Genomic DNA, 52901 nt, shown 5'->3' with positions numbered 1-52901 from the left:
GCAGGGGCCCTCCAGAGAGAAGCTCGGGTGTGCAGAGCAAAGGCGGTGGGGAAGCAGCTGAAAAGCGAGTCCAGACCGGGAAGCTAGAAACAGCTCTGGGCTCTCACTCTGCAGCTCACCTGCCTGCCCTGGTCCAGTCCCCAGAGGAGGTTAGTCCTGAAGCTTTATAACGTTAATAGGTGATACTGTTCGAAAGGGGCCATTCTAAGCTGACTTTTCTTTCTCATTTCTCCTCATTTAAAAACACCAAAAAAACCACACTTAATTCTTAGTCCCTTTAGGTGATGTGTTTGAAATGTTAAGAAATGGAATTTTTACTGGAATTGCATCCAATGTATAAACTATTTGGGAAGTTTAAACTATGTATAAACTATTTGGCTCCTGCAGGCCTAGAGTGAGCGGTGAGAGCGGGCACAAACCGGTGTGAATCCGGTTGGACGACTTCCCGCCCGTGTGACCTTTGACAAGAGGCCCAGGTTCTGGAACCCTCACTCCTCGCCCAGGAAACGGTGTGATAACGGGGCGCGCACACCAGCCCATCATGGTTGTCGGGGGGCATGGAGGAGGTGATACTGTAGGCGGTGCAGGACCCACTCTCTGTGATCGCTCCTGGTTGGGTGTTTAGGACGCACCCTCCCCTCCAGCCGGGCGGGAGGCTCTGTTCGCGGGACTCTGCTGCCTTTTCCCCCAGAAACCCCGCGGGTCCCGTCCGCGCTCCGCTGACATTACTGCCCCCGCCGCCGCCGTCTGCGGACCGGCTGCTGCGCCCTGTGTTTCGTGCATCAGGGCCCCAGGGCAGGTAGGCCCGGAGCTGGGAGCGGGGTGACCCAGCAAAGAGAGGGACCGCGACTGGGAAGGGCCCGGAAATGGTAGCACGGACCCAGAAACGAAACTGAAAGCTGGAAAGGAGGGGAATCGGGGGGCGGGGGGGGGGGCGGGAGTGGGGTGTGAGAGGGCGTGGGGAAGCTGGGGAGACCTCTCCGGAGCATCGGTCCCGCTCCCCATTCCCTCTCCCCAGGCGCGCGCGACCTGGACTGCACCTGGGACCCAGAGGCTGGAGAGCGCTGCGGCGCCCGCGACCCCCACGCAGAGCCCCTGCCCCCGCCGCCCCGCGGGCCATGGACGTGTACCGCACCCCCGCCGCCGCGCTGGACGGCCTGGTGGCCAGCAGCCTGCAGCCGCCCGCAGAGTTCGTGGGGACCGTGCGGCGCGCCCTGGGCGCCCTGGGAGCGGCCCTGAGAGAGCGCGGGGGCCGCCCCGGACCCGGACCCGGACCCGGAGCCGCTGCCCCGGCGTGGCGGGTGCTGAAAATCGCCAAGGTAGGCCCTCGGGGAACAGGGGCGACCTCAGGGGACAATCCTCGAGGACGCTGGGCTCACTGAGATGGGGGGGGGGGCGGGGGGGCGTTACCAGTCTTTCCATTCATTTTAACACTTTGCACATGTACTCGCTCCTGGCGTTCACAGGGGCCTGAACATAGACTGCTGCTCACAACAGCTCCGCGCCCGAGGTGCCAGTGACCCGCCTTGACAGATGGGGAAACTGAGGCACGGGGAGCCAAGTAACATATCCTCGCCTGGAAGAAGTCCAGTCAGGATTCAAAGTCAGGAAGTCTGATTCCTGGATCTATGCTGCCAAGGGCTGCCTCTTATTCATTCATTCACTCATTCATTCTTCACTCACACATTCACCCAAACAGACCATGGACCTCACCAGGCCTGCCCCTAAGGATGCAGATATGATAATTCTCTAGAATAGCTGTAACAGCCCCATTTACTGAGGAATCACCGAATAACAATGAGCATTGTCTCATTAGTCTTATCTCACATAATCCTCCCATTTAGTCTGGTGGAGATTATTGTCCCTGTTTTTTTTTTGTGGGGGGGGGGGGAGTTAAAAATATATTTTATTGATTTTTTACAGAGAGGAAGGGAGAGGGATAGAGAGTTAGAAACATCGATGAGATAGAAACATCGATCAGCTGCCTCCTGCACACCCCCCACTGGGGATGTGCCCACAACCAAGGTACATGCCCTTGACCAGAATCGAACCTGGGACCCTTTAGTCCCTAGGCCGATGCTCTATCCACTGAGCCAAACCGGTCAGGGAAATTGTCCCTGTTTAATGGATGGGGACACTGAGCCTGGGTCGCTTTTTGTCACGCTGACTCTGCGCTCAGGACGCCCACAGACTCGGGGAGGAGACAAGTGCCGCCTACTGTGTCCTCAAGACAAACTCCAGGGGTGCCGGGTGGATCCAGGAAACCTGGGGGGCATAGAGGGGCACCTGGAGCTTATAGGGGAGAGATGAAAGCAGGTGCGAGCTGGCCTCAGAGCAGCCGGCAATGCTGGGGCTTTGGAGGCCAGGAACCATGTGGCCACAGTCCCCACCCAGCCCACTTGCCTCACTCACCCTGCCAGCCCCTGGGCACTAGGATTGGAGAGTGCAGAATTCTGAGGTTTGTTTTTTTCTCCACAGGGAGGCTCCTCTGGCCGGGGCACAGCTCTGAGAGGTGGCTGTGATTCTGAACTTGTCGTCTTCCTTGACTGCTTCAAGAGCTATGAGGACCAGCGGGCTCTGCAGACAGAGATCCTCAAGGAGATGAGGGCGCTGCTGGGATCCTGGTGGCAGAAGCCGGTCCCTGGTTTGAGCCTTGAGTTTCTTGAACAGGACACGCCCAGGACCCTCCAGTTCCGACTGGCATCCACAGACCTTGAAAACTGGATGGACATTAGCTTGGTGCCCGCCTTTGACGCTCTGGGTGAGTGGGCAAGACGCCCCGGGGTTGGGGCAAGACCATTAGGAGTAAGTCAGGGCCAACAGTTCGAGTCCTGCCACCAACTTGCTGTGTGACCTGGGCCACCCTCTCTGGGCTTCCGTTTCTTTCTTTTCTTTTTTTAAGTATATTTTTAAAATTGGTTTCAGAGAGGAAGGGAGAGGGAGAGAGATAGAAACATTGATGATAAGAGAGAATCATTGATCGGCTGCACACCCCCCTACTGGGGATCAAGCCCACAACCCAGGCATGCGCCCTGACCATGAATGGAACCATGACCTCCTGGTTCATAGGTCGATGCTCAACCACGGAGCCACGCTGGCTGGGCATGGACTTCAGTGCCTTGACTGAACATACTGGGTTTGGACCAGACAAGGGCCAAGAAGGCCCATTCCTCCTGGATCTGTGGTCCCTGCTCCAACAACTGGGGAGAGTTTTCTTCAGCCACTGCCTCCTGCTGCGCAGCTCAGCCCTTCCATACACACCCCGGAGGAGAAGGCAGATGGGCACATGCCCGGCAGCAGGGGTCTGGGGACAAGGCCAGAATTCTGCAAAATCTCATCTTTTATCTTAAAAGCATCAATGGGATTTTTCACTCCCTTTTGTAATAAACCCACACTTGATTTAATATAATAATATGCATCTGTGAAATGCAGATAATAATTACAGGACAATAGTAGTTTGTTCTGGAAAGACTTTATGTGTTAATATATGTAATGAACTCAGAGCAGTGTCTGGCACGTGATAGGGCTATATGAGTGCTTGCTATTCTTATTTCTATTCTTATTATTGTTTCTGTTATTATTATTATTATCATCATCATCATCATCATTTACCATGATGCTCTGGGAGATAGCTGTCTTGAGTTTATCCAGGCTTCTGCTGACCTGGCGGACAGCCACACTTTCCTAAATACCCACCTTGTTATTAATCATAATAGCTACTCCTTATTAAATGCTTCACTGTTCCAAGCACTTGACATGTTTTGTCTCAGTCCTCCTCAAAACAAACCTATGAGGTCTGCACTGTCTCATCTTCCATTTTACCAGTGGGGACTCTAAGGCACAGAGACGTGCGGTGGCTCCTCCGAAGTCACACAGCAAGTAAATGACGTCAGGGACCTAGGAAGTTCTGGGGAGTGTTTACGTTTCCCGAGCCTGGCCCAGGAGAGGGAGGCACGTACTGCAGAGCCGGCCCTGCGTTCCCATCCTGCCTCCAGCTGTATCACTGAGTGTCTTTGTGCCTCAGTTTCCACAGCTACAAAGGAGGTGGAGAACTGTTGGTTTGGGTGGGGATACAATGAGGGGATTGGTGTAAAACTTTCAGCACAGTGCCTGGCATGTGGTAAGTGCTCAAAACATATTAGCAATTACTGCTAAGGAATCAGAACCTCTTGCCTTGTATTTCTCCGGCATCATTTCCTCTTCGCGGGGCACCGATTAATTAAAGGCCTGTGCCGTGGTATTTTAGTATGGCCTGCGGGGAGCCGCGGGGAGGGAAGGATTGCCAGGTTACAGAACAGCCGACTCAGCAGGAAGCATCTTGCCTACTAACCTGGGAATGAGGCTGCACTTCTTCCGACGACCTCTGGGGGCGCCTGGCCATTTGGGAGCAGGAGCCCTCCCTTCTGGTCCAGAGCTTTCTTTTCCTCTCCGGCTCCCTGAGACCTCCGGGCTCTCTTCCTCATCCTCCAGCGCCCATGCAGGGGTACCCCGCCCCTCAAATCCTCCTCACTCTCCCCCAGCGCCCGCAGCTGAGCCCACACCAGCACTGCCCTTCATCCTGGGTCCTCAGCTCCCTTCCTCACTGCCAGGCCTTCACATCCCCAGGTCAGCTCAGCTCCAGTGTCAAACCCAAGCCCCAGGTCTACGCCACCCTCCTCGAAAGCGGCTGCCAGAAGGGCGAGCACGCGGCCTGCTTCGCCGAGCTGCGGAGGAACTTCGTGAACACCCGGCCGGCCAAGCTGAAGAACTTGATCCTGCTGGTAAAGCACTGGCACCGCCAGGTGAGGCCGGCAGTGCGGGTCCTGCGCCAGGCGTGTGCCTGACGGGGCGTGTGTCTCTGTGATAGTGAGACTGTTTCCCTGTGTTTAGCAGCCATTCGTGTTTCTCTTTCTGCGAATTGTCTGTTCATGTAATTTGCCTGTTATTTCCTACGGGGTTAGCTGCCTTCTTGTTGTTGATTGGTTGGAGCTCTTTATATATTGTGGGTGCTGGTTTTTATTTCGCTAACAGTGCAAATCTATCCTCCCCACCTGTGGCTTATACTTTCACTTTGTGTATAGATCTCTTGACACAGAAAATGTTTGTGTTTTAATGTAGTCAGGTGTGTTCACCCCTGTCTCATGGGAGGTGTGCTTTGTGTCTTTGCCTATTCTGACTTTCTAAAATTATTCTCCCGTGTTCCCTCCCAAAAAACTATTTTAGCACTGTCTTTTCATATTTAGGGCTTTGAATCTGTCTGGGATGTTTTGTGTACGGTATGAAGTATGTGCTGTCTGTGCACTTCTGACCGCAGCCTCAGGAATGCCCCGAGCCTGCACTTGGTCCTTCTCCTCCTGACGCAGGCCTGGAAGGAGGAGATCCCGGAGGCCAGCTCCTGCTCAGCCAGGGACTCGCTGTGCTTTCCTTGGGGGATAACCATCTCCGACCACCCGCTGGCCCCTCCCTGGCTGCTCCCCCCTCCTGGGGGCTTGCAGCTCGTACCTCTCCCTCCCCCACCACACAGGACCCAAGCACCTTGCTGACGCCCCAGCGTGAGGGAGGGTGGGCAACACCAGGCTGCTTTGGGAACAGGCTTGGCACACAGCACCTCGTCCCAGGCTCAGCCTGCTGGTGTCCGCCCCGGAGGCTGGGAGATCCTACAAAATTCTCCAGAGAGCTAGCTCCTCCTCCCCTTCCTCTTCTGAGCCTCCCTCTCCCTCCCTCCCCCCCCCCCACACACACGCCCTGTCCTCTTGCAGGTGTGCCCGAAGGCGGGGCAGAACGAGATGCCCCCTGCCTACGCCCTGGAGCTGCTGACCATCTTCGCCTGGGAGCGGGGCTGTGGGAAGGAGGCCTTCAGCCTGGCCCAGGGCCTCCGCACCGTCCTGGGCCTGATCCAGCAGTACCAGCACCTGTGTGTCTTCTGGACCACCAACTACAGCTGCGAGGACCCTGCAGTGAAGAAGTTCTTGCAGCGCCAGCTTGAGGGACCCAGGTACCTCCTCGTACCCAGCACCCGCTCTCCTGTGCCTGTGCCTGTGCCTGTGCCTGGGAAGCATTAACAATGATAAAGCAGGTCATAGCTAACGAGAGTCAAAGCCAACTGCTACCAGGGCACCTCCTCATACAGCACCTTCAGCCCCAGGTGCAAATAAGAACCACTTAAGGCAGTGGTTCTCAACCTTGGCTGCACATTAGAATCACCTGGGAATCTTTTTAAAATCCTGATTTCTGGGCCTCATCCTCCGGAAATTCTGTTTCTTTGTTACTAATGTTGTGGCCCCACCCCATAACAAATAAACAATTTCCGGAGGATGAGGCCCAGAAATCAGGATTTTAAAAAGATTCCCAGGTGATTCTAATGTGCAGCCAAGATTGAGAACCACTAGCATAAGGGATGTTGTTTTTTTTTAAATATATTTTTATTGAGAGAGAGAGAGAGGAGAGAGAGAGAGAGAGGCATCAATGATGAGAGAGAATCATTGATCGGCTGCCTCCTATATGCCCCACACTGGGGATCAAGCCCACAATCCAGGCCCTGATGAGGAATCAAACCATGACCTCCTGGTTCGTAGGTTGATGCTCAACCACTGAGCCAGGCTGGCCGAGCGGGGGCAGTTTTTAAAGCATACCACCGTTTTGTGTGTGAGCGTTTTAGTGAGGCATAGCACATTCTGATGACTTGCTAAGGAGTGAGGTCACCTGGGAACCCCCATTAGATCAAGGCAGAGTATCCCAGCACCCCGGGGGCTTCCCCTGTGCCCCTCCCACAGGGAACCCCTTTCTGACTGTGATCATCACATTTAAATGGGACCGCACAGCATGGATTTTTGTGTGTGCCTTCTCTCTCCCAGAATTAAGTCTTTGAGATTCTCCATATGGTTGCGTGTAGCGGTGGCTCCTTCTCTTCCATTGCTGAATAGCGTTTCATTGTGTGAGTTTATCACAGTGTGTTCTCCATCCTGCTCACCACGCGTGTCTGGGCTGTTCCCACTCTCGGGCTCTGGCGAAGAGGGCTGAGACACACGGCCTCGTATGTCAGGGCAGACACTGGGTCCGGGTATCTTGTGACTCTAACGTGCAGGGGGAGTTGAGGACCATAGTTCTCATTTAATCTCAGACCAGGCCCATCAGACCAGGCGCCGCTGTGATCCCCACGTTGAAGATGAGGGAACGAGGCACAGAGAAGCCAGTTGTCTGCCTCCGGTCAGACAGCTGGAAAGTAGCAGAGTTGAGATTGAAACCAGGTCGGCCTGACTCCAAAGCCCCTGACTTTGGCCGTCTTGCTAACCAGAATCTTCTTGTCCCCGTGGATTTGCAGGCCCGTGATCCTGGACCCAGCTGACCCCACGTGGGACGTGGGGAACGGGGCAGCCTGGCGCTGGGACCTGCTGGCCCAAGAGGCAGAGTCCTGCTACGACAGCCCGTGTTTCCTGCAGGCCGCAGGGGGCGCTGTGCAGCCCTGGGAGGGGCCCGTGAGTGAGGGGCTCCTGGGACCCTTGGCATTTACACCTCCCTTGTGTGCGTAGAGCTTTCTCTGCTGGAGGCCATGGGGTGTGGAACAGAGTTGAAAAGTGGGGACTGCAGGCGTGTGAAACCGCCCAATCGCCCATCTTTGTGTAGTTACTGTCTGCTTACCAAGTGTCCCACCTCAGGGGGACTGTTTTATTTATTTTTTCATTAAATATTTATTGTTGAAAGTATTACATATGTCCCCCCCTTCCCCCACGGACCCCCTCTAGCCTGCCCTGGGGGGAGTTTTTTATAATGTGTCCCCTTCATCAGGGCACCTCTTCTCATTTGCACAAGGCACCCTACAGGCTACCTCTCCCTTCCCCTCTCTGCGCCGCCGTCACCCTGACTGAGGTGGGGGGCGGGGGCTGCCAAGAGAAGGAACGGAGAACCCTGCCTGTGTAAGGCAGCTCCTTCCCCAACCTTCCAGGGCCTTCCACGCACTGGGCGCTCCGGTGTGGACCACCCCATCTTGCGAGACCCTGCCCAGAGGACCCCCACGGGCAGCAGCAGTGTGGATGCTGGATGCTCCAGGGCAGGGGACAGGCGGCCCTCATGCCCCGCTCCCGGCCCCTCGGCGGACGGCATCACCCCCGGTACACCGGAGGGGGGCCCGGGTCTGTCTCAGGTCCCCGCCAAGGAGCTGGACCGCTTCATCCAGGACCACCTCAAGCCGAGCCCCCAGTTCCAGAAGCAGGTGAGCAAGGCCGTCGATGGCATCCTGGGCCGCCTCCGGGAGAACTGTGTCCACAAGGCCTCGAGAGTCGGCAAGGTGAGCGGCAGGTGGAGACACCGCGGGGACCCGCCGGGGGACCGCCGTGGGGACGGGAGGGAGCGACAGAGACACAGCTGAGGGCGGACAGAGGAAGTGGACGTCCTGGAGGGCAGTTTGCTGGGGGAGGGATATATGCCAGTGTATAAGAGCCAGCTGCTTTTTTTTTTAATGATAGGGGTTTTTTTTTAACCGCTATTACCATAATCAGATCACTTCCCTTCTCTGCACAAAACCCTCTAAGGTTTCAGAGAGGACAGGACAGTGGCCTCAGGCTTGGGGATCTGGCCCTGGTCTCTCTCTGCCCCTCACTTACTCCTCGCTGGCCTCGTGGCTGCTTCTTGAGCTCCCCAGGCACACCTCCCCACAGCTGCTTTCTCTTCCTCGAACGTTCTTCCTCCATCCACTTGGCTCTCTCCCTCTCCTGTGTGTGTGTGTGTGTGTGTGTGTGTGTGTGTGTGTAATTGATTTCAGAGAGGAAGGGAGAGGAAGAGAGAAATAGAAACCTCAATGATAAAAGTCATTAATCAGCTGCCTCCTGCACACACCACACTGGGGATCGAGCCTGAAATTCAGGCATGTGCCCTGACCAGGAATCAAACCGTGACCTCCTGGTTCATAGGTCGGCACTCAACCACTGAGCCACACTGGCCGGTCCCTTCCCTCCTTTAAGTCTGTGATCCAAGTCCCCTTCTCAAGGAGCCTGACTGCTCATTTTACAATTACAACCTCCACTCCCCTGCCAGTCCCTTATTACTGGCCTCTACACAGCACTTAGGGCTTTTGGGGGGCTACTGTTTGCTGACTGTCCCTGCCTCCCCCTCCCTCTGCTCCTGGTACAATATAAGTTCCAGGAAAACAAGTAATTTTATCCACTCGCATACCCATCTATGTAATTGCTCAATAAATATCTGTTGAATGCATGCATGCATGCATGATTGAAACAGGCCAAGTACATCTGCAGACCCTTATGGGGCCAGGACCCCCATTTGCAACCTGTGATCCAGATGTGCAGTCAGTAGGTGCTGCAGATGTTTGGCTAAAGTCTTTGACCGCTGCCCTCTCCACCCAACCGTCCCTGTTATCTGCTGCTGCACCTTGTCTGACTTTGCACAAGCTTCGTGGGCTGGAAGGCAGATGCCATCAGATACAGTCAGATGTAGCCTGACTCTGCGGGCCTCTGATGGTCAGAGGTCACAGCCTGCATCTGTCATGGTTCCCCAAGAGCCAGCATCAGTGAGCGAGCAGTTCCAGGGCTGCAGATGGCGGGGGGGGGGAGGGGTTCTGGGGGTGGGGGCCCAGTCTGACTTAGAGTCACGCGTCTGAGAAGCTCTTTTCCCTGCAGGGGGGCTCCTTCGGCCGGGGCACTGACCTCAGGGGTGGCTGTGATGCCGAACTCATCATCTTCCTCAACTGCTTCGAGGGCTACAAGGACCAGGGGCCCCGAAGGGCGGAGATCCTCGCTGACATGCGGGGCCAGCTGGAATCCTGGTGGCGGGATCCGGTCCCCGGCCTGACCCTGAACTGTCCAGAGCAGACCATGACCAAGGCGTTGCGGTTCCAGCTGATGTCCCCGGCCCTAGCAAGCTGGGTGGACGTGAGCCTGCTGCCGGTCTTCGATGCCGTGGGTGAGGGGTGCCCGGCCTGTGCCTTGGGGGGATCAGGGAACATCGCTCGGGGCGCTTGCAGTCCTCTCTGTGACTCACCCCCCTACTTCACCAGCATTGGCACCACTCGGCGGTCCCTACAGTCCTGGTCATCATCAGCTCGTAACTATTTAGTGCTTTGAACTTTACAGAAGCTTTCATTATAAACTATTTCAAACACACAGAGAACTATAGACATCATATGACCGTGTACTCCAATTCCGATTTCACGAGTGTTAACAGTTAGTTCTCCATGTCTGCTTGGGATTTTTTTTTTTTTTTAATTACATGTAATTTCCTTTCTTTTTTTGTTTTTTTGTTAATCCTCACTTGAGGGTATTTTTTCCATTGATTTTTAGAGAGAACGGGAGGAAGGGGTTGGGAGAGGGGAGAGAAAGAGAAACATCAATGTGAGAGAGACACATCAATTGATTGCCTTTTGCAAGCGCCAGGGCAGGTGATCAGACCTGCAGCCCCAGGATGTGCCCTGGCCTGGGAATCGAATCCACCACCAGGAATTGCACCGTGACCTCCTGGTTCATAGGTCGCTGCTCAACCACTGAGCAACACCAGGCTCTTTTTCTATTTTTAATTGTAGTCAGAAAATATACCCCCAAAATATCAATCCTTTGGAATTTGTTAGCACTTCCTAAGTTTCCCATGGCCGAACAGAATGCATGCTTCCCGTTGGTGAATGCGGGCTTCTGTACAGACCCTTTAGAGTGAGCTTATGATCTGTGTTCAGATCTGTGTTACTTATTTTTTCCTTATTTTGTCTATCAGTTTATGAATGGGCTCCCAGAATCTCCCGCTCTGAGTAGAGAGTTGTCAGTTTCTCCTTGTAATTCTGGAAAGTTTTGATTTTAATATTTTGAGGCTATGTTATTAAGGAACATGTAAGAATATAATTATATTTTATTGGATTGTTCCTTTTGTCATCAAGTAATAATCCTCATTATTTCTAAAATATATATATATATATATTTGCCTTAAAGCCTTTGATCTGACATTAATAGAGCTGCACTGGCCTTGGCAGTGTTTTCCTGAAATACCTTTTTCCATTTTTGATTGGTAAGGATATGCGATTAGATTTTAATTGTACCTTTTATAAGTAACGTAAAGCTAGAAGACAAAAAAGGAGCAAACATTAATAATATGATCATTTTGAGGGGGTTAGTAATATATTAGAACAAACATACAAGACACTAACAATAAGAAAGATTATTTTCTTTGCTTTTGTTTTTATACCTGTGTAAATTAAAACCTCTGCGCATAATTAGAAATATTTTTCCCCCTCACTAATGCTTCTTAATTTCCAGTTCTTCCTCTGCATTCATTTCCTTCTTACAGAAACACATCCTGTAGTTCTTTCTCAGAAGGGGTTTCTAAGTGATACATTTTCACAGACTTGGTCTAAAAAACCTTCTGCCTCGCCTCCCTCCTGGAGGAAATGTCGGACATTTGTTCTTCTCAGTGTCTACTGTCTTCTGACCTGTGTAGTTGTTGATGAGAAGTCGGCTGTTTACTTCTTTGTTGGGGTGTGTGTGTGTGTGTGTGTGTTTCCTTTTTGGTAGCTTTTACGACTTTTCTTAGTCCGTAGCACCCTTCAGTTTCTGATGTTTGCATATTGATTTCTTGTTAATCATACTCTTTGGAATTTGTTGTGCTGAGTGAATCTGAGGACTCGGTTCTTCCTTTAGTTTTGGGAAAATGCCTCCCAGTAGCCCTTCAAACATCGCTTCTCCGCTGTCTTCTCCGTTCTCTCCTTCGGAAACTCTGTTCAATGGCGTCCGCTTCATCCTCCACGTCTCATCGCTCCCATGTTCCCATCTCTCGGGGCTGCCTGCTGCTCCGTCGCTCAAATATATCTTCCAGCCTACTTTCTTCAGATGTGCCGGACCTGCTGCCTCAGCTTAACTTTTTAAAAGTCCCAGGGCCTTTGTCTTTCACTTCTGTAAGTTCTAGGAGTCCTGATTGTTATTCTGTGCTCTAGATTGTGTGTCGTTGACCGCGATGTTATATATTTAATGTTTACATATTAGAGGCAGGTGAGCGGCTGGGTTGGGAAATGCCGCTGTCTTCCATGAGCCATGCATCCCCGGCATCTTTCAAACACCCACAGGGCAGCTCAGTGCCGGCACTAAACCGGACCCCAAGATCTACCGGACTCTCCTGGACAGCGGCTGCCAGGACGGGGAGCACGCGGCCTGCTTCGCCGAGCTGCGGAGGAGCTTCGTGAACTCCCGCCCGGCCAAGCTGAAGAGCCTGATCCTGCTGGTAAAGCACTGGCACCGCCAGGTGAGGCCTCCCTGCCCCCTTGCTCCCCCAGAAAACCGTCGCTGTCATGGCCACTGCCTCGGCCAGTCAGCTCGTCCCCAACACAGCGCCCCTCCTTTGAGTTTTATTGGCCATTCCAACCAGAAGGACTGCCTCCTCCACCTTCATTCCCTGGTAGCCCCCCCACCTCCACCCCCACACCCCCCCAACCCCGCGGCTGAGAGAGCATCTTCTCCATCAAGTCCCCAAACCCTCGTGTATCTTGTGGTTGGCGTTCCCCGCCCTCTCTAGCCTTCTCTCCTCACACTGCTGATGCTTCCCCTGCTGTTTCTCACCTTCAAGCCTTTGCTTATGTCACCATCTCCTTCGCAAGCTCTGCTAACTCCTGCGCAGCCTTCAGAGCCCCCGCAGCAAACACTCTCTGAATGCCAACTCATTCATTCAACCGACATCTGCTGACCACCCACCGTTGCTAACTGGTGATGGGCGTTGAAATGCCAAGATGACTGTGTGGCCGACCCCACTCCCGTTAGAAAGACGCTAGGCACCGACCAAGTCCGAGCTTCTCCGTGGCCTTAGACAGGTCACTGCCCCGCTCTCAACCTCAGTTTATTCACCTGTAAAACGAGAAGGGTGCGCCAGGCCAGCCCCAGGGTTCTATTCTTCCTGTGTGTTGTGTTTTCTGTATTCCCCGCCTTCTCCAGGGAGGGCCGTGCTCAGCGGACAGTAAGTGCTCACTCCGCTGACTCTGTGATTTGGGGGGAACGTAGGTTGCTGCCGGGAACAAAGGAGAGCGGCCGGCCCGTGCCTCCCTGCCCCCAGCCTACGCCCTGGAGCTCCTGACCATCTTCGCCTGGGAGCAGGGCTGCGGGAAGGACCGCTTCAACACGGCCGAAGGCCTGAGGACCGTCCTGGGGCTTGTCCAGCAGCACCGGCAGCTCTGTGTCTTCTGGACGGTCAACTACAGCTCTGAGGACCCAGCTCTCAGAGCGCACCTCCTCGGCCAGCTCCGGAAACCCAGGTCATACCCACTACCTCCTCTCCCGCCCTATCATCCTCCCCCCCACTGTCACCTGGAGTCACTGCATCCAGGAGGGGTCCAGGGTGGGGTTTGGGGGCCCCAGCCCCATCCTCGCTCTGCATCCTTCTGGACTCTTGGCTGAGGAAGCATGGACACATGACCCCCAGAGGAAGCCAGGGCCACTTATATTCATACAAGACAATCCCCATCTCAGATTAAGGGGTCACCCAATAGCTTCCGGACCAAGGTGGCCAGGCAGGGACCCTGCCGTGCGTGGGCAAGATTGCGCCAACCCTAAGGTGCTGACAGTCTTCTCGCTCTCCCCGCCCCCACACCCCTTCCCGAGGTCTCCCACCCCCTGCTCCTTCACGGATTCTCACCCGCCTGCCCACCCACTCTGCCCCAGACCCCTGATCCTGGACCCCGCCGACCCCACCTGGAACGTGGGCCTGGGCAGCTGGGAGCTGTTGGCCCAGGAAGCGGCCGCCCTGGAGACGCAGGCCTGCTTCATGAGCGCCGATGGGACGCCCGTGCAGCCCTGGGATGTGATGGTAAGAGGTGGGTCCTGGAGCAGGAAGACGCTGCTGGTGCCTGTCCCAGGGTCCCAGGTCCCCCTTCCGTGCCGGTGCCACATCCCCGGCTGCTAGGAGTGTTGGGTGCTGATGGCTTACAGCCAAGGCACCGGCTGTTCCATCCCAGCGAGTGCTTGAGTGACATGCACATAAAAGGCCCGCCCAGTTGCAAGGCAGGACCATCTCTGTGATGCAATTGCTGCTCCAGAGCCCGCTCTGGCTTTCGGGGCGGGGGTGGGGTCGGGCGAGCTTTCCCCAACTGAGCGCCCCCACCAGCTCCTGCTCCCCTCGCTCCCCTTCTGCAGGCCCTGTCCCGCATAATCACATGCACAGGAATTCCCGCCTCAGCTCTGCTTCTGGGGAACCCCACCCACCACAATAGCCACGGGCAGCTCCCCAAAGGATAGAATTCCATCGCATTTTCTGTTTTGCACAATCTCATAACCAGTGCTTCACAATGAAGGCAATCCATCAGGCATGGGCCTCATTCTTGCCCCCATTTAAAGATGGGGAAGCCTGGCCAGTGTGGTTCAGTGGTTGAGTGTTGACCTATGAGCCAGGAGGTCACGGTTCGATTCCCAGTCAGGGCACATGCCCGGGTTGTGGGCTTGATCCCCAGTGTGGGGCGTGCAGGAGGCAGCTGATCAATGAGTCTCTCTCATCCTTGATGTTTCTCTCTTTCTCTCTCTCCCTTCCTCTCTGAAATCAATAAAAAAATATTTTTAAAAAAGATGGAGAAACTGAGTCTGTGTGGTGGTGGTAGAACCAGAACTTGAACTCTGGTCCCTCTGATGCTGCGACCTGACAGCCAGTTGAGAAGAAAAAGAGCCATAGGAGATCGTTCTCACGGGAAGCCAAGGGGCGGGGCCTGGGCATTCGCAGGCAGTCCTTCTCCACCTGGCCCTACCTGTGTTCTCTCTGCAGCCCACGCTCCTGTACCAGACCCCAGCCAGGGACCTCGACAAGTTCATCAGTGACTTCCTCCAGCCCAACCGCCAGTTCCTGGCTCAGGTGAACAAGGCGGTTGACACCATCTGCTCCTTCCTGAGGGAAAACTGCTTCCAGAACTCTCCCATCAAAGTGCTCAAGGTGGTCAAGGTGAGCTCCAGGGAGCTGTGGGCCCAGGGCTGCAGGCCGGTGATCTCGTATCGGCCCAGACCAGGCCTGACCCATTTCCTTGGGCTCTGCAGCAGCCAGCACAAGGCCAGACATGGAAGAGAAAGTGGAACAAGGTCACGGGTAGATGGCCCAGGGAGGGCCCATATCGGCCCAAGAGGTTCCTTTGGGTTGCTCATGGCAGCCAACTCCAGAGAAGCAGCAAAGGAATGTGTTGGCTGATGGGAATGGGCGGCCTGGAATAGGCTGCCTTCAGGCACAGCTGGATCCAGGAGCCCATGCCGGATCGTCAGGGCTCGGCTTTTCTTCCTAGCTTTGGGCTCTGCCTGCTTCTGCTTGGATGGGGCCTGTCCATGGGATGGTCCTTGGCATCTCTTCTAAAAAGGGGAATTCTCTTTTCTCAAAAGTCAAAGAAGTCTGGGAATTGAGTTTCACTGACCTTGCGATGTGTCCCTTAACCAGTCACTAGGCCTGGGGAGGCACCGTGTGTGGCTGGCCAAGCCTGGGTCACATGGGAGAGTCAGCCCTCCTGGGTGGAGCGTAGAAGAGCAGTGATTCCCCCGAAGAAAGCCCAGTGCTGGTCCCAGCAGGAGGAAGGGTGCTGGGGGTTGACAAAAAGTCACGGGATCTGCTCTATCAGATATGACCTCGGTTCACAATTGGAGTCACCGGGAGACACAGGTCAACTCTGGAAAGAGCGTCAGCATAGTGTCAGCCAGTGACAAGTCCTGGGCCTGGGGGCTTGCTGTGTGACCCCAGGCAAATACCTCCCCCTCCCTGTTCCCTGCTTCCTCCTCCATAGCACCCGAGGACAGCAGCCCGACCCACTGGTTCTCAACTGTGGCTTCACTTAGAATCCCAGGGAGGCTTTCAAAATAGACACTGATGCCTAAGACCCCTCCCAGGACAATGACATCACAGCCTCGGGGACATAGGAACCAGGCCTGAGTCGTTTTTAAAACATCACCAGCCACAGGCCTGAAAAAAAAGAAGGAAAACTCAAATCCCTGCCAGCCCCAAACATGACGCAGTGGAGAGTCTGCCTTAGTTGGAGGACGGCACCTGACGTCTTGCACATGTCTCTTCCTCACAGCTGTGCCCTGTATTAACCCCCCATTAAAGGTCTGAGACAGAGACGTTAGGTGACTTGCCTAAGGTCACACAGCAAGTTCCTAACTCAGAGTCCAGAGCCCATCGGCTCGGGCAGGAGGACAGGAAGCAGGACTTGAGGGCTCCAGCCACCTGCCATGTCCTCCCCAGGGCGGCTCTTCCGCGAAAGGAACGGCGCTGCGAGGCCGCTCCGATGCCGACCTGGTGGTGTTCCTCAGCTGCTTCGGCCAGTTCACCGAGCAAGGGAGCACGCGGGCCGAGGTCATCTCAGAGATCCGAGCCCAGCTGGAGGCGTGTAAGCGGGCGCGGCAGTTCGAGGTGAAGTTCGACCTCCCCAAGTGGGAGAATCCCCGCGTGCTGAGCTTCTCGCTGACGTCCCAGACGATGCTGGACCAGAGCGTGGACTTCGATGTGCTGCCGGCCTTTGATGCCCTCGGTGAGGTGCCGGGCACCGTCCCGAGGAGGGAAAGGCGGAGGCGGCGCCGCCGGGGACGGTGGCAGAGGTTGGGCGCCTGCTCAGTCGTAGGCACTGTCGGGGTACATGTTTATCACCACTTCCCTGCAAAGGGTCTGCAGAAAAGGACCCTGAGCTGGCTTCTGGTCCCATCAGTTCCACCGGCATCTGGGTGACCTTGACGGGGGACTCCTCTACCTTGAGCCCCAGTGTCTTTGTGGAAGTGTCTCGGTGCATCCCCAGCTTCGAATATGTGTGTGCCACCTCCCCCGCCTGTCACAGACCCGTTCGATCGGTCCAATCCATACGTGCACCTACTGCGTGCCCAGCACACTTCCAGGCACAGGGGGGGGGGGAAATCCCTGAACAAAACAGATGCAAATCTCATTGTATCTATTTAGCTCTGAGTCTGGATAGCAGAGTTTGCAGAGTGAGAAAATCCACTCAACCACCCCCCCCACCCCCCCCCTACCACCCCGCTCCATATCTCAATGTATCCGGTGCCTGCATTTTGCAAAACAAATAGCAAGGGAGAGATTGGTCCCGAGATGTCTCTGAATCTGTCCAGTTCCTTCGTTCAGAGAGCGAGAGCTGGGATACCAGGGAACGCCTTCAATGGCCTGGGACCAGGCTGACACCAGCTCTCGCCTACACTTCTGTCACCTGCAGGGGCCTCTCCCTTGTTAGAGTCAGAGAGTCGGTGAGGAGAGGTTAGCCCTGAGCGGAGCCCCCCTTCACGGTGGGTAAGCAGGTGGGGTGTGAGGGGCAGAAAAGGGAGTCAGATCCTCACCAGGGGTTCAGCTCTGGGTCACGCCGCATCTGTGTTCCCCCTCAATGAGGTGAGGGTCACCTTCTCCCCGTCTCCAGGCCAGCTGTCCCCGGGCTCCAGGCCCCCGCCTCAAGTCTACGTGGACCTCATCCGCAGCTACAACACCCCGGGCGAGTACTCCTCCTGCTTCACGGAGCTGCAGCGGGACTTCGTCGTCGCTCGCCCCACCAAGCTCAAGAGTCTGATCCGACTGGTGAAACACTGGTACCGGCAGGTTCGGCACAGGGACGCCCCCCCCTCCCCGCCCCGCCCCCTCCCGGCGGCCCTGGGCTCTGCCTCCGGAGCGCTTTCCTGGGAGGAGGCAGGCCCAGCCCTGGCCGGAGCCCTGGGTCGGTGGAGGTTTTCCTGGCGGCGGGGCCACAGTTTCCTTACCTGTACAATGGGTCTGGCATTCCTCTATCACAGGAGTTGATGGAGCAGTGCAAGGCAAGGCATCTGGCATAGCAGGGGCTCCGTGAATGTTTGGGGAGGGTTTGCCGGCTCCTCTCCACTGCTGTATGGACTGATGCATCGTCTTCCTCCTCATTTCTTAGTGCAAGAAGATGCCCAAGGGGAAGGGCTCTCTGCCCCCCCAGCACGGGCTGGAACTCCTGACAGTGTATGCCTGGGAGCAGGGCGGGCAGGACCCCCAGTTCAGCATGGCCGAGGGCTTTCGCACTGTCCTGGAGCTGGTCACCCAGTACCGCCAGCTCTGCGTCTACTGGACCGTCAACTACAGCCGTGAGGACCAGACCGTCAGAGATTTCCTGGAGCAGCAGCTTTGCAAGCCCAGGTTCGGACCCACCCCCACGTCCCAGAGTCCCGGACCCAAGGCCACCTTTCTCCCCGCCTCCTGAGGGCGCAGAGCAGAGGCGGGAAGCCGCTTTCTAGGACTGAGCCCCTTTCCAGCCCTCCCCGTGGGGAGACTCGGGGCTGCGGGTAAAATGCCAGACTCCACGTTAAATTTGAATTTCGGATAAACAATGAAGAACTTTTTAGTGTAAGAATAGCCCAGGTAGTCATTGGGATATAGTTATGCTTAAGAAAACCAACACCCTTGCCTCGCAGAGCGGCTCAGTGGTTGAGCGTTGACCTATGAGCCAAGAGGTCACGGTTCAATTCCCAGTTAGGGCACATGCCCAGGTTGTGGGCTCGATCCCCAATGTGGGGGGTGCAGCAGGCAGCCGATCGATGATTCTCTCTCATCCTTGATGTTTTGATTTCTCTCTCTCTCCCTCTCCCTTCCTCTCTGAGATCAATAAAAACATATTTAAAATTTTTATCACACAAACAAACAAAAAACACACACCTGTATTCATTGTTTATCTGGAGCTCAAATTTAACTGGGCATCTTCTATATGTGTTTGCTAAATCTGGCCACCCTGCCTGTGAAACCCCAGGTAACACAAGCTGCCCCATTCTGTGAGATTTTGCCTGTCTCTGCAATGCTACAGAGATAACAAAGACACTTTCACAACTTGGTGATGTATTTCCAGTCAGTGGGTAATGGCTACCTAGAGTGATGTGTTGATAAGGACCCTGAGGTTGTTAATGGGCTCCACTGAAAAGGGTGATCTCATCAGTTAGTGGCCATGGATGGGGGAGCGCGATGGAGCCAGTGCTGTGGTTGAGTAACAATGCCTGCTTTCCATGCAGGTGGGGCAAGCATGGCCTGAGCTCTGTGATTGATTAGTAATGTCTGTCCTGGATACAGCAGGCAGAAGGGGCTCGTGTGTAGCGTCTTCTCCAATCTGCCCTCAAGTGTGTGCCTGGAGCCCAGAGGAGTCTCTGGGCCCTGCCCCTGCCCCCTGCAAAGTGTTGGGTGAGGGGGAGAATAGTTCAAGCAATCCCGCAGGTCGATACCCAGATGTTGCCTGGAAGAGGACTGACCTTGGTGGGAATTGCAGGCCCATCATCTTGGATCCGGCAGACCCGACAGGCAACCTGGGCCCCAATGCCCGCTGGGACCTGCTGGCCAAGGAAGCTGCAGCCTGCATGTCCTCCCTGTGCTGCATAGGCAGAGATGGCACCCCCATCCAGCCGTGGCCAGTGAGGGTGAGAGACCTGGGGTACAGCAGGGAGCATCTTTGTTGGGGGGCAGTGTGGTCAGGGAAGGGGCATGATTCCTCCCAAAGGGGCAGGGCCCAGTCATGGCCCAGACGTGCCCCCGTCCCTCCATGTCCTGTCTGTTCCCATTGTCACATACTCAGCTTCTCTAGGAAGGTTAGAGGTAACCACATATTCTGTCATCTTTCCCAGGCCGCTGTGTGAAGCCCAGAAAACCAGTGGTCCTGCCAGATGGACAGATGGACACCAGCCCTCCACGTGGGGAGACTCAGGGTCACATGCCAGATGTGTGTGTGTGTGTGTGTGTGTGTCTGTGTGCGTGCGCGCGTATTGAGAGAGAGAGAGAGAGAGAGAGAGAGAGAGAGAGATTGAGATTCAGTCCAGCCTTGCAGTGGACATCCTTGCCTCCCACTCAGCTCTCTTCCCCGCAGCCCACTCTGCTCACCCAGCCCATTGAATCCCCCCTTGTATCCAGTGGGCACTGCATTCAAACACTGCCCTGCCTCTGCGGCCTACACGCTGGAGTCCAGCCTGCATGGGTGGGCACCTTCCTGGGTTTCCAGCTTCCTCGTCACCCTCGTGACCCTCTGGTCTCAGCTGCATCTGTCCCTGCCGAGAATGTCCTCCTCCTCCTCCCCGACTTCTCTCTTCCCATCCACACCAGCTCACATCCGTCCTCCTGACACTCATCTCTGACCTCCCAGTGGCTGCTCCTCCTTCCCTAATCTAAGAACTTTTCACAGGGACGGTAGCGTTTTCATCTCATTTGTCGGCCACACTCAGTTGGTTGTGGCTGTCCGGAGCCCTGTGTGTTAAAGGATTTTGAAGAATGGATGCCTAGCTGCGAGGAGTGACCTAATCGATTAGTGATGTCTGCCATGGATGCGCTAGAGAAAAGTAGTGGCACGAGTGCCGTGATGGATTAGCAATGTCTGGCCTGCGTACAGGAGAAAGTGCTCAGAGACCTACAGTCTGTACGTGTCTGGGCTATGGAGAAGCTTTCTGAGCTCAGCTGCTAGAAGGACCGCATGCCGGGATCGGCTGCTTATGTCTGCCACAGACACAGACAGAGGGAGTGGGACATGCATGCCATGCGGTCCCTGTCCTTGGACACTTCACCGGATGCCTTTTCACTGGAGGCCTCCTTTTGGTCCCGTTTCGCTCCTCCCCCTAGTTTGCACATCTTAATGCCATGCCATACTTCCTTTCTGGTTTTTTTTTTTACCAAGTTCCTGTCTTTTTTCTGCCCTGCTACAATGCCACCAGTGTGTCCTCCATCCCCAGAGCCTACATGGTAAGCCAGTGCCCTAGTGACAGTGCCAGCTGCCTCTGCCTCCAGAGCAAACCCACCCAGCGCATGCAGGGGGCACGCCTGACCTCCAGTGCAGTCAGTGTCCCTCTCAGTCCAGGACCAGCACGGAAAACAGAAAGCACTCCGGAATCGGAAGTGGAAAGGGATTCCGTCCAACCCTGGACCGGCGGAAGGAGGCTGGGGCCACCTGGATGCTAGTTTCCTCATTGGACCATCGCGGCTGGATCAGAGGAAGCTGCTGCTGCCCTGCCCACTGCCTCTCCCACAAAGCTGGGGTCCAGACCAGGGACGTGGACTCCCACAGCCACACACATCCCCCAGGACTGGGCCACCAGGGCTGCAGGGGGTGCTTCTGTGTCTCTCCTTTAAAATAAACAAAATTACAGCCAGGATCTGGCTACAGGGGGTCTGAGAAGTGAGCATCTGGCCTCCCACGCCGGGCAGCACAGGGAGGAGTGGAGGCCCAGGGCCGAGGCCAGCGTCCAGGACCGAATTCCCGGCACAGGCACCATGGATGTCTATTGAGTGGGTGAGGGCGTGGTCCCTCCCAGAGGGGAGGCCCGGGAGGCGGAGAGGAAGCAGCCTGGTGCTTAGGGGACACAGATGGAAGGATTTCAGAGGAAAGGGTCTGGGTGATTATGATGTGTCCACGTAGAGTCATCGGTTGTAACAAATGCCCCACCTTGGTCGGGAGGCTGTGCATGTGTGGGGGCAGGGAGTACATAGGACATCGCTGGGCCTTCTGCACAATTTTGCTGTGAACCTAAATCTCAAAAAACCAAAGATTTTAAACAAAAGAGAGCAGACTCGGCGGCCGTCCGTGAGCAGATCGACTTCTCTCGTTCGCGCACCTCCCTCTGCTTCCTCTGCGACCATGTCTGATAAACCCGATATGGCTGAGATTGAGAAATTCGATAAGTCGAAACCGAAGAAGACAGAAACGCAAGAGAAAAATCCACTGCCTTCAAAAGAAACGATGGAACAGGAGAAGCAAGCAGGCCAATCGTAATGAGGGACGCGCCGCCCATATGCACTGTCCGTTCCACAAGCATTGCCTTCGTGTTTGACTTCTTGTAGCTGTTTAACTTTGTAGGATGCAAAGAGGTTGGATCAGTTGAAGTGACTGTGCTGCCCCTTTTCACATCAGAACTACTGACAACGAAGGCCGCACCTGCCGCTCCATCTGCCTGGCTGGCTCGGGGGGAAGGGGGACAACTTGCATGTTGGTGAAGGCGGGAGCTGGGTGGGACGAGAGTGAAATCTAGAGTTAAAACCAAGCTGGTCCAAGGGGTCCTGCGGGCTGTAAAATGCAGTTTAATCAGAGTGCCATTTTTTGTTCAAATGATTTTAATTATTGGAATGCACAATTTTTTTAATATGCAAATAAAAAGTTTTAAAACCTGAAGGAAAAAAAAAAGAGCAAAGGGGCATAATATCTGCAACATGCTCTCAAATGGCTCCGTAATGAGACTGCTGATAAGGCGTGCATACAGAATAAGGGCAAAGGTGAACTATTCCGGGTGAGGGTAGAAGAGGGAGTTCTTTGTACTCACCTCACACATTTTCTCAGTATTTCAAATTATTGCAGAATCAAATCTTTAAAAAAGAAAAAAAGCATGGACTTTGGAATCAGGTGGTGTGGGGTTAGAGCCCAGCCAGACAATGTACTCGCTGTGTGACCTTGGGCAAGTGTTTCCACCTCTCTGAGCCTCCACATTTTTACCTAAAAAGGGAGCCTTATGACCCCTGCCCAGCTGACCTCTAAGTGTTACAGCCAAAGTCAGATGAGGGCAAGGAAGGACCTTGAATGGACAGGTGTAATAGTCAAAGTTCTACAAGAAAAAAAAATACCAATAGGATAGATAGATGTAGATCTAGAGATTTCTTTTAAGGAACTGGCTCGTGCTGTTGTGGAAGTTGGCAAGTCCAAATTCTGCAAGGCAGGCTGGCAGGAGGGAGACCCAGGGAGGAGCTGAGTGAGGCAGCTCCAGGCTGAAGGCATCTGCTGGTGGGATCCCCCCCCCCCATTCCTCGAGAGAAGTCAGTCTTTTTTACATACAGGCCCTCAAATGATTAGACGAGGCCCACCCACATGCCAGCTAGAGTGTAGTCGCTTTATTCAAAGTCCACTGGTCTAAATGTCAGTCTCATCTTCAAAGTACCTTCCCAGAAAGATCTAGAACAATGTTTGACCAAATATTTGGGTACCTTGGCCCAGCCAAGTCGACGTATGAAATGAATCCTCATGGCAGAGAGGGACTGCCATGGGGGTGAAGAACCCACACCTTGGGGATTTCTGCTTCTGAGGCAGCCACTCGAGGCCTATGGGAGTTTCGTTTTCATAGCTCTGGGCGGGAGTTGCACATCTGTCTCCCCTCCGACCGGTGTGCTTCTCCGAGCTTGTTTCCGTCCTTACTGGGTGGGGGAAGTGGCTGATGAGGCCGTGCGGGTTTCCACGGATGCTGCGGAACTGGGCCCACGGACGCTCCCACCCACTGAGCACGCTGAGCCCAGCTCAGCCCTTGTCTCGCTGTGTGTCCCCGAGCAAGTCCGTCACCTCTCTGAGTCTCTCTCCTTGCCGCTCTCACGGAGTCTGACTTCTCAGGTCCCTGGGAACAGGAAGAAGGAGAAAGGGGCTTCAAGGAAGAACTCTGCCCCTAAAAAGTTGTATTTGCTTAGCAAACACTTCTATAGCAGTGGTGACCTGCCCGGGCCTGTGCTAAGCGCTTGGCAGGTACTATTTTATTCCTGCATTCGCCCAATAAGAGAGACGCCACTGCTGTCCCCATTTTACAAAGGGGGGAGTCGAGGCTCAAAGAGGCAGGCGGTGTGCTCAAGGGCGCAGGTCTAGCGCGCGTCCAGCTCCAGCAGCTGCGTGTTTCTCCAGGAGGACACCTCCCCGGGAGCCGCTGAGAGGCAGGTTGAGCTGAGGGGCGGGCAGAGCTCTGGATTGAGGAAGTCAGCTAAGAATGCTGGTCAGTTTCGGTTTCCTGGCTCTTTCCAGCTTCCAAGCTCTCAGCCCAGAGATCCTCTCCCTCCTCTGCCTCCTGCTCTGCCGTGAGCTGTCGCCCCGGCAGGCAGCCAGCAGCAGCAATGAGCAACTGGCTATCCGCAGCAATGGGCAACTGGCTATCCTGGCTATCTGGCGCCTGCCCAGAAACGGTGTACTCGGTACCTGTTCCGAAACTGGATGAGTATATCCAGACCTCACTGAGGCCGACTGAAGACTGTCAGAGACAGATCGATGAGGCCGTGGACACCATCTGTGCCGCCCTGCAGGAAGCCACGGAGCCTCCCATGGTGACAGATGTCGCCAAAGTGAGTGGAGGGCCAGGGGTCGGGGCTCCTGGTTATCGGAAGTCAGAGTGACTTGGTGCTGAGCACCCACTGTGTGCCAGGCCCTGGGGGCACCATCCATCATCCTGCCCGCCCCACCCTCGGAGAGAGGATGGGATATAGTCTAGAGTTTAGGAGCACAGACTCTGAAGTCCGCTCTGCCCCTTATTACTGTGTGACCCGGGGTAGGTTGCTTAACATCTCTGTGCTTCAGTCTCCGAATCTATAAAATGGGAGAGGACTAATACCCATCTGAAAGTGTTGTGAGGCTTGAGCATATAACGTTCTTAGTACGAGGCCTGGTACATGGTTCGTGTTCAGTAAATTAGCTGTGATTACTCCCTGCTATTGTTCTATCCTTCTTATTTACAGAGCAGTAAACTGAGGCTAAAGGACTTCGGTGAAACTACCCAAAAGTTGCTCGGTGGTGGCATTTCCAGCAAGTGGGGGCTGGGAGCTCTCATCAGTTAGAAATGGTGCTATGGGCACAAACCCCAGGGCTGAGGCTAAAGATCCTGGGCCTTCGGGGAGGAAAGGGTGCTGGGAAGGTGCCAGGACTCTAGGGTAGGTAGGGGGGTGGAGAGTCCCACTCCCACCGCCATGCTCTCTGGCGCTGGAGACTCGCTTCTCCGCAGCCGCGTGCTACCTCGCCTCTGCCGTCACACACACCCACTAGCCCCAGCAGGAAAGACACTCGGATACTGGTGTCTCCTGCCTTGGCCCAGAGGAGGAAACTGAGGCTCAGGGAAGTTATTCAATAGCTGGGAGTTATTTAATAGCACCATCCTGCCTCTCAATATTAATTAACTTATTCTAATTAAAATAAACGCACAAAAAGATAAACGCACAGAGCTAAGTATGCAGCCTGTTTGGATCGCCACGAACAGCAGAGATGTGGAACCTACACCCGGCTCGAGAAGCAAAACGTTCCCAGCCCCACCCTGGCCGGCTTGGCTGAGCAGATAGAGCGCCAGCCTGCGGATTGAAGGGTCCCGGGTTCGATTCTGGCCAGGGGCACATGCCTGGGTTGTGGTCTTGGTCCCCAGTGTGGGGCGTGCAGGAGGCAGCCAATCAATGATTCTCTCTCATCATTGATGTTTCTCTCTCTCCTTCTCCCTTCCTCTCTGAAATCAATAGAGAAATATATTTTAAAAATAAATAAATAAACATTCCCAGCCCCCGAGGGCCCCTGCACTCCCTGTCCTGTCATCGCCCTCACCCAGGGCAGCGCCCTCCTGCCTCCTGACGGCAGAAATCATCATTTTGCCAGTTTTTAACTTTGTCTACATGTAAGGTGGCCACGCATCCCAGTTGGCCTGGGGCCGAGGGGTTTTCTGGGACGTGGGTCTTTCGACGCTAACACTGGGTACACCGGACCCGTTGGTCACCCTGGATAAATGAGTCCACGCCCTGTGTGACTTTCGTGTATGGTCTCTTTGACCCGCCCTGTTCAGGAAATGTCTGTCATGTGGGCAGGTGATGTTTGTCATTTCACTGCTGTACAGTATTCCACTGCATGGATACACTGCATGTATCCACATGTGTTTCCTCCAGGTTGGGGCTAGTATGAAAAATATTGCTATGGGCACCCTGGTCTTTGGGGGGACCCATGGATGCCTGCGTCTCAACTTTAAGACTATGGTGACATTTGGGGCCTTTTCTCAAGTTAAGTAAGACTACTGCCTCCTGGGGAGTGCCGTGACCCCCAGAGGGTCCAGACTCTCACACCTGCTTCTCTGTTGCTGGCAGGGTGGCTCCTATGGCCGGAAAACGGTCTTAAAGGGCAACTCCGATGGTACCCTTGTCATCTTCATCAGTGACCTTGAAAAATTCCAGGATCAGAAGGAAAACCAACATGAAATCCTCAACAAAATCTGGGAGCGGCTGAGAGCTTGTCAGCTCGAAAGGAAGCTGACAACCAAGATGGAGATGCAGAGGCCCTATGGTGGCCTCACCATCCGGCTGTCCACACGATGGCAGAGCGTCACTTTTGACGTGCTGCCCGCCTTCAATGCTCTGGGTGAGCCCTCCGGGGTATGTGGGGGTGGGGGTGGGTCGTGAGGGGTGTGTTGAGAGAGCAAAGTCAAAGAGAGGGATGGTGGATAGGTACCTTTGGTGCTTTCCGAAGTGGAGGCCTTCAAGAGCGGAAGTCCCTCCTACCCTGGCTTTCTCTCTTCTCTAGGACTTCCCATCTCCTCATTGGCTTTTTGTGGTTGTTGTTAATCCTCACCCGAGGATATTTTTCCATTGATTTTTAGGGAGGGTGGTAGGGAAGGGGGAGAGACAGAGAGAAACTTCGATGTGAGAGAAACACATCGATTAGTTGCCTCCTGCACGAGCCCTGATCAGGGCCTGGGCTGGGGAGGAGCCTGCAACCAAGGTACATGCCCTTGACCAGAATCAAACCCTTTGGTCACAAACCGACGCTCTATCCACTGAGCAAAACCAGTTGGGGCTCCTCATTGACTTTTTTTTTTTAATTTATTTATTGACTAAAGTTTTACATATGTCTCCTTTTTCCCCACTTGACGACCACCCCCCCCCCCACAAGCCATTCCCACCCCGGGCAAGCCCCCCACCGCCCCAGTGTCTGTGTCCGTTGGTTATGCTAATATGCATGCATACAAGTCCTTTGGTTGCTCTGTAATCCCCCTTCCCTGCCATTTGTCTCTGGATCTATTCTTGTTCATCAAAGTATGTTGATCATTATATCCCACATATGAGTGAGATCAAGTGAGATTTATCTTTCTCCGACTGGCTTATTTCACTTAGCACAATGCTCTCCAGTTCCATCCATGCTGTTGCAAGTGGTAAAAGTTCCTCCTTTTTTATAGCAGCGTAGTACTCCATTGTGTAGATGTACCACAGTTGTTTAATCCACTCATCTGCCTCCTTCACACAGGAGGCTCCTGAGCCTGTGTTCCTATTAGCTATGCAACAGAATTCTGATTGGCACGCCAGTCTGAGAGCCACTGCCCTGCATCGCCTACCTCACAGGCTCAGTGCTGTGGGGAGTGCACCTGCCACCTGGCAGCCATCCCAGCCTCGGGGGCTCTGCCTGCACCTGCCTCCTCAAGGTGCCTGTACCCTTGACCCTGAACTGGAGCCCTCACTGGATGGGCTCACTAGCGGGATATACTGTCTGTGATATATAAACTTCATTTTCTTCCAGGTGTAGGCCAATACCATTTTTCAAAAAAAACGTCTTTTCCCCACTCATTTGGAACTCCTTCTTTTTTCATTTACAATCGTTTCTCCTTTCCTCTGTTTGCTCTCACTGGTCTTGTCTTCAGCCAGCGCCATAGCATTTGCATGATGGTCCTTTTAGACTTCATTTGTCACCGAGCAGGGCCAGCCACCCCTCACCGTTTAAGCAAACAGACCTGGCCTCTGACAGAGGAGGCAGTTTGCTACCAAACCACACCCAACCTTCAAAGTCCTTTTTCTCTTTCCTGCCAGCCTTGAGCGGCAAGCCCAGCCCCTCGACCTATCGAGACCTCAAAAGAGCCTTGGACCAGACAAAAGCCAGCCCCGGTGAATTCTCCGTCTGCTTCACAAAACTCCAGGAGGATTTTTTTAACAACCATCCCAGGAAGCTGAAGGATTTGATCCTCTTGGTAAAGGCCTGGCATCGACAGGTCAGTTTCATCTCGCATTTCCTCTGGCTGCCATCCACTTCCTTTGGGTCACGATAACTTGCAATCCAGTAAAGGACAACAGTCTTAGGTATTCAGCTCGATGCGTTTTATATTGTTTTAAGCAAAACTCGGAGTGACCTCAAGCCCACTCCCAATGAACACTCCCCCAAACAGCCCGCTAGCCTAATAGCTGTCACCACAAATTCGTTTTGCTTGCTTTTCAACTTGATATGAATGGAGTCTGACTGTATGTACGTTGTGTCTGCTGTCTTCTGTTCAACGTTCTGTCTGAGAGATTTGTCCATGTTGGTGCACGTGGTTGTCATTTCTTCATTGTTTTGTGATATTCCATTGTGTTACTACCCACACATTGACCCACTCCTCTACTGACGGACATTTGGGTCGTTTCCATGTTGGGGCTAGTATGAATTATGTGACTATGGGTATTCCCTGCATGTGTTTTTGTAAATTTCAGGCTCCTCTTTAAAATATACATTTTCTTTTATTGATTTCAGAGAGGAGGGGAGAAGGAGAGCTAGAAACATCAATAATAAGAGATAATCATTGATCAGCTGCATCCTGCATGCCCCCTACTAGGGATTGAGCCCACAGCCCGGACTTGTGCCCTGACCAGGAATTGAACCTCTTGGTTCATAGGTCAATGCTCAACCACTGAGCCACATCGGCTTGGCAAGCACTCCTTTTTCTTGAGTAAATATGCAGGCATGGAACTGTTGGGTTATAAAGTATATGTATATGAAAACATGTGTGTGTGCATATACATATACACATGACATATATGTATGCATGTGTGTGTCCACAATGAGGAATAGGTACATATTTAACTTTAGGAAATACTGACAAATACAGATAGGCCTTGACTTACAATGGTTTGACTTAAGATTTATTTTTTAAATATGTTTCTATTGATTTTAGAGAGAAAGGAAGGGAGAGGGAGAGAGAGAGAAACACCAATTGGATGCTTCCCGCACACACCCCGCCCAGTGACCGAGCCTGAAACCAGGGTCTGTGCCCTGACCGGAAATTGAACCATGACCTCCTGATTCACGGGGTCGACGTTCAACCACTGAGCCACACCAGCCGAGCTGGTTTCTTGATTTCAGAGCCCTGCCATGGGAAGAACTGGGTCTCTAAGTTAGCTGCTGCCCCATTCTTCTCCTGCAGTGCCAGAAACTGTTGGGGGATCAATCCCTGCCACCCTCGTATGCTCTAGAGCTGCTCACCGTCTATGCCTGGGAAGAGGGGTGTAGAGAGGAAGACTTTGACATAGTTCAAGGCCTCAGAACTGTCCTAGAGCTCATCGAGCAGCAGGAGCAGCTGTGTGTCTATTGGACAGTCAACTACAACTTTGAGGATGAGACCGTCCGGAACGTCATGCTGAACCAGATCCGATCATCAAGGTACCAACTTCCGTGGCCCTTTCTCTTTCCCTCTCCATCTGCATGCCAGGCTGTGCCCCCTTTAGAATGAGCGCTCACCCTTGTCCTTTCCAGCCACGGGTGTGCCACACAGATGCCAGCAGCACTGGGCAGGGAGTGAGAAGAGGTCTGAGGGAGGAACCCTGACCCATGCTTTCATTCACACTACAAACCATCATCACATTTTGTGCCCCAGACAAACCCTTTACAGAAGGAAGAGGCTAAGAGAGAAGAAAGGTCCGCAGGAAAAGGCCATCTTATGACATTACTAGAGGCCTGGTGCACAAATTCGTGCACAGGTGGGGTCCCTGGGCCTGGCCAGCGGTCAGGGCCAATTGGGGCTGATCAGAGCCAATCAGGACCAGCCAGCTGGAGGAAGAGACTGCGGGAGGTTGCTGTTCACGGGAGGTTGGCTGTGGTAGTGCACTAACCACCAGGCGGCGGCTCCTGCATTGAGTGTCTGCCCCCTAGTGGTCAGTGCGTTGTCATACTGACTAGTCGACTGGTTGTAATGGTGGCTTAGGTTTTTAAATATATAGATTAATAGAACGCCTCTCTCTGTCAACCAGAGAGCACAGGACCAGAGAGGCTGGACGCAAAGCACCTCAGCAATTGAGAGAAACCACAGGAGTTACCAGAAGCCCAGTCTAGGCCTCTCTCCCTAAAACTGATTTCTCTTCCCACAAGCAGCCCAACTGATTTCTTTTATATATATAATCTAATGGAATTCATAGGCCAGTCATCTTGGATCCAACTGACCCCACCAATATGATGAGCAACGATGAGATGTGCTGGCGACTGCTAAAAGCAGAAGCTCGAAGCTGGTTATTGTCTCTCAGCCTGAGCGGGTCACCTGGACCATCTTGGAATGTTCTGGTGAGAGGGCGCTCCAAATATAGCTCCTGTCATGCTTCAGGGAGGGCCCTCCTCCTCCCGACACCCGGCTGCAGTCTTCCTCGAGATCCCCGTGTGTCGGTGTCCTTGGGCTGCTGTCACAAAGCCCGAGCCCTGGGCGGCTTACAGCAGCAGAGATGTTTGCTGTCACAGTCCTGAGGACTCGAAGTCCAAGCTCACGGTGTTGGCAGGGCTGTGCTCCCTCTGAAGCCTCTAGAGGAGGATTCTTCCATGCCTCTCCCGGACTCGGTGGTTGCCAGCAATCCTTGGCTTGTGGCAGCATCACTCCCATCTCTGCTCCATGGTCTCATGGCCCTCCCCTCTGTGTCTTCACAAGGTCTTCCCCCCCCCCCCATGCTGTTGGTCTTGGCGCCTCTCTCCTCTTCTTATTAGGACCCAGGGCATATTGGATTAGGGCCCACTCGAATGACCTCATCTAACTCAATTGCCTCTTGCAAAGACCCTATATCCAGATAAGTTCACATTCATCAATTAGGACTTCAACGTATCTTTTGAGGGGACATAATTCAATCCACAACATGCCATTGGGGGCCTCCCCTTCCGAGCAAATGATGGTAAAGCACAGATTGAACAAAAAGCAAAGGGGGGGGCACCTGCAGGTGAAAGATTTGGGTTCATTTCTGCAGGTGGGAGGGTAGTGGCAGATGAAATGGAGCAGAGCCCAAGGGTAGTGGGTGACTCTCTCCCCTGTGGGTCCCGGGACAGGCTCTGAGCACCGTTCGAGCAAGTGTGCAGGGCCAGAGTAAGAAGTGGGGCTGGAGACAGGAGGGGCCGGTTTTGAACCTGAGACATTCACTTTGCCCCTTCCATCCCCCAAAGGAGAAGCAAATCTATCGACACAGATTCCCCCTGCGCTCCCAGAGCTTATCAGAGAAAGGCAATCCACGCGAACCTTCTCAGGTTGGACTGCTGACGCCCGTAAAGCGCTCCTTGGGGTCGTAGGGCGGGGCGAGGGGCACAAACCCATCAGTGAGGCCAGAGAAGTGACTGAAATCCCGCATTTCACAGAACGGGACTCCTTTATGCCCAACTGAGGGGAGGCAGAGGCTGTCTTCTATCTGCACAGAAACTTGAGGGCCAGTTGAGCAAAGGTCTGGGAAGTAAACGTAGATATAAATGAACTGAGCCCCAGAGGTGAAGCTCCCTGTGAACAGGAAACCCTAGTTGGATGCAGAAGGATTGGGACCCTCTGAGCGGTCACCCCTCCCCCTACTTTCACCAAACTCCTGGTCTTTGCTCCCAGCCTCCTAAGACAGCTGTTTAAAACATGTTTCTCCCAACATTTTATTCTGAAAACTTTCAAATGGATAGAAACGTTGCAAAAATGGTCAGCGCACTTCACCCAAATGCCCTCCACATAGATGCCCTTCACCTAGATGCCCAATGTTCAACGCTGTCCACATTTGGTGGGACAGTGTGTGTGTGTGTGTGTGTGTGTGTGTGTGTGTGTGTGTGTGTGTGATTAGTTAAGATGAGGCCACCTAGACTCGCATGGGACCTGACTCCAATAACCAGTGTCCTTATAAGAAGATACACAGAGCCCTGGCCAGTTTGGCTCAGTGGATAGAGTGTCGGCCTGCCAACTGACGAGACCCAGGTTTGAATCCAGTCAAGGGCACGTACCTTGGTTGCAAGCTCAATCCCTGGCCCTGGTGGGGCACGTGGGGGAGGCAACCGATCGATGTGTCTCTCTCACATCGATGTTTCTCTCTCTCTGCCCCCCCCCCCCACGACTCTCTCTAAAAATCAATGGGAAAATATCCAGGGGTGAGGATTAACAACTACAACAAAAGAAGACACACAGGGACACAGACACAGAGGGGAGCAGGTCACGTGCATGCAGAGGCCGAGGTGAGAGTGATGCGCGTACCAGGCAAGGGGCACAGGGTGACTGGTGCCACCAGAAGCTAGAAGAGGCCAGGAAGGGCCTCCCCTGGGGGCTTCAGCGAGAGCATGACCTGTCCATGCTTTCATCTTGGATCTCTAGTCTCCAGATTGTGAAAGAATGAACTTCTGTCGCTTTACGCCACCCGGTTGTAATTTGTCACGGCAGCCCTGGAAACCAATCCTGGGTCCCCGCGTGTTTAACAGAAGCCGATAGAACCTGGGAAAAGAAATGAGTATGATCATCAGAAATCTGTCATAGCCACAGGGAATAGGAAAGGAAGGGAGGGACAGAGGAGGGGGGGAAGCTGAAGAGTGCCGGCCATGACTGACGATGCCACAGCTGGAAACAGTGTGGAGACAGGGGCATGAAGGACCCCTGGGGAGAAGGATTCAGTTCTCAACTAGGGGAGAGTATTGTCTCTGGGTACCCCCCTAAACTCAAATATGTCCCTGGGATATCCTATATAATAAAAGCCCAATATGCAAATCAATGGAATGGCGGAACGACCGGTTGGTGGGGGGCAGGGTCGCTGAGCGGGCAGTACCAAGCCAGCCAAGGTGGGTGCCAGCGGGCAGAGGGAGGGGCTGGCAATCGGGGGGGGGGGCAGTGACTGGCAGCAGCAGGGTGCTGGGGGCAGGGCCGGCCGCTCACCCTGCCTGTCGCCTCCCACAGAGGGAGGCCAGACTGTGGCTTAGGCCTGCTCCCTGCACTGTCAGTTGGACATTCCCCTAGGGCTCCTGGACTGCAAGAGGGCACAGGCGGGCTGAGGGACCCCCCTCCCACCCTCGAGGGCACGAATTTTCGTGCACCGGGCCTCTAGCATCACTATAAGAAGTAAGGACAGCAAAGATCCCTGGGTTGGAGAGCAGGAGGGAGAGACGGGAAGAAAACCTGGGACCCACTGGCGGGGGGCCGCTCACAGCAGGGTTCTTCTGCCCTCCCCCGCCCCCCTCCCCCAGCCAGCACCGCTCCATGAGACCCCAGGCCACCTTCTGGATAAATTCATCAAGGACTTTCTCCAGCCCACGAAAACTGTCAACATTCAGATCAAGAGAGCTGTTGACATCATCTCGAAGTTCCTTAAAGAAATCTGCTTTCGGCACTCAGCTACGAAGGTCCAGAAGCCCATCAAGGTGAGCACTGGCCTTTCTCTCCACGGGGGTTACTCGCGAGATACTAAGCGGTGGCTGGCGCCGTCTCCCAGCAGAGGCAAAGGATGAGGAAGGGCATTGGGGAGGGCAGCAACCAGAACACTGCTGCTCCGAGTGGGGTGGGGTGGTGCCCAGGGACTGCTTCTGTCATTAACAACATACTTTTGATTCTGCAAGCATCCTGGGGCTGCCGGCACCCGTGGCGGTCCTGGGCTTGTAGCTGCATCACTCAGGTCTCTGCCCCCATCTTCCAGTCACCATCTCCTCGCTCTCTCTTCTCTCTTTTTAAAAAAATATATTTTATTGATTTTTTACAGAGGAAGGAAGAGGGATAGAGAGTTAGAAACATTGATGAGAGAGAAACATTGATCAGCTGCCTCCTGCACACCTCCTACTGGGGATGTGCCCGCAACCAAGGTACATGCCCTTGATCAGAATCAAACCTGGGACCCTTGAGTCCACAGGCTAATGCTCTATCCACTGAGCCAAACTGGTCAGGGCCCTTTCTCTTCTCTTAAGGACACTTGTCATTGGCTTTAGAGCCTGCAGATCCTTAATTTAGTTAAATCTACAGAGACCCTTTTTCCAAGTAAGATCACATTCACGCATTCCCACAGACTTACCTTTGCAGGGCCACCATTCAAACCACGGAAGATTGTAAGCGTGGTGTATAATGAACCAAAGGGGGGCCTCTTTCTTGCTTCAGGGACTGGAGCCTGATTCCTCCCATCAGCTGAGCTAGCGATTCAGTGGATTGGATCACGCTTGTCCATGACCTGAAGGCCGTGGGTTGACCCTCTTCCCTCTGTCTGCCTGAATGAATTGGGCTGGAACAGGGATTAACTGCAGATCTGTACACAGGGCACACTCCCCTCTCGCCCCTAGCCGCATAGCCAGGCACTCACTACCTGTGGGTAAAAGAATCCTTTTCTCTACAAAAATGGAATGAGCCCGACCGGCGTGGCTCAGTGGTTGAGCTGACCTATACGCCAGGAGGTCATGGTTCGGTTCCTGGTCAGGGCACATGCCCGGGGTTGCAGGTTCAATCCCCAGTGAGGGGCATGCAGGACGCAGCCGATCAATGGTTCTCTCTCATAACTGATGTTTCTCTCTCTCTCTCCCTCCCACTTAATCTCTTTTAAAACACACACACACACATACACACACAAACACACATACCACACACACATACACACCACACCACACACACATACACACCACACACACACACACACCACACACACCGCACACACCACACACACATACACACACACACCACACACACACACACCACACACATACACACCACACACACCACACATACATACACACCACACACACATACACCACACACACCACACACACCACACACATACACACCACACACACCACACACACATACACACCACACACACCACACACACATACACACCACACACACATACACACCAGAACACAGACTGAGCTTTCCGGGGCAGCAGGGAGTGAGCATGAAGGTTGGTGCCCAGCACAAAGCCCAGCCCGTGGCGGCATTGGGAGGGTCCTCGTGAGGCAGCTGGCTTCTCGGGTCCGAATTTCAAATGACAGCCTGGCAAACAGAAACGTGACAACAATGAGACTTTTATTTTTATTTTTATTTTTTTAAAATATATTTTATTGATTTTTTACAGAGAGGAAGGGAGAGAGATAGAGAGTTAGAAACATCGATGAGAGAGAATCATCGATCAGCTGCCTCCTGCACATCTCCCACTGGGGATATGCCCGCAACCCAGGTACATGCCCTTGACCGAAATCGAACCCGGGACCTCTCAGTCCGCAGGCCGACGCTCTATCCACTGAGCCAAACCGGTTTCGGCATCAACAATGAGACTTTTAATAACTCTCCTGAAGGGGCAGCCATGGCCCAGGAACACACGTGGGGCAGGGAACACAGCCTATCTACTCGGTCCCTCCTGCGGTTCCTCACTGGCTGAGCACTATTAGGGCACCTGTTTCCTAAGACGCCGCCTGTGTCTTGCTGTCTCCCACTGGGCCCTTTAAAATACTGGCCTGAGACCTTCCCGGCCGTCTCCACCTCCCTTGGTGTAGGGGACTCTTCCTGGAAAATGTGCTCTCAGCCATGAGCACAGCTCTCATACCCTCCCCGCCCCCTCCTGTTTGCCCTGGGGAAATTCTGCCCCCGCCTGGCCACATGCTGCTTCTTTTCTGTGAAGATGAATCAGAGGCTTGTTTCTCACATCCCCCCCCCACACACACACACACACACACACTGGCCCTCAGAGAAGCCCATCGGGCAAGGAGCTGTGCCCCAGACCCAGCTCCTCAACATAGAATGCCCTGGCAGCTCCCCTCAAAGCTGTCAAACCAGGGCCAGTGAGCTAAGACTAGTGTTTACATTTTCACAGACTTGCTGAGAAAGGAAAGGGGGGTGGGGTGGGGGAGAGGCAGGAAGGGGGAAGTGGAGAAACCCTTTACCAAAAGTTTGCCCAAGCCTGGTATCTAAATTATGAATATTCACCCAACGATGCGGGGATGGCAGGAGAAAACGATGGATGGGGGACAGATGAGAAGTGCCAGCATAATGACCGCACCCCGTTGGATTCCTTCCAGGCCACGAGAATGGAAAGGGAAGTGGGCTTCAGGTTAGGAGACAAGCTCAGGAGGTTGACTTGAGACCTGGGGGTCATTTATCACCAACCCGGGAGTGGGGAGTGTACATACGCACCTCCAAGGGTGTGAGAATCGCCGCCTTCAGAACCCCATTGTTCTATTCGTGTGAAAAAGCAAACAGTCTGCTGGGGACTCAGCCCTCACTGGGCCCCAACTTGGAATCTCCTTACTCAGTCCCACCCGTGGGGGCCCATGGGGGTGAGGGGCTCTCGCTGCCTCCCATCCTGCCTGTCCGCCTCACTAGGCAGGGTCGTCCGGCAAAGGCACCGCCCTCAGGACCGGCTCTGACGCCGACCTCGTCGTGTTCGTGGACTCGCTGACAAGCTTCCCCTCCCAGAAAGCCGAGCGCTACAACGTCATCAAGGAAATCAAACACCAGCTGGAAGCCCACCAGGAGCAAGTGACCGACCAGGACGTGGAAGTGACGTTTGAGATTTCCAAATGGGAGGCTCCCAGGGTGCTGAGCTTCTCTCTGAAATCCAAACATCTCAACAGGAGCGTTGACTTCGATGTGCTGCCGGCATTTAATGCGCTGGGTGAGGCCCCCCACACCTTCGCTCCTGGGGGAGGAAGGGTCTGGAATGATGGTGGGAGGGGGTAGAGAGAAAGCCACGAGGCTCAGGAATGGGTCATGGGGCCAGGGCCCCCACAGGTGGCATTCGTAATGGCAGCAACACCCTGGATAAGTAGCCTCCCCACCCCCCCACCCCCAATCCATGGTTTTCCTTTTCCTGGTTTCAGTTCCCCCGTGATCAACCACGGTTGGAAAATATGAAGTGGAAAATTCCAGAAGTAAGCAACTCATCGGTTTTAAATCGCACGCCATTCTGAGTAGCGTGAGGAAATGGCGCTCCGTGCGGCCTAGGATGTGACTCTCCCTTTGTCCCGCATGGCGCGCTGTGCATGCTCCCCGCCCGGTAGGCCCTGAGTGGCCGTAGATGATCAGACCACCTGCTGTATCACCTGGCTGTGTCCCAGGCACCCTCACTCACCGCACAATGTCCCCAGAGCCCAGGAGTAGTGTTGCTGGTAATTCAGACATGCCAGAGAGAAGCATGAAGTGCTTCCTTCACATGAAGAGTTCTGTATGTACAGGGCCTCTCAGAGCGTGTCCCCTGGAGATAATGGAGAACTGAGTGCACCTTATACCTATACATTTTCTTATTTTTGTGTTTGTGTGTGTGTGTTTAAATTGATTTCAGAGAGGAAGGGAGAGGGAGAGAGAGATTGAAACATCAATGGAAAAATATCCTAGGGAGAGGATTAACAACAACAACAAAAGTCCCTTACAGCCGAGGCCGGTTTGGCTCAGTGGATGGAGCGTCGATCTGAGTACCAAAGAGTCATAGGTTCGATTCCCAGTCAAGGGCACATATCTGGGTTGTGGGTTCGCTCCTTGCCCCCCATTGGGGCACGTGCGGAAGGCAACCAGTTGATGTGGCTCTTTCACACCAATGATATTCTCTCTCTGACTCTCCCCTTCCCTCCCACTCCTCTAAAATCAATGGAAAAGTATCCTGGGGAGAGGATTAACCAAAATAATAATATATACTAATAATAGAGGAATATGCAAATTGTCTGGGACTCCATCACAGTAAAGACCAAACAGCAGGCTGCGTGGGGCGACCAAGCCGGCAGGGGACCAAACGACTGAACAGCAGGCTGCGTGGGGCGACCAGGCCAGCAGGGGGCTTAGTGAGGGACAACCAAACGACTGAACAGCAGGCTATGACCAGGCCGGCAGGGGGGTTAGTGAGGGACGACCAAATGACTGAACAGCAGGCTGTGTGGGGCGACCAGGCCAGCAGTGGGGGCAGTTGGGGACGACCAGGCTGGTGGAGGGACAATTGGGAGTGACCAGGCCGGCAGGGGGGGCAGTTACGGGTGACCTGGCCAGCAGGGAGGCAGTTGGGGATGACCAGGCCAGTGGGGGGGCAGTTAGGGACCATCAGGCAGGCAGGCAGGCAGATGAGCAGTTAGGAGCCAGCAGTCCCAGATCGGGAATCAGGCCTAAACCGGCAGTCAGACATCCCCTGAGGGGTCCCAGATTGGAGAGGGTGCAGGCTAGGCTGAGGGTAACCCCCCCCCCACATGACTTTTGTGCACCGGGCCTCAAGTAATAATAATAATAATAATAATACCACTAATAAAGATACAGACCATATCATTGGTAATATCATTACTCTAGAGATGATCCCAATACCTTACACGTACACTAATAGAATTCAAACTGGTTTCCCAGAACTGAATTATAGTTGTCAGACATGTTTTGAAACGGTTACTTCCTGTGTCTGTAGATTGAGGCATCCTGTCATTCTCTCTCCTCCACATAGAGAAGCTGGGACCCCTCTGGAAAGTCTACACCAAGCTCATCGCTCAGTACGAACAGCACTCGGACACGCCGGGGGGCGAGTTTTCTGCCTGCTTCACAGAGCTGCAGCGAGACTTCGTCGGCTCCCGGCCCACCAAGCTGAAGGATTTACTTCACCTGGTGAAACACTGGTACAAGCAGGTCTGCATGGACGGTGACGCCGGCACCTACCGACTCTCCGCGCCCACACTCTCCAGGCTGGGGCCCAGCCACCTTCACGCTGGGACCTTTGTGGGGGACCCCCTCACTAGCCCCATGGAGGGGGGTTGGTTGTAGAGCACCTCCTGCCAGCAAAGCTGCTACCTGGGGTTCCCTTGGCCCTTGCACTGCCCCCCAGAGCATTCTGCAGGAATGCCAGTGACTCTGCCTGCCGGGGCAGATGCCATTGGGCTCTGCATGCCTCCGAGGTGCCAGCCCAGCCTTCCTGCTGCTCCAGCCCCTACCTAACAGACACGGACGCCGTCTCCTGGAGGCAGGTGGGAGCTACAGGTGGTCCCAGGGTTTGCGTTTTCTATAGTATTGGTTAGCCCGCCTTCACTTTTTAAAAAAATATATTTTTTATTGATATCAGAGAGGAAGGGAGAGGGAGAGAGAGATAGAAACATCAATGATGAGAGAGAATCATTGATCGGCTGCCTCCTGCACGCCCCTTACTGGGGATGGAGCCCGCAACCCAGGCATGTGCCCTTGACTGGAATGGAAGCTGGGACCCTTCAGTCCACAGTCCGGCGCTCTATCCACTGAGCCACACTGGCCAGGGTCCGCCTTTAGTTTTATCACGTCTTGCCGACAGTCATTTCTGAGTATTTTCTCGACAGCAGGCGCCCAGCACGATATCCGTTCTTGCTAAACTGTCTCCTTTCTGTGTCAGGCTCCCCGACACATGAGCTGAAGCCTGAGCTCTGTGGCTCCCAGCCCAGAGCATTAGAGAGATCCCTCCACACCCCGCCAGCTGCAGGGTGCTCCCAGGGCTGAGGCTACAGGCTGACCTGGAGCAGGTCACTCCACTTCCCAAAGCCTCATGGCTTCATCTAAACCCGCAATCACCATGCCTGCTTTTGGGGTGGCTGGGAAGGTTAGGAATGGCATAAGCAAAATGCTCGGCCCATCATTAGCACACAGTGGCCACAATATAGGCCTAGGAAGTCATAGATGGTCAAATCACAACAGAGCAGCCTCCGTGTGCTGCCCAGGAGAGGCTAAGTGAACGCCTGCAGACCTGCCCTGCTCACACCTCCCCTGGCCACTCCCACCCACACAGCCTGCTCACACCTCCCCAGGCCACTCCCACCCACACATCCTGCTCACACCTCCCCAGGCCACTCCCACCCACACAGCCTTCTCACACCTCCCCAGGCCACTCCCAAACACACAGCCTTCTCACACCTCCCCAGGCCAGTCCCACCCACACAGCCTTCTCACACCTCCCCAGGCCACTCCCAAACACACAGCCTTCTCACACCTCCCCAGGCCACTCCCACCCACACAGCCTTCTCACACCTCCCCAGGCCACTCCCAAACACACAGCCTTCTCACACCTCCCCAGGCCACTCCTACCCACACAGCCTTCTCACACCTCCCCAGGCCAGTCCCAAACACACAGCCTGCTCACACCTCCCCAGGCCACTCCCACCCACACAGCCTGCTCACACCTCCCCAGGCCACTCCTACCCACACAGCCTGTTCACACCTCCCCTGGCCACTCCCATCCACACAGCCTGCTCACACCTCCCCAGGCCACTCCCACACACACAGCCTGCTCACACCTCCCCAGGCCACTCCCACCCACACAGCCTGTTCACACCTCCCCTGGCCACTCCCATCCACACAGCCTGCTCACACCTCCCCAGGCCACTCCCACCACACAGCCTGCTCACACCTCCCAGGCCACTCCCACCCACACAGCCTTCTCACACCTCCCTAGGCCACTCCCAAACACACAGCCTGCTCACACCTCCCCAGGCCACTCCCACCCACACAGCCTGCTCACACCTCCCCAGGCCACTCCCACCCACACAGCCTGCTCACACCTCCCCAGGTCATTCCCACCCACACAGCCTGTTCACACCTCCCCTGGCCACTCCCATCCACACAGCCTGCTCACACCTCCCCAGGCCACTCCCACACACACAGTCTGCTCACACCTCCCCAGGCCACTCCCACCCACACAGCCTGTTCACACCTCCCCTGGCCACTCCCATCCACACAGCCTGCTCACACCTCCCCAGGCCACTCCCACCACACAGCCTGCTCACACCTCCCAGGCCACTCCCATCCACACAGCCTGCTCACACCTCCCCAGGCCACTCCCACCCACACAGCCTGCTCACACCTCCCCAGGCCATTCCCACCCACACAGCCTGCTCACACCTCCCCAGGCCATTCCCACTCACACAGCCTGCTCACACCTCCCCAGGCCATTCCCACCCACACAGCCTGTTCACACCTCCCCTGGCCACTCCCATCCACACAGCCTGCTCACACCTCCCCAGGCCACTCCCACACACACAGTCTGCTCACACCTCCCCAGGCCACTCCCACCCACACAGCCTGTTCACACCTCCCCTGGCCACTCCCATCCACACAGCCTGCTCACACCTCCCCAGGCCACTCCCACCACACAGCCTGCTCACACCTCCCAGGCCACTCCCATCCACACAGCCTGCTCACACCTCCCCAGGCCACTCCCACCCACACAGCCTGCTCACACCTCCCCAGGCCATTCCCACCCACACAGCCTGCTCACACCTCCCCAGGCCATTCCCACCCACACAGCCTGCTCACACCTCCCAGGCCACTCCCACCACACAGCCTGCTCACACCTCCCCAGGCCACTCCCACCCACACAGCCTGCTCACACCTCCCCAGGCCACTCCCACCACACAGCCTGCTCACAACTCCCCAGGCCACTCCCACCACACAGCCTGCTCACACCTCCCCTGGCCACTCCCACCACACAGCCTGCTCACACCTCCCCTGGCCACTCCCACCCACACAGCCTGTTCACACCTCTCCTGGCCACTCCCATCCACACAGCCTGCTCACACCTGCCCAGGCCACTCCCACACACACAGTCTGCTCACACCTCCCCAGGCCACTCCCACCCACACAGCCTGTTCACACCTCCCCTGGCCACTCCCATCCACACAGCCTGCTCACACCTCCCCAGGCCACTCCCACCACACAGCCTGCTCACACCTCCCAGGCCACTCCCATCCACACAGCCTGCTCACACCTCCCCAGGCCACTCCCACCCACACAGCCTGCTCACACCTCCCCAGGCCATTCCCACCCACACAGCCTACTCACACCTCCCCAGGCCATTCCCACCCACACAGCCTGCTCACACCTCCCAGGCCACTCCCACCACACAGCCTGCTCACACCTCCCCAGGCCACTCCCACCCACACAGCCTGCTCACACCTCCCCAGGCCACTCCCACCACACAGCCTGCTCACAACTCCCCAGGCCACTCCCACCACACAGCCTGCTCACACCTCCCCTGGCCACTCCCACCACACAGCCTGCTCACACCTCCCCTGGCCACTCCCATCCACACAGCCTGCTCACTCCTTCCCAGGCCACTCCCACCACACAGCCTGCTCACACCTCCCAGGCCACTCCCATCCACACAGCCTGCTCACACCTCCCCAGGCCACTCCCACCCACACAGCCTGCTCACACCTCCCCAGGCCATTCCCACCCACACAGCCTGCTCACACCTCCCAGGCCACTCCCACCACACAGCCTGCTCACACCTCCCCAGGCCACTCCCACCCACACAGCCTGCTCACACCTCCCCAGGCCACTCCCACACACACAGCCTGCTCACACCTCCCCAGGCCATTCCCACCCACACAGCCTGCTCACACCTCCCCAGGCCATTCCCACCCACACAGCCTGTTCACACCTCTCCTGGCCACTCCCATCCACACAGCCTGCTCACACCTGCCCAGGCCACTCCCACACACACAGTCTGCTCACACCTCCCCAGGCCACTCCCACCCACACAGCCTGTTCACACCTCCCCTGGCCACTCCCATCCACACAGCCTGCTCACACCTCCCCAGGCCACTCCCACCACACAGCCTGCTCACACCTCCCAGGCCACTCCCATCCACACAGCCTGCTCACACCTCCCCAGGCCACTCCCACCCACACAGCCTGCTCACACCTCCCCAGGCCATTCCCACCCACACAGCCTGCTCACACCTCCCCAGGCCATTCCCACCCACACAGCCTGCTCACACCTCCCAGGCCACTCCCACCACACAGCCTGCTCACACCTCCCCAGGCCACTCCCACCCACACAGCCTGCTCACACCTCCCCAGGCCACTCCCACCACACAGCCTGCTCACAACTCCCCAGGCCACTCCCACCACACAGCCTGCTCACACCTCCCCTGGCCACTCCCATCCACACAGCCTGCTCACACCTCCCCAGGCCACTCCCACACACACAGCCTGCTCACACCTCCCCAGGCCACTCCCACCCACACAGCCTGTTCACACCTCCCCTGGCCACTCCCATCCACACAGCCTGCTCACACCTTCCCAGGCCACTCCCACCACACAGCCTGCTCACACCTCCCAGGCCACTCCCATCCACACAGCCTGCTCACACCTCCCCAGGCCACTCCCACCCACACAGCCTGCTCACACCTCCCCAGGCCACTCCCACCACACAGCCTGCTCACACCTCCCCAGGCCACTCCCACCCACACAGCCTGCTCACACCTCCCCAGGCCACTCCTACCCACATAGCCTCCCAGGACTCCGCTGCCCCCCGTGGCTCCTTAATGTACAGCACGCCTCCCTGCCTCGGCCAGTATCATCTGACGATCTCCCTCTTCCCTCAGTGTGAAAGGAGACTGAAGAAAAAGGGGTCGCTGCCCCCCAAGTACGCCTTGGAGCTGCTCACCATCTACGCCTGGGAGCAGGGCAGCGGGGCCACAAGTTTTGACACCGCCCAAGGCTTCCGGACGGTCCTGGAGCTGGTCACCCGCTATCAGCAGCTCTGTGTCTTCTGGACGGTCAACTACAACTTCGAGAATGAGACTGTGAGGAACTTCCTCCTGAAGCAGCTCCAGAGACCCAGGTGCCCCTCCCCTCCCCTCCCCTCCCCTCCCTCCCCTTAACCTGATTCCCTCCACCCCTACCTCCGCGAACTGGCTTCTCCTCCTGTGGGGGCCTGATTCATCCTCCTCCAGTGAAACTGCGGGAGGGGGTGCCAACCAACAGAGCCTCCTGCAGAGATACAGCCCCCGGGAGGCGGGAGGAAATGTCACCCAGAAGCAACAGGCGGAGGCCCCAGGCTCCGGGCCCCTGTGTGGCATCCATCTTTCTCGGTCACAAGGAGAAGTGGGATTCGTTACCGACTACGAGGCGGGGCAAGTGTGGTCCTGAGAACTAAGTGTCATTCATAGGCTGATGGATCCTACAGGCTGGTTACGGCCAGGTTTCACCTCCCCTTCCAGCACCGCATCCCACAAAACCTTCATCCTTCAAGGAGAAGAAGGCATCTCCGTTCAGCTGCTCAGAGTCACCAGCCAGGGACAAAAACAGCGGAAGCAAGAGAAAAGGAAATGGGCAAAAAGGAAGGAGCATGGGCAGAGTCTAGGGAAGAAGAGAGAACAAGACACCCTGGGTTGCCTACCATGGGAGTGGCCGCCTTAGTTACATTCCATTGGGTTATGATTATGCGTCATCAGTCAGTTGGCCTGGTTTGGAGAAGATGCCCTCACATCTATAATAATTAGTAGCTTTCAAAACATTTTTTTAAATATATTTTATTGATTTTTGACAGAGAGGAAGGGAGAGGGATAGAGAGTTACAAAAACATTGATGAGAGAGAAACATTGATCAGCTGCCTCCTGCACACCCCCTACTGGGGATGTGCCTGCAACCAAGGTACGTGCCCTTGACTGGAATGGAACCTGGGACCTTTCAGTCCACAGGCTGACGCTCTATCCACTGAGCCAAACCGGCTAGGGCTCAAAACATTTTTCGACAATTATTATTTAATTCCAGAAGATTACTTTGCATGGTATTAGTACAATGAATTCTGGACGTCCAAGTAGTAAGGACACATTGCTTTATTGCTGAGAGGAGGATGGGCCCACAACTCTGAGACCACTGACTCTAAGAAGCAGGCCCCTAACGTCTCCAACCCCTCGTCCAGGCCGGTCATCCTGGACCCAGCCGATCCCACCGGCGACGTGGGCGGAGGGAACCGCTGGTGCTGGCATCGTCTGGCGAATGAAGCCGCCGAATGGCTGTCCTCCTCTCTCTGCTTCAAGGACGGAACTGGAGGTCCCGTCCCGTCGTGGAAAGTGCCGGTAAGAATACCCTCCAGGCAGCGTGGTCTGGGGATGGCTCCGTGACAGGCTTCGATCACAGAGCTTCTCCTGCTGTCGCCACTTGGACTTTATTCAACCACAAGTGACAGCTCACCCACGTCAGGGGCTTGGGCGTTATTTGTTTGTGATTCTTCCCATTATAAGAAATCCCAAGGCAGGCACCCAGGATGCCCCTAACAGCTCCACTGTGCTTCCCCGTGAGCAGTTTCCCCGCTGTGGCACCATCTGCATTCCGTCTGGATCGTTCTTTGTGGTGGGGGCTGTCCTGGGCTGTGTCGGATGCTGAGCGGCATCCCTGGTCCCTACCCCCTCGATGTGACGATGTCTCCGGAAAGGGCCTCCGGACCTCCAGGTGGCAGGTTCGCGGTCCAGGCAGGAAGGACAGGAGGGGAAAGGTACCTGCTCAAGGCCATCTTCTCAGAAGCCTCATCCAGCAAGTTCTCTTCATGTCAGTGCCCAGAACCGTCCTGTGGCATCTGCTACTTAAAAGTGACTCCAAAGGGGGGGTGGGGGGCACGAATGGGATTGGGTCAACAACCAAGCGTCTGCCACACCTGCTCCTACTGCCCCTCTTACCAGGACACCTGCCATCTGTACACTTGGTTCTCCCGCCAGGACCTTGCTCACGGTCCCGTCAAAGCAGGGTTTCTCATCCTCGGCACTAGTGACATCCTGGGCCACATAGCTAGGTAATTCTTCTCCGCAGGGCTGTCGTGTGCATTATGGGATGTTGAGCAGCATCCCGTCTCCACCCACTGATACCACCCAGTTGTGACCATTAAAAATATCTCAAGACATTGCCTCATGTCCCGTGGGGGCCAAATCACCTGCTATGAAAGAACAACCCTCTCCACTCCACTCCAGGGTCAACTGTAGTTGTCAAGATCTGTGCTATCAACAAGCACCCCAAAATTATCCCTGGTAATATTTTACCCTCTCAGATACACTTCCTTCTTTTTTTTTTTCTGACCCTTTTAACCAAGGGGTTTGAATGCTCAGAACCCGTATGATTCTCACATGTCTGCTTCTTTCTTTCTAGACGGTGCAGACACCGGGAAGCTGTGGGGCTGGTGTCGGTCCTGTCATCAACGAGATGTTCTCGTCCAGAAGGCGCGGAATCCTAGACTGAAAATGCTCGGAGAAACTTCTCGAGGTCACCTGACAAGTGCTTTTGAAGAATCAGTTCACTGTGTAAACGCGTATCCCAGATCCCTTCTCCCTACCCCCACCCCTCACCCCCAAACTCCTTCCCTGGTTTCTTGGACGCCTCTTCAAATCAAGACTGCCAGGTCCTTCCCAGAAAGTCTCGTACGCTCTCGCCTTGCTGGGCTCTCACTCCGTGAGTGGCCTGCTTTATTAAAAATGTTTGCTCTCATCCGTATTTTTCCCATTAGCTCCTCCCTTTTCCTTCAAGTTTCAGAAGCGGATCCTCTCCATCTTCTGAGCGTGAAGCTCTTGACCTGCCCCTTGGTTCCCATAAGTCAGTGATCTTGCTTTCATAATCTCCCACCTCACCCGCCTCCCTCTGGGCACAAACCCTACCTGTGCCTGCCTCCTAAGCCAGTAGTAAGTCAGCCTCTTTAAGATCTCAAACTCTCCTAAGCCTTGGATTACAACTGTTGAGATATATTTATCTCCTGTTTCCTCCTTCCGAGCCTACCCTAGTCCCCCACCCATGAGTATCTTCTTGCCAAATCTAAAGGCTTTATCCTCTGGCTTTTTCTTCAAAGGTACTTGAAGATCTAAGTGTTTTAACCTCACATGTATCCTCTGAAAGTCTTATTACTGTCATGTATGCCAACTGCCATGTGGTAAACGAAAATGTCTGGCCCTGGCTCAGTGGTTAGAGCATAGGCCCTCAGACCGAAGGGTCGTGGGTTCGGTTCCCAGTCAAGGGCACGCACCTTTGTTGAAGGTTCCCCACCCCTGGGGCACGTGTGGGAGGCAACCAATCGACGTGTCTCTCTCCAATGTTTCTCTCTCTCCCCCTCCTCCCTCCCTCCCACTCTTTCTAGAAATCGGTGGGAAGAAGGTCTTCGGGTGAGGATTAAAAACAAACAAAAAAAGAACATGTCTGGTCTTTACCCCCAGTTCCTAGCACAGAGTTTCAAAACCCTTGCAGTTTCCCATAGGAGCGTCTTGTATTCATAATGAGCCCCTGCCAGCCAGCCAGGAGTTTATGCTCATGAGGTCTGGCCTCTTACCTTTCCAGGGAGGGGTTGGCCATGACAGAAAGAGGAAGCCAGAAATTAGAGGACTGAACTCCCAAGAGGAGAGAGGGTTGGAGACGGAGCTCAAGCCTGTGGCCAAGGATTGAATCAATCCTGCCTCTCTGATGAAACCCAATAAAAACTCTGGCCGGCCAGGCTTGAGCGGCTTCCTGGTCGGTAAATGCATCGATGTCTTGAGAAGATGGCGCATCCTGACTCCACGGGACAGAAGCTCCTTTGCCCAAGACCCTTCCAGACCTCACCCCCGATGTGCCTCTTCACCTGGCTATTCCTCTGTGCCCTTGACAATAAAACGGTGACTGCAGGTAGAATGCTTTCCCGAGTTCTACGGGTCATTCTGGTGAATTCCTGAACTTGAATTTGGAGTCAAGTTAGACAGTGCAAGTGGTCTGGGGACCCCCCTTGTGACTGGCATCTGAAGTGAAGTGGGGGCCATCTTCTTGGGACCTTGCCCTTGAACTGTGGGGTCTGCACTAACTCCGGGGAGGGTCAGGATTGAATTGACTTGAATTGTAGGGCACCCAGTTGGTGTCTGAAGGTTGGTTTTAGAACGCACCACTGCTCCCGTCTCGAAGAAAACACAGAATGAAAGAATGACCACCCTAAGTTGACATCTACTCAGTCTACAACTAGGTACCATTCCCTTCAAGATGTACAAACTTGCCCTAGACCAGGGGTGGGCAAACTTTATGACTCGAGGGCCACAATGGGTTCTTAAACTGGACCGGAGGCCGGAACAAAAGCATGGATGGAGTGTTTGTGTGAACTAATATAAATTCAAAGTAAACATCATTACATAAAAGGGTACGGTCTTTTTTTTTTTTAGTTTTATTCATTTCAAACGGACCGGATCCGGCCCGCGGGCCGTAGTTTGCCCACGGCTGCCCTAGACACATAGAGAGGGAGTGATCAGACACCGCCCCCTCCTCCCAGGGCGAAAATGCACCCAGCGGGACCCGTGACACCTACTTAACCTTAAACAAACATGAAGGGCCATTTACAGCCGTGAGCTAAGTGACTTCCCCAGGCACCTCACAGGCAGGCAGGGACCATTCGTCTTCCCCGCCAATGTCTTCTCAGCGTTCAGTAGACACTGAAGCTCCTCAAGAGCAAAGACAAGGAAGACCCCACAGTGATCAAGAAACGTGTGGTAGAAAAACAAAAGAAAGAAAGAAATGAGTTGTCATTGGTCATCGTGAGAAGTAACAAGGGCACCAACCCTTTTAAAAAAAAAAAATGGCAACTAACAGCAATGAAGAGGAACTCTTTAAACCCAGCCTTTCTTGCACAAATTGTATTTCAGGAGGAAAACACACCCAGCCATGACTGTTAAGGAAAACAATTTGGAACAGGAGACTTGCATTTACTGTCTGTGGAAGGGATGACACATTAGAAGCCACCATTTTGCAACTTCCATTGAAACAAATGATCCGGGCAGAGATTACCAACGGATGAATCCATTTGATGACGTGCAGCTGGGGGCAGACTGTCCCCTCCCAGAGCCTCCCAGCTGGGGGCAGACTGTCCCCTCCCAGAGCCTCCCAGCTGGGGGCAGACTGTCCCCTCCCAGAGCCTCCCAGCTGGGGGCAGACTGTCCCCTCCCAGAGCCTCCCAGCTGGGGGCAGACTGTCCCCTCCCAGAGCCACGGTTTCATCACAGCATCCAGAGAAGGACAGCCAGACACGGTGGTCCTGCTGGTGCGAGGCACACAGCACCATTCATTAAGTGTTTTTGCCAAACAACAACCAAAAAAAGGCTAGTAATAAACAAAAGGAGCCCTGACCGGTTTGGCTCAGTGGATAGAGCGTCGGCCTGTGGACTGAAAGGTCCCAGGTTCGATTCCAGTCAAGGGCATGTACCTTGGTTGCAGGCACATCCCCAGTAGGGGGTTTGCAGGAGGCAGCTGATCGATGTTTCTCTCTCATCGATGTTTCTAACTCTATCCCTCTCCCTTCCTCTCTGTAAAAAATCAATAAACTATATTTTTTTAAAAAATAAGCAAAAGGAATCGAGTTAGAAAGTTGAACGTTCCAGAGAAAACGTGTAGCCCAGACAGACTTCAGAAGAGAACGGCAAAGGAAGGAGGCCAGAGGTGGAAGGGCGCGCCCTCTCTCAGCCTCGGAGGGCGACGAGCCTGGAACAGAGCAAGAATCCAACTAAGTGGGTTCAAGGTCAAGATTCCGGCCCGTAGTCCACTCCCGTTACCCTGGCAATGAGGGCCCCACTGGCATCAGAGAAAGTCAGGGATGACCAGACACAGGGCCACACGTGGCGAGTGGCCAATGGCCCAGGAGGAGCTTGGGAAGAGTTCGATGGGCAGACCACGAACGAGACCACGCGTGGAGAGAGTCCGTGGGTACAAGGACTTTCTGGAGCCCGTAGGCTGGGAGCCACAGCTGCTCTGCCGTGAGGCTCCTCCGGCTGAGCTGGGTCCCGTCTGAGCAGGCAAAATGTTGTCACTCTTCAGTTCTATTTATTTTTTTTCTTTTAAAATATATTTTTATTGATTTCAGAGAGGAAGGGGGAGAGAGAGAGAGAGAGAAACATCAATGAGGAGAGAGAATCATGGACTGGCTGCCTCCTGCACGCCCCACACTGGGGATTGAGCCTGTAACCATGGCATGTGCCCTGACCGGGACTCGAACCATGACCTCCTGGTTCATAGGTCGACGCTCAACCACTGAGCCACACCGGCCGGGCTCTCCAGCTCCATTTCTTGGCATCAGTGCCTGGGATGAGCCCGGGAAGTGAAAAGCTCTCCGGGTGTGAGCTGGCCCCTCGGAGGGGACCTGGCGGGAGGAAGTTGGCAGAAGCCGGATGTGGGGATCCTAGTGGCCCGACCCAACCGAGGGGCCCAGCGGAGCCCTGCTTGCTCGTCTTGGGTGCAGCTCCTCAGACAGGAGCCGAATCCAGGCCCCTGTCCCTTCCATGACTGCTGCAGGGCGGGCTGGGGGTTGCCAGGGTAACATCTCTGGTTCTGAGGGAGGAGGCGCCAGTTGATGGAGCGGGAAGGCATCACCAGGAGAAGGGGAAAGGCTCCGTTTTGGGGGGGCCCGAGGGATTTCCGAGAGACGCTTCCCCAAGGCCTGGCCATGATGATGTCCGGAATAATGGGAGAATGAGAGCCACGCAGATGGCTGACAGGGGAAGAGAAAATGCCACGAAGCCCACAGGAGGCCTGGGAAGCAGGTAGGGGTGTGTTGGGCACCATGACAGCCCCCACCCCCCAAGGATGTCCACGTCCTAACCCCGAACCTGGGACTGTTACCTGACGTGGCAAAGTTAAGGATCTTGGGATGGGGTGTTCTGGGTTACTCAGGTGAACTCAATCGCTCTCCCAGCCCTAAAGCAGAGAGCCTGCCCCACCTGGTGTGAGAGTTCCAGTGGGAGAAGAGGCAGGAGCTGGCGTTGCTCAAAGAGGCAGAGCCATGAGCCAGGGTCTGTGGGCGGAGAATGACCCCAGCTGGCAGCAGCCATGACACAGGGACCTCAGGCCCGCAGTCACGTGGAAACGGACTCCAACCCGGGCGAGCCTTGAACCCGGGCGTCCCCGGAGCTTCCAGTCGGGAACGCAGCCGGCCAGCCCCTTGATTTGGACTTGGGGGACCCAGAGCCGAGAAACCGACAGGCCTGCTGGGCTTCCACTGACAGACTGTGAGGTAATGAACTCGCCTCGTTGTGAGCCCCTGGATGTGTGGCTGTGTGTTTGGGCAGTTACCAGCCTCCCGGGGGCAGCAGTGAGCGCTGCGGGGCTGGGCCCCGGGGGGACTCCAGCCTGTGTCCAGGGAAGGCGAGTCACCTGTGAGAGGGAGGAGGCTGCCCTCCATTCTTCTGACACCAGACTGGGGAGGGGGGTCCCCATGCTGGCCAATCCCCCAACACTGGTCAGGTGTCCTACAATTCAAGTAACCTCTGACACAGTCCGCCTGGACCTCATGTCAGAGGCCGCAGGGTGAGGATTCAGTCCCACAGGACGCCTTCCCCTCGCCCCCCTGCCGACCCGTCACGAGTCGGGGCCTCCAGGGTTCCCGCCCTCCTCAGGTTCAATCATTTGTCAGAATGGCTCACAGGCCTCCGAGAAGCAGCTTGCTTGCTGGATTACCGGTTTCTTATAAAAGCTATAACGCAGGTGAAGGCTGTCCTCCCGGCTTGCAGATGGCTGCCTTCCCCCCATGTCTGCATGTGGGGGTGGGGGGCAGGGGAGAGAGAGGAGAGAGGGTTCTTGCTCTCCTAGATTTCCCCCTTGCTTCCCCATTCCCCCTGTTAAAGGAAAATACTGGATCTCTAACAATTTCATGTCAACCCGCTTGCGTGGGGGAATTCGCACTCAGAGTCAGCATCCCAGCCCCCCCCCCCCCCCCCCGCCTGCCCAGGGTGTGTCTCCCGGACGCCATCCACAGGGAGTTCTGTCTTCCCTGCTCACACCCTCTACCCTCCTCCTTCATTCTCAGTCCTTCTCCTGCATCTCCCTCCTTTCTCCTGAGGGACCTCTGGGCTACTCCTGCAGCTGCCCGTAGCAGCCCAGCTTTGACTGCCATCGTGTGGCATCAGGATGAAATTCGCCTGAGCAGGAAGCAGGCCAGTCCTAGGACACGGTGAGGCGTGCTGGAAGCCCCGGTAACGTGGTCCAGGGAGGGGGTTCATTCTGAATCATGATCCCTGCAGTGAGGCATCGTTAAACAAGCTGTTAGTTCCACACAGAGCCCACGTGCTCACCAGGAGCAGAGGAGGAAAAGCCAGCCAGCGGCCCTTAAACAACTTTGTTTTCTTTTTATAAAGATTTTTATTGATCTTTTTAGAGAAAGAGGGGATGGGGGAGAGAGAAAGGTCTACTTATTGATGCGCTCACTGGTGGATTCTTGCATGTGCCCTGACCAGGGATCAACCCACAACCTGGGCGTATTAGATGATGCTCTAAGCAACTAGGCTCCATGCTGGCCACTGGGACTCGGGGGACATGAGGGACAGTCTGCTGGGGTCTCCACAAATCTCGTGTGGCCACTGCCACACAAGTCTCCCTAACTTTGCCTCGAGCACGCTATGAAGTCTGTAGGTGCGATAGTCACTTAGCAAGGATAAGGGCCAAGCTTGAGCCCCAAAAGCCACCGCCCTCAGTACAGCAATTCCCAAGTACAAGCAGGGGTCCTCCGTGACATGCTTGAGCAGCTGCTAGAAACAGCACCCACCTACATGCCAACATCTGGTCCCTGGAGACAGTATCCCCCAGCTGAGCCGGGTCCCCAACATCCTTCCCCACCCTCACAAACCATGGAAATCAACCTGTCACTCACCTGTTCATGGAAGCCCGTGTTCGTCGCAGCACTTTTCACAGCAAGCCGGGTGCTCATGGCCAGGTGAATGGCTGAACAGAATGTGGTGTTCACATGCAGTGGAATGTTGCTCAGCTTTAAAAAGGAAGGAAATTTTGACACATGCTACCACGTGGATGAACCTTGAAGACATTATGCAACGTGAAAAAGACCAGTCACACAAGGACAAATGCTGTTTAATTCCATTCACATGAAGTATCTAGAGATGTCACGATCAGAGGGACAGATGTGGGAATGGTGGTTGCCAGGGGAAGGGAGGAATGGGGAGTTAGGGTTTAATGGGTGCAATGTTTTAGCTTTGTAAGATGAGAAAGTTCTGAAGATTGGTTGCACAACCATGTGAATGTATTTAACACTACTTAATGCACACTTAGACATAGTAACGCTCGGCTGGCGTGGCTCAGTGGTGGAGCGTCGACCTATGAACCAGGAGGTCACGGTTTGATTCCCAGTCAGGGCACATGCCCAGGTTGCGGGCTTGATCCCGTGTAGGGTGTGCAGGAGGCAGCGGATCAATTATTCTCTCCCATCATTGATGTTTCTATCTCTCACTCTCCCTTCCTCTCTGAAATCAATAGAAATATATATTTAAAGAGAAATACTTACAATGGTAAATTCTATGTTATGTGTTTTTACCACAATAAAAAGTAAATAAAGATGAATTGCCTGGAAATCCTCCCAGCATTAGAGCAAAATGGCCCCAAAATGACCACCAGGGGGCGCTGTACAGCCATTTCAATGGCAGTTTCTAGAGGGGAGGAAACACTAGGGTCCCTGAGAAAGTTAGATCTCTCTCCTCTCTTCTCCTCTCCCCTCTCTCCTCCCCTCCCACCCTCTCTCCTCCCACCCTCTCTCCTCCCCTCCCTCCCTCTGTCCAAGTTGGACCAGATCTGCTCAGCACTCCAGGGACATCCCTGTCCCACCCCC

The 52901-nt window shown here is 54.8% G+C and overlaps 3 protein-coding genes across 3 annotated transcripts; all 3 read left to right on the top strand.

Moving 5' to 3' along the window:
- Nucleotides 1-1118: 1118 nt before the first annotated feature.
- Nucleotides 1119-19538, top strand: OAS3 (2'-5'-oligoadenylate synthetase 3; the record flags this gene model as incomplete). Its single annotated transcript, XM_081113719.1, has 16 exons — nucleotides 1119-1319; nucleotides 2479-2761; nucleotides 4606-4781; nucleotides 5739-5974; nucleotides 7301-7454; nucleotides 7922-8263; nucleotides 9609-9891; nucleotides 12032-12207; nucleotides 12957-13207; nucleotides 13614-13758; nucleotides 14704-14877; nucleotides 16156-16446; nucleotides 17332-17502; nucleotides 17822-18060; nucleotides 19175-19322; nucleotides 19527-19538. 16 exons carry the CDS (start codon nucleotides 1119-1121, stop codon nucleotides 19536-19538), a joined length of 3282 nt encoding a protein of 1093 aa, XP_080969845.1.
- Nucleotides 19539-21444: 1906 nt separating this feature from the next.
- Nucleotides 21445-22174, top strand: LOC308535222 (thymosin beta-4-like). Its single transcript, XM_081114019.1, has one exon. It carries the CDS (start codon nucleotides 21521-21523, stop codon nucleotides 21653-21655), a length of 135 nt encoding a protein of 44 aa, XP_080970145.1. The 5' UTR covers nucleotides 21445-21520; the 3' UTR covers nucleotides 21656-22174.
- Nucleotides 22175-23763: 1589 nt separating this feature from the next.
- On the top strand, nucleotides 23764-45542 carry OAS2 (2'-5'-oligoadenylate synthetase 2; the record flags this gene model as incomplete). The annotated part of the gene is made up of 11 exons (XM_081113718.1): nucleotides 23764-23964; nucleotides 25732-26002; nucleotides 27442-27620; nucleotides 28806-29041; nucleotides 29794-29935; nucleotides 32822-32995; nucleotides 35928-36219; nucleotides 38017-38195; nucleotides 42914-43152; nucleotides 44236-44392; nucleotides 45453-45542. The coding sequence occupies 11 exons, from the start codon at nucleotides 23764-23766 to the stop codon at nucleotides 45540-45542; spliced, it is 2160 nt and encodes a 719-aa protein (XP_080969844.1).
- Nucleotides 45543-52901: the final 7359 nt, after the last annotated feature.

Source organism: Myotis nattereri (assembly GCF_964212035.1).
Source record: "Myotis nattereri genome assembly, chromosome: 19".
NCBI lineage: Eukaryota > Metazoa > Chordata > Mammalia > Chiroptera > Vespertilionidae > Myotis > Myotis nattereri.
The sequence above is the reverse complement of the archived record's forward strand: the minus strand, read 5'-3'. Positions and strand labels throughout refer to the sequence as shown.

Excerpts from the sequence above, each read along its gene's own strand:
- LOC308535222 (XM_081114019.1), top strand. The coding sequence starts at position 21,521 with ATGTCTGATAAACCCGATATGGCTGAGATTGAGAAATTCGATAAGTCG.